The sequence below is a fragment of the Prosopis cineraria genome, unplaced genomic scaffold, assembly GCF_029017545.1.
Source record: "Prosopis cineraria cultivar Desert tree isolate PC_DT_omini unplaced genomic scaffold, ASM2901754v1 PC11, whole genome shotgun sequence".
Taxonomy (NCBI): Eukaryota; Viridiplantae; Streptophyta; class Magnoliopsida; order Fabales; family Fabaceae; genus Prosopis; species Prosopis cineraria.
This window is the reverse complement of record NW_026555342.1, coordinates 16,313,962-16,376,327: the sequence shown is the minus strand read 5'-3', so window position 1 is coordinate 16,376,327 and position 62,366 is coordinate 16,313,962. Positions and strand designations below refer to the sequence as shown.

The 62,366-nt window shown below is 30.3% G+C and overlaps 4 protein-coding genes and 1 pseudogene across 7 annotated transcripts; 3 read left to right on the top strand and 2 right to left on the bottom strand.

Annotated features, from left to right (window-relative positions):
* Positions 1 to 1,438: 1,438 nt before the first annotated feature.
* LOC129286960 (fasciclin-like arabinogalactan protein 12) lies at positions 1,439 to 2,494 on the top strand (annotated as a pseudogene).
* A 24,145-nt stretch (positions 2,495 to 26,639) lies between these two features.
* Positions 26,640 to 29,639, top strand: LOC129285475 (U-box domain-containing protein 17-like). The gene has a single exon (XM_054921209.1). The coding sequence runs from the start codon at positions 27,187 to 27,189 to the stop codon at positions 29,401 to 29,403; it is 2,217 nt and encodes a 738-aa protein (XP_054777184.1). The 5' UTR covers positions 26,640 to 27,186; the 3' UTR covers positions 29,404 to 29,639.
* Positions 29,640 to 33,070: 3,431 nt separating this feature from the next.
* On the bottom strand, positions 33,071 to 37,392 carry LOC129285476 (uncharacterized). The gene is made up of 4 exons (XM_054921211.1): positions 36,954 to 37,392; positions 35,892 to 36,517; positions 34,694 to 35,209; positions 33,071 to 33,414 (listed from the first exon to the last, which is right to left on the bottom strand). Exons 1-4 carry the CDS (start codon positions 37,207 to 37,209, stop codon positions 33,286 to 33,288), a joined length of 1,527 nt encoding a protein of 508 aa, XP_054777186.1. The 5' UTR covers positions 37,210 to 37,392; the 3' UTR covers positions 33,071 to 33,285.
* Positions 37,393 to 48,391: 10,999 nt separating this feature from the next.
* On the top strand, positions 48,392 to 50,087 carry LOC129287154 (transcription repressor OFP5-like). The gene has a single exon (XM_054923325.1). It carries the CDS (start codon positions 48,558 to 48,560, stop codon positions 49,764 to 49,766), a length of 1,209 nt encoding a protein of 402 aa, XP_054779300.1. The 5' UTR covers positions 48,392 to 48,557; the 3' UTR covers positions 49,767 to 50,087.
* A 2,898-nt stretch (positions 50,088 to 52,985) lies between these two features.
* On the bottom strand, positions 52,986 to 59,206 carry LOC129285802 (heat stress transcription factor A-4c-like). 4 transcript variants are annotated; one of them, XM_054921703.1, is made up of 4 exons: positions 59,071 to 59,206; positions 58,140 to 58,705; positions 56,985 to 58,019; positions 52,986 to 53,853 (listed from the first exon to the last, which is right to left on the bottom strand). In XM_054921703.1, exons 2-3 carry the CDS (start codon positions 58,353 to 58,355, stop codon positions 57,033 to 57,035), a joined length of 1,203 nt encoding a protein of 400 aa, XP_054777678.1. In that variant the 5' UTR covers positions 58,356 to 58,705; positions 59,071 to 59,206; the 3' UTR covers positions 52,986 to 53,853; positions 56,985 to 57,032. The 4 variants fall into 4 exon arrangements, with proteins under 4 accessions (XP_054777678.1, XP_054777676.1, XP_054777677.1 ...); XM_054921701.1 differs by lacking the exon at positions 59,071 to 59,206 and adding an exon at positions 58,787 to 58,992; XM_054921702.1 differs by lacking the exon at positions 59,071 to 59,206 and adding an exon at positions 58,820 to 58,992.
* Between the last annotated feature and the right edge of the window lie 3,160 nt (positions 59,207 to 62,366).

Sequence of the window (62,366 nt, the reverse complement as noted above, 5' to 3'; positions counted from 1 at the left end):
TTATGATTTGGCTTAAATGTTAAGCTTAAATAAAATCATGTTTACTTTAATTTTATACAAATTGTGCCTTGATTTGATTAAAAAAAAGTACTTTAAATAAAGATAATGTATCAAGCAAATACTATAGATAAACGAAGAGAAGCAACTTGTACAGTTAAGTTTTGCCAGGAAACATTTTGGACTTCCATTTTGTACACTATTTAGTTGAGATTCATACAATTGCATTGTAATGAGCACATGTCTAAAAGGAGAACATATTTCAAAAATTAACCTATCAAATGAAAAGCTCTTTAAACTTATAAACTCCACTCAACTTTTGAGGCTCCCCAAATGTGGAACTCATTACAAGGTCACACCGACGTCCACAACAACTTCACCTCATGACACTTCATTCAACCTCAACGAATCAGAACCCTTTATGGATAACTTTTTTCATAACACCAGCTTCTCAATAACAATACTAATATAATAAGCACAAGCCTAAAAGGAGATAGTACATCCCAAAAGATTATCTTGTTGGATGGAAAAACCTCTTGAACTTATAGACCTCACTCAACTTGTAAGACTTTCCCATGTGAGACTTGTTATATGCACAAAGCCCAAAATGAATCATATTACTGTGAATAATGAGGAGCTCTGTGTGTGTAGTATATTGTAATTTACTAGAATAGGTCCTATATTTTCCTGATGCCTCAAATAATGAGTTATATTGTTACAATTTATATTCTGTACTTTTTTAAATTTTTCTATATTACATTGATGATTATATTGATTACGGGAAATAAATTAGATTTTCTTTCTGATTAACAGAACAAGGAGGAGAACTAAGCTCCTGCCAATAAAAGTGTTGGCGATATATAATAACCAAGTCTTAAGATGATGAATTAGAGTTAATCCAAGTTGAGGAGGATATATATGCTGATACATCAGTCTACATTCTAGATTGTTTGGTTTTGTCAAGGTATAGATAAGATCTATATAGACGGAGAATGTTTCATGGATCTATATAGGTGTAAGGCTAAATTCCTTAATCATAACTGAGGCTACATGGTACATCCCATGTAAGAAAGCTAAAAATTTGATTGATGCAAATATTTCAACATATACTCATCTAAAATAGCCATCCCATGACATTATACTTCATAGTACATGTATCCCAATTGACGTTGATCTATAGTCCCTTCGATATGAAAGCCAAGTTGTTCGCTGATGTATCCCTTATTGTTATTTTCACCCTAACCATCTAACGCTTAATCATCAATAATGATATCGCACTACCAACATACCTTCCCAAGATAGGTAAGGAGATTATTACTTCTTAACAAGAAAGTTGTAGTCATACATTTCAATAGTCATTTTCTCTTACCAACTAAGCCTGCTATTTTATCAGCCCACCATTATTATTGCCGTCCACTCAGACACTTAACTATAAAATTCCATATCTTTTTTCTCCTCACAATAAAATATTCACACATCGCAAGTTCTTCTCTAGTCACTTGTGTAAGCTGTCTCTTACACAACCTCCAACAGAAACAAAGAAGTTACAATGCAAGGATCACTTGTCTTCACTTCTCTTCTACTACTGGTCACCTTGTTTTATTGCACCACCACTTCAGCACAGTTGTCGCCAGTTCAGGCTCCGACTGCATCGCCTCAGACATCCCCTCCAATGGTTCCGGCTACTGCACCGGCCCCTGGACTCAATACGGTTCCTCTGGTACCTACTTCACCTAATGGTGCTCCGACACCGGCCATCCCCAAACGTCTCACCATTGATATTGTTCAAATTCTGAGGAAGGCCAAGAGATTCTCTGTTCTTGTACGTTTGTTGAAGACAACACAGCTCATCAACCAACTCAACTCGCAGCTCATGACCTCACGCTCCGGCGGACTCACCATTTTCGCCCCTGAGGACGGCGCATTCTCCAAACTCAAACCAGGGTTCTTGAACTCCCTCAGTGACAGGCAAAAGGTCGAGCTTCTTCAATTCCACACCATCTCTTCCTTCGTTTCTATCTCCAACTTCGATACTCTCACCAACCCAGTTCAGACCCAGGCCGGCGACGACCCGAAGAGACTTCAACTGAACGTCACGACTTCAGGCAGCAGCGGAGTGAGCATGACCACAGGTGCGGTTAACGCCACCGTGACCGGCACCGTATACACAGACAACAAGCTCGTCATATATCAGGTGGACAAGGTGCTTCTTCCCCTAGACTTTGTGCTTCCTAAGGCTCCGGCACCTTCGCCGGCGGTTGCTGCGAAGGCAGATTCGCATAAATCTGATAGCACGAAATAGTCATCTGCAAATGAGAGTGACGATGGTGATGATAATGCCAACAAGACCAACACAGTGGAATGTTCTGCAAGTTCTGTGAGTTTCTGCGCAGAAATGATACCTCTTATTCTTGGTTTTGCGTTTCTGGGTGGATCCATGATATGAAGTGAAAGTCGATACGAGAGTCTGAGAACCTCTTGTTTTCTTGGTTGGTTATATTTTGTGGTTCATTTATTTTCTTTTTCTTTTTTATTTAAATGAGTTTAAAGTTTAAACTATTTTTTGTTGTTTTAATTTATTTTATCAATAACAAGAAATTGTAATTGATTGATTTAAATACAAAACTCTCCCGTCGACATATAAATTAATAAATTTCTGGGTTGTCATTTTGACTATATAAATGGACCTAAGGTGATTAAGCTATTACATATTTATATCCATTTGTATACCAAAAAATATGTTAGAACTTATATTACTGCATTTGAAATTATGATTTAAAATCCAATTATGAATCTATTCAGTACTGTAACACTAATATTTATGGAACCTAACTAACTATTTGCAATTACTCTTGTGGTATATTTAAATTAATAATATATTAATATATACTATTGAGGATGGGCCGAGCTATAATGGGGCCAAAATTTTTTTACAAAACACAGTCCAATTGACAGTCAAACTACCACCAGCCCTGGATTCCAACTCATGTTAATATTTTATCTCATTGGGCGATAACCTTCTATTATTTATTTTCCTGAGTTTTACATTTTTATCTATATAAATACACTCATACACCAAATTGCATCACACGCATTACATGGATTATAAAAAATGGCCTTACAATTCATGACTTAAAAAATAATACAGCTTTTTATAAATTTTATATTGATTATATATATATATATATATATTGATTCTGACTTTTTTGCATTTACATTTAGCATATGAATGATACTCTAATAATTTGAGATGTTTTGCTTTTTATTGAAATCTGTGTTCCTTCTTTTTTTTTCACTCATTATTTTTTTGTCCTTTTAGTTTAATTTATTTTTGTGGGACCCATAGATTTTGGTCGAATGATCAATTAATGATTTGTATAATTTTCAACCTTTATTTATTAAATATTGTCACGTATTTATGCCAGCTTAACATGTAACGCATAGGAGTAGATTCTATTTCTTTTTTTGCAGTTTCTCATGATCAATTCCAAAGGAGGTCCATGCCTTAATCAATCCAAGCCTAATGGCTATTTTTTCATCTTAATTATGTTAAATATATACGTTAGCACACACCAATAGTGTTTGAACAGGAAAAAAAATACAGCAAAAGGAAAAAACAAAAATATTCTCTTGGCTTTTGGGCCTTATTATAATACTAATGTCAATGTTTAACCCAAAATCTCATTTCAATCCATAATCATGAAAGTAACCATTTCATTTATTGATTATAAATAAAATAACCAATAGTTTTGGACGTCCTATAGCTTGAGTTGGTGCATATTTATCTTTTCCCCTATTAATAATTAATGATAATTCTACTTCTCTAGCTTTTAGTTTCATTAAAATTTAAAACATTTAAGCATAACAAACATTTTGTTCTTTAAGATAATTGTTTTTTTTGTGAATTAAATTAATAAAAATTAAGTTAATATTATTATTAATATATTATATTATTAGATATTAGAATTCTATTCTGAATTTTCTAAGACTAATAAGTGAATTTTCAGTTTTATTTCTTACATTACCGTTTTGCATTACCACTTCCCCCTTGTATTAGAATTTTTTTTCCCTCCCAAAAACTAAACTCAAATACAATTCACTAAACTTGGAACAAATTTCTTAGGTGGTGAGTCATGTTTACACAAATTAAAAAGTACTAGTTTAAATGCTAATTATCAAAATTATAGTTGATCTGTGGTCATAGACTGGTAATGAACAAAACATTTCACTAAATTAGTTAGGTTAATTCAGTTTTCAATGCTATAAAATTATACACCCATGTGTAATGTACGTTAATCATATTATATTTAAAATTTAAAAGGTTAAAGTCAAGAGCATGGTACATTCAAGTCAAAGAGACAGACGCATTAATTAAGCTATGCTATGAATTTTTTTCATGTGGTTCATGTTAATTAGAAGAAGTGTGTAATTTGAAACCTTAGTTTGTACGACGTTGCAAAATGGAAGACCTAGCTAGTATTCGTCTATTGGTCATTTGTCAGCCATAGCCTGTTTGAAACCCTGGTGTTCATATTGAAGCCACAATATTAATTTGTTGACTTTCCTTTATATTCTAAGTAATACGCGTGTATGTGGGGTTTTTTCAGTTTTCTACTTTTAATTCTTGTCCTTATTAATAAACCTACGCGTTTAATTATGAAACATTTGGTTCGTACGTTTGTGCTTTCTCAATTTTGCTTTCATATTCAGGCTTTTGTTAGGTCTTGAATAGATTTTTTTCACACTAAGGTTAATCAAGGTCTAAGTTCCTCATCATTATTTATTACGTTGCCTTACAGCTCAGTTTTTGTCAATGTTTTGAATGTTACTGCCATTAATTATTATATTTATACGTTTTCTTTCTCACAATATTTCACTATTTTATTTAATTTTTTGTTAATCTCTTCTTTTTTTTTTGGCACATTAAATCATCATGCAAAACAACATGAGTTCGTGTATTTTTTTTTTTTTTTTGCTATTTTGTTTTCTTATGAAAAAAGTTTGACTTTATAGTAAGCATTCTCACAGGCTCCGCTTCAATGTATAAGAAATGCTCTCATATAAAGCTAGAAAAATGGGTCAGTCCTTTTAAATCCAAGTTTTTTTTAAGACCCTGATATATGAAGCTCGGCCCTTGACATAGGGGGCTCCAAGCCCTTTTAACTATTTTTATTTTTTTAATCAAATAAAAAATTACTTCATTTTAATATAATACCCAATCAAAAAAGGTATAAAAAAATAACTAAATAACATTTAAATAAACTAAAAACACAAATGAAATGATAGCAAGGCAATAAGCAGTGAATCAACTAAGCCAATAAACACCCAACCGAAATTAGATGAGATTGACCCTTGAAGGACTAAGATATGGGACTAGAAGACCAAGGAAAACAAAGAGCATGGGCACAATATGTGCATCAGATAGAGCTTAGCTCATAAGTCACGAATGCACGAGCATGATAAGTGATAGGAGGACTTGAAAGATTGATGACAACGAGCGTCAACTAGTTGAGCATTGTTGAGATTTGGTTCTTGGGATAGAGCACTATTGGAGTGAGCAACAGGGATGACTAAAGAGTGAGCAAAAACAGGAGCAAGGATGACTTGTGTGTTATGATGATAGGGACGAGGACGACGATGCGATGACTTGCTGAAGAGTAAGGGCAACTTGTAGTAGCAAAAAGGAGAGAAGGATATTGAAGAAAGGAGTAAATGTGGAAGTGAACAAATCATTATCGTGAATCTAGATGAATTAAGGGATTTAAAGTTGTATTTTAAAAAAAATAGCAACCAAGAATTTCTGTATGAAATTTATATCAATTAAGAATCAGTTTTTGTCAAAACCTAAATGAAAAATAAGCTATAATGAACTATTGTTAATTTAAAATGAGTTATTATTAAAACTTAAATGAATACTTATTAATAAAGGTTAACCCGAATCTATAAGTATTTACTCGAATTTTAACAGCAAGTGATCATTGACTAATATAATTTTTTATCAATGATTCTTCATTGCTATTTTTTTTTTTTTTTTTTTTTTGCCTTCCATCCTCAGTAGATATGAGCTGACATGTGATGTAAAGCAAGATTTAGTTTAATTTTTTTTAAATCTAAAAAGAGTGAAAGTCATAAGAATTAATTAAAAAAAATATGCACATGCAAGCTTAAACAAGCTGGCCTTGCAGAGTCGAGGGCCAGTCCATTTAAGTCCTAAATTCATTTTGGAGTCATATTTGCAAGCCCAACTCTACTGTTATATAGGCTTAAACAAGCTGGCCTGATAAGTTCGACCCATTTTTCTGGCTCTACTCTCATACATATGAACATTCTGGTGAGTCTTTTTATTAGTGTCTTGATGGTGGAAGATGTGTATATATATTTGCAAACGATATTTGAACATAAAGTTATGCCCTGATCCATGTAAATTATTGGCAATCAACTCACTTAATTTTTTTTATAATAAAAAAATTAAATGTATTTCTCTCATAAACAGAATCCCAGTACTCTAGTGTTCACTACAAGTGACAACATCTCATAATCTTTTTTTAATACAATATAAGTTATTATTAACTATTAATTTATATATTTTTTAAAAATTTTGTTAAAATCTTAATTTTTTTAAAATTTTTTATATCTTTTCAATTTTACCCTTGTATGTAATGAATATACTCTCTCTGTTCAAAAATGAAACGCATTTTTAAAAAGTTGAATGTTAAAAAATGTAAAACATTTTTAGTTTTTCAAGATATAATCATTGCATTTTTTTAAAAGTGCTCTTATTGATATTGAATTTATGTTTATTATAAGATATTTAATAAAGGTAAATATAGAAAGATAGAGTTAATTTGAAAGTAGGTAATTATTTTATTGAAGGATAAAATTTAATTAAAAATGTCTTACATTTTTTAATGGAAGGAGTAACATTTTACTTATTTCAAAAGCCATCATTACTTATTCAATAAAGTAAAATTGTAAGTAAAAAATAGAAAAAATATTATTCAAGGATCGTTGAGACAATATATATAATATTAAACAAGGATAAAAAATTATGAAATATCACTAAAGGATCAGGGGACTGATTTGAAATAAGTTTTAGATAAAAAAAATACTACAATATTCCTACTTTTTTATAATAAAAAAATTATCAATTAGTGAATAATTTTTTATTAAATGGGAATGAGTATTTGCTAATTAACATGTGATTACTTGTTGTAATATGGTATACACATGTCCCTTCTCACAATTAAACTTTTTCATATTCTTGAATTTATCAATTAGCTAATAACTTATTGTTAAAACATACCCTACACTTGTCCTTTCTCACAATCAAACTCTTTCTTATTTTTGAACTTGTCAATTAACAGATAATTTTTTAATAAAAGTAGGGATATTATAGTATTTTTTTATCTAAAATTATTTGTAAATCAGCCCTCTGATCATGCAATAATATTTCAAATTTTTTTAGTTTTTATTTGATATTAAATTGCTTTGGTGTTCCTTGAATGATATTTTTCAAAAAAAATATATAATACTTATCAAATATATTATATTTTAAAACAAGCAAAATGTATAGAAAATGACTTATATTATAGTCTAAATAAATTTAAAAATAGTAGGATTTATTTAATTCATTAATGAAATTAAAGCTAGAAAACTACATTCGCGAGGATGTTAGAAGTCAAGAGTAGCATATTTAATTAGCAAGTCAAAGAAGAGAGAATGCATAATTTGAAAATGCAATTAATTAATTAATTAATTAATTAACCAATCCCTCTTTCCCACTTGCACTTCATGTGATTCACATTGCATGATGTGTCTCATGTTAACCTTTTCTTTACTTCAAAGCTGGGACTAACACAATTCTCTTTTCGCCATAAATCTTTTAGAAATAATTATATAAATATGATATTTTAAAAAATTAACAAAAAAATTAGCTAGCGTAAAATATAAGATGTAAATTCGATATAAATGTTTTTTAAATTAAATTTATAATTTTATGCAATCATATATTTGGAAAATACCATGAAACAATCTTCAAATATATATATATATATATATAGGTGAGGTTCAAAAGATCATTTTCTTTTTCTCTTTTTCAATAATATATATACTATTTTTATACCATTTATTTGAATATATATCTATGAATAATATATAATTAATTTAATTTCAAGCTCTTGATCTTTCGGTGGCCGCAAAAATAAACTCTTGAACCTTCTTTTGAGCTGATGTTATTGTCTTGACTTTATGTTTCCTTCTTCATTCGGAAACCTTATTTCTGGTTTTGTTTTGTCTTGTCTTTATTTTTTTATTTTTGTTTTTCTTTTCATTTACAAAATCTCCCTGGTCGGTCCGTCAGATATATGATAAGCTTAATATTAACGTAATTACAGATTTATTACATTCATATGCGCCTTTATTCTTAAAAACTACGCGCGGATATCAACCTTCAATTTGAATAGAGAAAAATGAAAAAGAATTTTTTTTAATGGATTTGATTTTTAAAAAAAATTAGAAAGAGTGGGATTGAAAATTTTTAATATAAATAAAATGCAATGAAAAAGAATAAATAAAATTAATTAAAAATTTTAAATATTATTTTTTAAAAATTAAACTTATTAATTAAAATCTCTCTTCCCCTCCATTTCTCCAATCTAATATGGGTAAAATTAGTGAGTTAAATATTTAGAAATTATTTACTTAATAATTTTATAACAAATGATAGTTGTAGTACAGTATAAAATAAAATTGTAAATCAAGGTAGTATCTGAAGAGAAAATTTTATAAGTAATTGCAAATCTGAGAGATTAAATTATAAATTTCTTGAGTTAAATAAATAATCTTATAAAATTAAATAATTAAAATTTTATTTTTTAAAAATAAATTTTAATTTTTAAATTAAATTAAAAAATTGAGTTGTAAATTAAAGTAAAAAGATTGTAAATTTCAAAAAGTAGACGGCAAATTTGTACTCATTCATCGATGCCCAAGACACAAATCCTTAGGGGAATAGAAAGAAGGGAAGATTTTAATGGATTTGATGTGTGAAAAATAAGTAGGGTTAAAATTTTTTTAATATAAATAAGATTGAGAGGAAAGTGTAAGTAAAATTAATAAAACATTTCAAACCCTCCTTTTTCAATTTTTTTTAATCGAATATTAAAGTCTGCTCTTATGTACCCTTTCTATTTTCCAACCAAATAGGAGACAAAATTAATAAAAGTTATATACTATGTAAATTTTAATATGATATTTTTTTAACAAATAATTATACATTATTATAAGAAAGACTTTTAATAATAATTATTTTAAACTTTTAATGTTGGATATTGAAGAAAAATTAAAAAAGGAAAGTAGAAAGTAGAATTTCAACATCAATTACTTAATCGATGTCAAAAATACTTTCCATGTCAATTATATGTATAAATGAAGTGGAAGGTTCACCAAAAAGCAACTGAAAACTTAAAAAAAAATTAATAATAGTTGTTTGAAAACTATTATTAAAAGTATTTTTAACCATGGTTATTTAATCTAACCATTGTTAAAAGATTTTTAACAATAGTTCTCCAACTCTAACAAAAAAAAACAATGGTTCTCCAACAATCGTTATTAAAATTTTATTTTTTAAAAAAATTATCTATTTTTTTATGCATCTAAAACTTAATTAAAACTTATAAATTATATAAATTATACAACAAATATAAACAACCAACCAGCAAAACCACAATTTTTATACAACAGATTACAACTACATTATATATTTATTCAAGTATTAAAATTATAAAATTTTGTTCAACAATAATGAAGTTCAAATTAAACTTACAAGCTATTACTATATTATAAATATATAAACTTCAAAAATATTAAAAAAAATTGGTAGAATTTTTCTTTATAATAGGACTTTTCAAAATTTCAACAATAATCAAGTTTAACTTAAATATCAAGCAATTTCAAAATTTAAGTAAATCTAAAAACAATTAAAAATATAACAATTTCCCTAAACAAGTATAGATTCTATTGTACTATCTAGCAAACATTCATAGCATAAAAATTATTATAACAAATGTAATTTATTTAAACAAGTACAAATTTCATTCCTTTATCCAACAACATTTATCACAATAGATTTAATTCCTCTATCCAAACACATTTTAAAGAAAGAAAAGAATTATATTAATTATAAAAAATAAAAACAGCAAAAAATCCCTCACACATGCACGTATTATCAGCCAATAGGGGGAAGCAACTCAAAAAAATGAAAAATTTTCATAAATCAAAAAAAAAATAGAAAAAAAAAATGATACTTGCTTGGAACTTAGGACACCAAAATGCAACCCAAAAATTCACCTTGAAGCAACATCCAATAATAGAGGAAGAGGAACAAATAATCAGTCATTAAGACGGAAAATTCACTTACAATGAAAGAAAATAAAAGAAAGAATAACAAAAATAAAAATCTCAAATTAAAAAAAAACTTAACCCATGAAAAAAAATAAAGAAGACACATCTCAAAAGCTTTGAAATATCAAAAATGCGGATATGAACAGTGATGGGAACATAAACAGCAGCAGACTCAATGGAATATGCTTTGACGGCGGCGGACCTCACCTTCAATGACGGGAACTTCATGGCAGCAGCTCATGGCAGTGGGGTACGATAGTGTGGGAGTTCGAAACAGGGAGAGAAGAGAAGAAGGAAGCCGACACTGTGGCTGTTTGAAATCTACATCAAAAGTTAGCATATCTGAAAATTTAACAGGGGTAGTTAAAAGTGTTTTTCCTAATAGTGATATTTAAATATAAATACATACTCTCTCCATTTTTATATATAAGATATTTTTTAAAAAACTTATTTTGTTTTTAAATATAAGAGATGACAATGATATTTTTAAGTAAGTAAATAATTTTATCCTTGTTTTGAAAAATAAAATAGGTATTTGTTTGTATCTCAGTTGGATATAATAAATTATGAAAATAATTAATTAAATAGTAGATTTTAATCATAATTGATTATTTTATAATGTGATCTGTTTGGATACTATTTTTTTAAAATTCATTTTAACAAAATTGAAGATATTTAGATAATTTAATCAAAATCAATTTTAACTATATAAATTACTATATAATTTAATTATTAAATATCAAACATTAATTTTTTGAAGATACAAAGTTTGAATTTTATTAGGAAAAAAAGAAGAAGAGAAGAGAGTTTGATTTTTTTTATTAAATTATGTGTTTTTTGTAATTTTTTCTTGAATCTTTGTTTGTAAATTTTTCCAATGTTTTTGGTCGGTTTTCTCACAGGCGCTCAGTTTCTCAACTTTCAAAGAAAATTAATTTTAGGCCAAAAATTGATTAACCCATTTTATGAGTGTTTGGATGATTTTGATTTTTAATCAATTTTTTTTCAAATAATCGATTAAAAATGTTATCCAAACACACACTAGATCATTAATATATATTTTTTCTATCACTATCATAATATTAATTATAATATTATTAGGGATAAAATTAAAAATTATTATGTTTTTATGTGAATTCAACTAAATAATAAACATTTATTGATATGTGAAAATTTGATTAAAAATACTTTATATATAACAATGGAGGGAGTATAATAGAATTGTAGAAGTGATTATAAATGAATAGTCATGACAATGAAAGTATAAATAACTATAATTTTATTCCTCATTCATCTTATTGGTGTTTAGAAAATAAAAAAACAATTTGTTTGATTTTAGAATTTGTTATAATCATTTATAATTAAATATAAATAAAAAATTATTTTATTTTGTAAAAAAATTATTTCCACACAAATTATTTTAAAATATGTGGTAAGTGTTTATTAAATGATCAAGAACAATTCGTTATTTTTTTATTATTCATAAGTATCTTTATATTGAAGTCAAGTTTTATTTGAAGTATCGTCAAGCATTAAACATAAATACTACTTTAAACAATAATTAAAATATTAGTTTATCATGTTATAAAAAACTAATCATGTTTTCTAAATCAAACCTCCCTTAGTAGAACAATTTGTTATTTCAACATGTGTCATATTCACATAAACATAATAAAACGTATTACCCGATACACATAAAAAATATAAAAAATAATTTGTTTTATCTATATACATATTAATTTAGTTCAATTTATAACTTTTTTGCTTGCTTCATGTAAGTTTCTTATTTATCACACATTTTTTCTGGAGGTCCAACACTTATCTTTTTATTGCAAGTATCATATTATACTTCATTTTCCTTTACAATATTAAATATTAAAAAATTACCATGTTCTCCCTCTTTTAAAAAATGTAAAGCATTTTTAATCGAATCTCACTTCCTAATAAAGTAGTTATATACTTTTAAACTAACTCTATCTTTTTATATTTACCCTTATTAAACACCTTACAATAAATATAAATTCATTATCAATAGGGGCACTTTTAAAAAAAGGCAATAATTACACATTAAAAGATTAAAAATATTTTATATTTTTTAACATTCAACTATTTAAAAAATCTCTTATATTTTTAAACGAGGAAAGTAAAAATTATACTTTTTTTAACCCGTACCATGTAAAAGTTTTAAAAGTATACAAATATAAAAGTATACATTAAAAAAAAAGCAAAGAAAAGTTGAATGGTTGCTATTGATCAATAGTAACCATCCAATAGTATTTACTTAATACTATAGATATAGATATATACTCTTTTCGTTAAAAAATATAAGATATTTTTTAAAAAAATTGAATACTAAAAATATAAAGTATTTTTAATATTTCAATATATAATCATTGCTTTTTTTTTAAAGTATTCCCACTGAATAAATCACTTTATATTATTTTAAAATGAAACACTTTATTAAAAAAGAATAAATATAAAAAGATATAGTTAATTTAATAATAAGTAACTATATTGAAATAAGATTTAATTAAAAATACTTATACTAATAGAGGGAGTATAGATTATATAGTATAGATAAATTATAGATACAGCTATAGCTATAGAGATTATGATAATTGCATAATTTAATTTAAAAAATAATAAATTTTAATCACGTGTGTATTCTTTGTCTAGAGACATTTTGCAATGAGTTTATTGTTTTCGAAATTAATTTGTGTATATTTAAATTTTTTAAAATATTTGAAATTAAATATAAAAATATAATATATTAACTGACCGCCTGACCCTTTTCCTAACATTTGTCTTGTCACGTTAATATTGCATTTGCACCTCCAATTCATGCTTTTCTTTAATTTGTTGAAGGAAAAGCAACTTTCAATGTTGGAATTAAGTATATGTGATTTTCTTTTAACAGTATATATCATATAATTCAACTTTGAGTGGTCAAATAAGATTAAGCGAAAAGCTCGTTCAATTATATTTAAGACTTTATTAAATTGACTGTTGAGTCTCTTATCAAACAATCTAACTTTTTTGTTAATAAAATATGTGATTTTATATTAATAAGATCACATGTATTTTCTAGTGTATTTTACTTTTTTTTATTGAAGGTATACTCTCCTTCCCCAATCCTCAATATATACTCCATCCTTTAAAAAATATAAAATATTTTTAATCAAATTTTATCCCTCAATAAAGTAATTATTTATTTTTAAACTAATTCTTTCTTTTATAATTATCCATATTAAACACTTTACAATAAATATAAATTTATTTATCAATAGACGTACTTTTAAAAAAATAATAATTATACTTCAAAAGATTTGAACATTTAATTTTTTAAAAAATACCTTATATTTTTATATGGAGGGAATATAAAACAAGATTTGAAGGCTTTTCTTATCTTTAACGGTCAAGACAAAGTTAAAATAATTAATTTTTATAACTTTACTTCTTGTTTATTTTATTGTAATTGAATATTTCTAACCAATAATTTATTATTATGGTTATTAATTACAAAAAATAGTAAAATTAAAACTTTACCTTTTAAAATAATTTTAATTTTAATGATATCAAAATATGACTACAATGAATCTTCTCTCTATCCTATTAAAGTAAAATTAGAAATTGTGATTACCATATTTGAGAGTTAGTATATCCCATTCTTAATTTATTAACTCATTAGTCATTTTCTACTTCATTTTACTATACTTCCCCAGTATGTGGCCCATTTTAAAAAAAAATATTTGGTTTTAAATATACAATGCATTTGATGACATATTAATTATATTTTTTAATATTATTTTTATTTAAACTTATTAACTATGAGAGAGAATGTAATGTAAATTTAATTTTTTTTGTTTAAATAAAAATAAAATTAAAATTTTTATTCTATTTTCAGACAATATTAATAATTTAATTACCTGAAGTAGTTAAAGATAGAGATAGATTAAAATTAAATTTGAAAATGTAAGAGAAGTTAATCTTATGAGTCATCTTGCACGAACTAAAAGCCAAATCAATGATGAAAATTTATTCTAAATTCTTACTCAAACATCAATAATCAACATTCATACTTCTTTTATATACATATAGTTCAGCGTGTACATGGCTCAGGTATATATGATAATTTTATATCGACCAATTCAAGCGTAATAACAGTTTAAAATTTTTCAATTCTAATAAAAATCGAGTCATTGAGATCAATGTCACCATCAATATATCGATAGATCAATACCGATATATGAATATAATCTATACAATTATTAGCTGTAAATAATTAATTAATGTGACTGACCTTCGACTTTTTATTAGGTAAAGTAGCAAATTTGACCATAAATTATTTTTTGAGGAGCATCTGATAGTCTAACTATTAGATGGTATAAAATAAATTACGAACTTTTAAAACTGGAGCATCCAGTAACCCGCCGTTAACTAAGCTAATTGACGTTATGTGGAGCCCACAATGACACGTGGCACAACACGGGCGCAACACATCAGTATAGTAAATGTGCAAATTTAGCCACCAACTATTTTCCTAAGAGCGCTGGGTAGTTTTTACTATAAAAAAATGGATCATCCAATGCCTTTCTCTTAATTTTGACCAAACACCATTTATTTTCATACTTATAGGCCCATAAAGTATTAATCTCTCCAATTTTCTTGTTTGCATTCTCAACATTAGCTCCAAAAGAAGAGGTTTAATGAGTTTTTTATCTTAAAACATTCACAAGGACGATACTAATGAAGTAGAAGCTTGATATTATTATGCATGAAAAAAGCTTGATTCTAACTTAATTTAGTCATAAATTATTTATTCTACTTGTTAGCGTCGTCTTTGTGAATATCTTCAAATAAAAACTCTTTAAACCTCTTCTTCTCGAGTTGAGATTGAGAATGAAGGCAAGAAGATGGAGAGATTAATGCTTTGTGGGCCTCATAAGTATGAAAATAAACAGTGTTTGGTCAAAATTGAGGGGAAGGTGTTGGATGATTCATTTTTTTATAGTAGAAGCTACCCAGTGTTCTTTGAAAAATCGTTCATGGTTAAATTTGTACATTTACCATGCTCACGTATCGCGCCTGTGTCGTGCTACGTGTCATTGTGGGCTCCACATAACGTCCGTTAGCTTAAGTTAATGGTGGCTACTGTATGTTCCGTTTTTAAAAGTTCGTGATTTATTCTGCACTATCTAATAGTTTAGGCTATCAATACTCCTCGAAAAATATTTTATGACCAAATCTGCACCTTTATTCCTTTTTATAATGTAGATTCACATTAGTTGACAAGTGATGACACTTGATTCACACACACGCTCACGTTTTTGTTTCAAATAATGGCGTGTTTTGTAAACTCTGCATTTGAGTATAGAAGGCATTTTACAATTTTTTAAGAGCAACTAATGTCCTTTTTTTTTTAAATTTTTCCCAAGCTTTTAAAGAAAGCTAAAGTTAAAAAAAAAATTAACTAAATCTTAATATGTGCGTATGTAGTGTCAGGTATAATATATTACATTTGAAATGGATATAATATACTCCCTTCATTCAAAAATAGAAGGCATTTGTTGAGGAGTTAGATGTTCAAAAATGTAAGATATTTTTAGTCTTTTGAAGTGTAATTATTATCTTTTTTTTAAAGTAGCCCTATTAATAATGACTTTAGATTTATTTTATTGTAGAGTATTTAATAGAAAAAAAAAAAATAGTGTTACTTTAAAAGTAAGTAATTACTTTATTAAAGGTAAAATTTAGCTAAAAATGCTTTACCTTTCTGAACAGAAGGAATATATGTGTGGATTATATTTTGGTAAGTCAAAAAATACACACTACTTGATCCATTTAAAAGTAATGTCAGATATTTTTAATTAAATCTTGTAAAATCCACTTAAGAGGGAGGTGAATTGGGCTAATTAAAAATAAAAATAATTTAAACAAATATAAGTATAAGGAAGGAACAATTGCACTAAACAAAATTGAGTGAAGAGAAGAGAAACTTTGCTAAGAGAGTTTATTCTAGTTCAATTCTATCTACTTGAGCTTACGTCGAGTCTCCAAGGCATCTTTGAGATTTTTCACTAAATCCACCAAGGTTAAACTGGGTTCTTGGTCACCTCAGTACTGTACAAACTTTTTACTAAGTCTAAAACTCTTTCCCTTATAAAGATGCTAACAAATTCCTTTAAGCTCCCAGAACTTGAGTTACTTTAATTTGAGTGTGAAATATAGAGACACATAGAGTGAATTGAATAATGAATCACTATTATAATAAAACTCTCTCTTTTAGAGTAAATGTACAATCAATAAAACTATCAAAATAATGAATGTAATATCAGAAAGTTGTTAGAGAATAAACATGTGTAGTTGGCTCAATTAACTTCTCATCTTCCACTTCACAAACGACTCATATTTATAATTAATTCTTCAAATAGATTTGTTAGACTTATGTGTTTGCTATTGAATACTTCATCTTTGTTTCATTTGAGTTTTTCATTGTTTAAGGTTATAAAATAATGCTTTCCAATGGATTTGTATGTTGTTGGCGCCTTAAAAAAAGCTATAACTATATGCATTAAATACTCTGATAAAAGGTAAAAGAAAGTTAATAATATTGATAGAGTAAAAAGATATGAGTAAAAATAATTAATCAAAGGTTGAATAAGAATAAATTTCAACCACTATAGTATTTAAGAGTGTTACTAGAATGATAAGAAGTGAACCACAAGTCTTTGAAGTTAAAAAGATTAGTGTTAAGAAGTGCTAACCAAGATACTCTATTCAACATACAAAACATAGGGTAAGAAACTTTAAAGATATACTGGTATGAGTATGCATATACCGGTACAAGTATGAAGGTTTTGATGAACACCATGAAGAGTTTCATACTAGTAAAAGAGATTTATACCAAAATGATTTACATAAAAGACATTAATTATGAAGAACATTTACTGATAGTTCTAAATACTTTTGGGTAGAAAAGAAACATTTGGGTAAGACTCAAACATAGCAATATAAATGATATGATATAAATCAGGTGAGACATTTGGGTAAAAGTTGGACCTTTGGGTAGGAGTAGGATATTTGGGTGGGAATTGAGATACAGTGATAGAAGTTACAGAATAAGATGAGGCTAAAGACATTTGGGCGAAACAAACTGATATCAATAAGACATTGACATATTCTGGCAAAAAAAAAAAAAAATAGAACATTGACATATGAGTGGAAATGACATATACTAGTATGTCCAAGAATTAATTCAGCATCATATTTAAATTAGATTAACTCAAGCTGAATTAATTTATGGACAAAAAATAAGTCAAATAATTTATTTCAAAGAAAGAAAACATTTGAGGGTTAAGAAAATCAAATAATTTAATATAAGTACCTTATTTCCTTAACTTTGCCAATAACACTCATATGCAAAAAATAATCTTATTTATTTTTATAATAATCAAAGCCAGGATTAAAAAATCTCACCTCGAATAAATTACTTAATTATTTTCAAATTAATCTCATATTTTTATTTTTACCCTTATTTAATAGAGTTTTTCATTTTAAATAAAATATGAAGTGATTTATTTATTGAGAATTACACCTTAAAACATTAAAAATACCTTACAATTTTTTAATACTCAATTTTTTTAAAAATATATTATATTTTTTAACAAAGGAAGTAGTTCATGTTAATTATTGTGTAAGACTTATATACTTAATATATCTATAGTCAATTAACTCATGACATATGAATCTTACTATATTAATTTAATTAATAACAATAATGTATTATAAAATAAATAATCTATAAAAAATTCATATATCTTAATTTAATTGAATATAAGTACTTTAAGTATTTAAAGTTAGGTATATAACTTTTCTCCTTAGTTCATTTTGTCATTTAGAGAAAATTATTTTTATTTGCTTCAAAGTAATAATTATGATTATAAAAATAAAAAAGTTTGAATCGATTGAGAGATTAAAATTTATACAAAGTAATAATGAATTTTTTTTAATTAGAGAGCAAGCATTAATGACCAGAGGTTATAAGTGAGATCAAGCTCGCAACTTCGTACATGCAGCAGAGCTTGTGATATTACTTGGCAACAAGGTTATTAGCAATAACAATGAGTTTTTAATGATAATTCACTTTTTTTGTTTAAAAATTTAAGGTATTTTTAATTAAATTATACCTCCAATAAAATAGTTACTTATTTTTAAACTAACTTTATTTTTTTACATTTACTTCTATTAAATACCCTACAATAAATATAAAGTCGTTATCAATAAAGACACTTTTAAAAAAAAATAATAATTATATTTTAAAAAATTAAAAATATTTTATATTTTTTAATATCTAACTCTTTAAAAAATATTTTATATTTTTAAGAGGAGGAGTATAAAACATCACAATTATTTTCAGGTCCGTTGTTTTTTTTTTCTTAAAAAGAATTGGTCAAACGGAGAAAGATATCTTTGCTCAAAAAAAAAGAAAAGAAAAAAGAAATGGAGAAAGATATCTTGAATCACACAAGTGCGCGTGGTGTGATATGTCATGAAAAGAGGCCGGTGGGGCAAGTAATTTATGGAAATGAGTCAGCCAGCCATGCTAGCAGCTCCCTCGAATTTGTCATAATGATACTTCATCCATTTAATGTTATAAGACCTGGTCGAAAAAACAAAAAGAAAAAGGAATGAATGAATGTTATAAGATACTTTTAATCAGTTCAAAACTTTTTAATAAATAATTAATAAAATTTAAAATAATATGTTTTTGTTTAAAGACTGTCTAAATATTTTTTTATTAATAATCACATCCTTGATTTAGGTTATTTTTTTAAAAAAATCATACTAATTACATCTTAAAAAATTCAAAACCTTATATTTTTTAACACGATATTATAAAAAAAACAATGTCTTTTAATGCTAAACGAAGGAAGTAATGAAAATAACGATAATCTAATAAAAAAATAACAATAATAATAATAGCAGTAGCAGAGTTATAATATTAGTATATATGCAACAAAGACTGTATACATTATATATTCTTTCTCAGATAGGCTACATCAATTGTTTTTATAAATTATAATAGTATTAAGCGTCATCAAAATCAGGAAATTTGCTAATAAACATGAGGATTATTATTATTTAGTTTTAGCATCTGATTGAATTAGATTAATATTAGGCTTCAGCTTTTAAAATTTTGAAAATGTTTTTCAAGTTTTCGTACTTGTCCCGTATACGTTGGCCATTCAACTGCTCAACTAATGTCTTGTCTGGATCTCCACCTCTCCAGTATGAATGGATCAAAGTTTTCAAATAAATAAATAAATAAATAAAAGAGGTATTAGTAACAATTAATGTTGTAGTGACTGATAAGTAAGTCGGTGTCGTCACTTACATGTCGTTGCGTTGTGCCGGGCAGGAGCTGCAATGTCCGGCGACTTTTCTGTTTTATAACAAGTCAGACTCATGAGGTTGCACTTGCACCGACCATGCCCCCACAGCTCCACGGTTGGTATAACATTTTACTGAATTAAATTACATTTTTTTTAATAAGTTAGTTAATTATTTTTAAAATCATACACTCTTTTTATATTTACATTCATTTAATAAAATTTTTTAATTCAATTATACCTTAATTAAATGTATTTATGAAAAAAAACTCATTAATTACACATTAATAAATTAAAAATGCTTTATATTTTTAATATTTTACTTAAAAAATGACTTTATATATATATATATATTAATGGAGGCAGTAATTATTTTTTTGAAATTTTTTTTGAAAAAAAAGCTCCATCCATTTGATATTATAAAATAATTTTTTAAATTTTTTTGTTAAAAAATAAAAATATTTTGAATCTTTCAAAGTGTAATTAACAATAATTTTTTAAAATTATACTTCTTCCATCCCAAATTATAATGCACTTTTAATAGATTTTTTCTGTCTTAAAATATAAGATACTTTATGTAAATTAAGGTTTTATTAAATGCATCAATTCTGATATTATCATTTCTCTCGCTATAATTAATTTTCATCTATTCTCTTTTTAATGTATTAAATAGTGGCTATTTTTGAAAGTTTATATTTTTATTTTGAAAAGATAAGGTTCTTAAGTGTATTTCATAAGGTTTATTAGTATGTAAAATTTTATCTAAAAGTGTCTTATAATTTGAGACAAAGTGAATTTTTAATTAGAGGTGAATTAATAATATGAGACGTTTCTTATATTCATACTCACCTTTTCTCTATGAAATAAGGATGAATATGAAAAGAATGTATAATTTTAAAAATAATTAATTAATTAATTAGAGTTGTAATTCGGATAAAAGTGTTTTATATTGAATGAATGGAGTAATTTTTTTTTTTAAGTGTGATTGGAGATTGTTTGATGCGGGAACATTGTAATTTCCTTCAAAAACAAAAGAAACATTATTGTTAAAATGAAAAAAAACATTGATGATAAAAAAGAAAAAGATACTTTTTCTTTTTCCATTGAAGGAAAAGGGCTTCAATATAATTTAATTTCAATGTGCTTCAGAGAGGATTAAAGGTTATTTATTTTATTCTTTATTGGCTAAAAAAAATATTTTATTCTTTTAAAAAGAACTAATATAAAAAATGTAACTGGGCTCGTTGTGAGTGGTAAAGAATGAAAGGCCAATGATGCATTCCAGCTCGATTAGTAATTCCAATTTTTGAAAGCTTATATTGGCTTTAGCATACGGATTTTATATAATATAAAAATAGATTATTGAAGGATTTCTCACCGAAGATCCTGAGTTAAATATTATTTTTATAAAAAAATATTTATGTAACTTGAATCTTGAGTGACTTACAAGGACGAAGATATGCTTATAAGTTTAAGAGTCCCTATTGAGCTACTTATAAATCACCCAACAATAATAAGATCCTCATAGATCACACAAACTTATAAGTTGTAAATTAAATTCTTACCAATTGAACCTAATTTTTGTTGATATTAAATACTTCTTCTGCTAAAAAATATAAGGTATTTTTAACTAAATCTCACCCTAATAAAGTAGTTACCTACTTTACAACTAACCTTATCTTTTCATATTTACCCTTATTAAACATCTTATAATAAACATAAAATCATTATTAATAGAGGCACTTTTGAAAAAAAAAGGCAATGATTACATCTCGAAAGATTAAAAATACCTTATATTTTTAAATATCCAACTCCTTAAAAAATACTTTACATTTTTTAACGGAGAGAATATTTTTTAACTATGTTCCATGATTATCATATTTTTTTAGACTAAAATGTATAAAATCATATTAAACTTTAAGACAGTTGCATATGAACCTCTTGCCTTTAAACATTTAAAATTAACCCCTAACCTTTATTTCTTTTTTCCAAAACCCCCTACCATTAATTAATTGTTGTTTGATTGATATAGTTATTGTCATGTCAAATTAATGCAATACACATGACACATAATATGAAAGAAATATTTTGATTATTTTTTGACACAATTTAAGGAGGGACAAAATTATAATTTATAGTTTTAATACACGCGATGTTGCTCTCATTTTTAATTGAGTGACATTTTTCTCACTATTCAGGGGTAACACAATTTAAGAAAAGAGTTATAATTTTATTATTATTTATAAATTTAAACAGCATTTTATATTAAACAAATGAAAAAAATCCAAAAGTTTTTACTTATAAGAATCATATAAATAAAAACTTATCCTTTAATACAATGAAAATTTGATATTTTACAAGTTTTTTTTTAACAAAATCGATATAAAATGCCAATAGAAACACACACACACACACACACAGAGAGTTTTAAAACTGCACACATTCCATTTGTAACATACTTGTAGCATATTTTTTCTTTTTGTTTAAATCAATACTAAAAATTTTATTCAAAGGAGAAATTAATAACTACAAATAAATAAGAGCATGAAAAAAAAACAAAGTAGATAAAAAAAATTATATGATTCCTATCAATGGCAAGTTTTAAATACTTTTCTTTTCACTTGTTTAATATAAAAGGTTGTTTTAATTGATAAAGAATAATGAACTTATAATTTTTTTTCTTAAATTTTATTATCCATGAACAATGAGAAGAATGAGAACAATGTTGCTCAACTAAAAAAGATGAGAGTATCGTCATGTATGTTAAAAATAAAAATTACAATTTTATACCATTTTAAATTGTGTTAAAAAATAATAAACAAATTTTCTACGTAGTATTAATATGACATGATAATAATTATATTAATAAAATAATATAGGTTATAAGAGTTAATTTTAAATGTTAAAAGATGAGGGAAGTCATATGCAATTGCATCAAAATTTAAGAAACTTTTATACATTTTAACTGTTTTTTTTTTTTTTCAATTATGTACATGAGGTGCTGAATCAGTTAAGATCAGGGGCTTATTCATACAATTCATAGGTTTAGACAAAGACAACAAAATGCTGTCAATAGATTTTATATTGAAGAGAACTTGGACGGTTGATTAATTTTACATATTTACCAACCCATCTATAAATCTTTTTAACACTGTATTTTAAAATTTTGAGAATTTAAAAATTCACTTTATTAATTTATCCAAGAGAAGTTGTTATTTCCTATTGGTGAGTAGTCATTGTTCTTCACATGTTACATTTTAGTGATTAAAAAATGACACTTGTAATTTATTATTAAGTTTTAGTGTTTTGTCTTAGAGAAGTTGTTAGTATTTATTACTATTGCCCTTCATAATTTATATGTTACATTTTACTGGGTGAGGATTCTCCCCTCTTCCCCTCCAATCCTCTTTCCATTCTTTTCCTTTTCTAACCATAAGATTAAAATTTGAAGGGTATATATTTGATCTCTTATAAAATTATTATTATAAAATTTAAAATTATAAAAAATAAATAATAAAATTTAAAACTTTTAAAATTTAATTTGAAAATTTTAAAAGCACAGTAAATACAAATTAAAAAGAAATATTTTAAAAAAGATTAAATCTCAACCTTCCAACATATAAATCTTATGGTTAAAAAAAAGAAGAGGAGGAGAAAAGGATGGAATGGGAAGAGGAGAGGATCTCTTCCCCATTTTACTGATGTAATTAAGTTGCTATTAGATTTTAGTCATTTGCTTAAAAGAAATTGCCATTCTCTGCTATCTTGAGCAGTTACTAGCTATCACATGTTTCACTTCAAATTTTAAATTGGGAACAGATTTGTCATTGTGCTGAAAACTAATATATTAGACAAGTCTTTTGAAATTACATAATAATTACCAGTGCTTCTTCATCATTTACATATTTTAGACAAATTTCTTTTATCCCCTTGTAATTATCAGTTTTTTGTGGTCTTGATTTGTCATTTTCCCATTGAAAATCCTCTGGTTTGGGTTGTTAATCTCAATGTAGCGTTGCTGTTGCATGTTATCGAGATTCTCGCAGTTGGTCAACCTGCGGTCTGGACGCCACGTCGATCTGTAAAAAGCGGGAAAAAAATAAAATAAAATCGGCATTCTCATCTCCACGCTCCCGGAAATCGCGTGGGCCCACGTTCCCATTCAAAGTCAACCCCTCAACCAAACCAATCCTAACTCTTTTTTTTTTTTTTTTAAATTTCTTATAAAACAAAAAGAAATTATTTTCTAGCTATCTTAAAAGCTTATTTAGCACACGCTTATACCCTTACCCTCAAAAGAATGTGAAGGAACGGCTTATAATTTTATTTTAAAATTTTTGATTTCAAATTTTTTATGATGCCAAGCGTAAAAATAAAGTTCTAGATTCTGTCGTCCCCTGTATTGAGGAAAATTAAAGTGTCATCGTTTAAATAACAAAATAAAAGTCCAAACGAGATGTATGTCAAATGAAATGATACAAACTACGTCAAATTTTTAAAAGTAAAAGCTATAAATTAGCGGTCCAATGGAATAGATGCATTGCAATTTGCAAGTTTGCAACTCAGACCAAAAAGATAAGATGAAAAAAAAAAAAAGATGCAACATTCAAGGGTCAAGTTGTTTTTAAAAATATATTTTAATTATTAAAAGAATCTTTAAATGATAATATAAATATTATAAATTTAAATTTTACATTTTGAACGAAAATCCACTTAGTTAATTATCTCTCTTTAATATACCGTTTACTATTAGAAATCATTTTTTTCTCGAAAATATCACATTAAGAGGTGCAAGATATTTTAGATCTTTTAATATATAATTAATCATTTTTTAAAATAATTTTAATTGAAAGGTTTAATTAATAAAGTTTTTTAATTGAAACATCTTATTGAACAAGAGTGAGCATGTAAATGATGTGGAATTTTAAAGATAATTAATTAATTAATTGAGATAATTTGGTTAAAAGTACTTTATAAAACTAGATAGAGGAAGTATTTTCTCTAATTCTATTTATGAAACATTTTCTAAAGTAATTTTTAATTTAAAATATAAAAAACCTTATAATAATTAAATTATTTTTTAATTTTAACCCTTATTAATTAGCATAAAAATATTTAATATAATTATATTATTATTTAAAATCAAAAATAAAAATAAAAGTATTTCTTAATTTTTTATGATATTAAAAAAATAATTTTTTTAATATGTATGAAATGATTGAAAGTGTTTTAAAATAAAGACCGAAAAGAGTTTGTATGAAAAAGAAATTGAAAATAATAGCAGATAACTTCTTAGGAAAAAATGAGAACCAATTAATTTTTTAACATATTAATTATATGAAACAATGCAATTAAGTACCAAATAGTCAAACTACAATCAATGGCACAATTAGTGATAATGTAACTAACATTGATCACAATAATAAAAAAGAAAGTTCAGTTCATATGTCCGTGATTCAATTATTGAAATTAAATTAATTAACTACAGTATTGCTATCATAATTGTAGCTTGTAAGTAATGATTTTTTCCTCTTGGGGTTTGAAAATTGACCAAAATATATTCTTAAAAATAAGTACAATTATGGAATCTGAGTTATTAAAACGTTGGATGATTATAGATTTGAATTAAAGCGATTAAGAGTAAATAAAGAAATGATGGTAAAACCCTGTGACGACGTACTTGCGGAGAGCAGAAAAGAAAACGCGAAGCACACAAAGCAATGGACGTACTGTGGGCTTTCTGGTCTTCAAAGAAGTCATAAGCACAAAGGGAAAAGATGAGGAAGAAGGTGAAGGGCAATTACGGAATTTCGTGTTGAAAACCCTAATCCACGCACAAAGTCAAACTCAAACTCAAACTCCACGCCGGGCCTTATCTGCAAAACTCTGATCCCTGACCTCATATTATTATACTAAGAACATCTTGGGTGAATCACATCTAGGGACCCCTACTTTACAATATTTATAATAAATGACGTTGCCTGCTTCAATTATTATTTATTAAAAAAGCTCAAAGAATTTTGAATTCTCCACACGAATTTAAACAAAAAAAAATCTAAAAATTTTTATTTGTAAACTTTACAATTATCATCGAAATTACAAAAAAAAAATTATTATATTCTACTTGGAATTTAAATATTAAATCATATTTTTCATAAATTACCAACACTATAGTTTGTTTGTAATTTTAGGGCATCTGCGGGTTTCAACTCGTAGGTAATATAATATAAATAATTGATTTAAATTTTCTTATCATCTAACATATTTACACTTGCCAAATAAATGGTTTTCATTTATTGAACCTGAAATCTAATGGATAAAATACTTTAAAATCTTTTTCACTTATAAATTGTTATTCATAGTGATATTAATTCTTAATCAACGTTGAGAGATTACAATCTTGGCTTTTGATGGCGGAAAAGGATGTCGTTTCATTGACTTGGTTAATTTTCATTTATTATTGGTCTAATATACATTTTCTTCCCATTTTTCCTGGCATGCGTTTCTTCATTATTTTATATATTTAATGAATGTTTTTTGGCTTAACTATAGTACATTTACACCTACTCTTAGAAGATCTAAATTATATGAGCTCCCTAAATAATTTAAGTTTTTTTATCAGAATATATAAATTTGGCGTAATGAATATAATTTTTTTTCGCAATTTTAATCTGGCGTCCTTTGTTTAAAGATATTTTCTAAATGTTATTTTTTAATAAATTTTATAAAAATCATATATTGAGAAAAAAAATAGTACAATTTGATATTAATCCAGATCAATGAAAAGAAATCACGGCTCCAAAAACGTATAGTAGAGTTGTTCAGTGTTTGACCGTATGTCCTCTGTTAACCTCGTTGAGTTGTTTATTAACTTTTCCCTGTTCTCTCTCCTGCGGAAGGACAAGAATCTGCATAATCTTAAATCTCTCGTCAAAGTTAGGAAAGTCTTTTTCAAGAAGGCCGCATTGAAGGAAGATGAAAGAAAATTGAATTAGAAGGGAAAAAAAAACAAAAATCTTTGGAAATTCAGACCCCTTTAACCTCGCTTTCCATTCTAGTACGCGGATCCGGCCGAATTAATTAATCCGATCTCTTTTTCCTTCGGATTTTCCAGTTCCTCTTAACCCCCTTGAAGATTCAAACTTCCACCCAACAACAACAACGACAACAACTATTTGATATTCGTCTCTGCGGCATGCATCTTGGCGTTTGGGGACCTAGAAAGTTTTTCCCAGAAAATTTTACAGATCTGGTAATTGGGTCAGGAATCGCTCGGCTGTTGACTTTTGCTTCTGAATTTTGAGGGTAATTTCTCCCGGTGGAGGTTTCCAGCTCGTTGAAGTCATAACGTTCACGGATTCGTGAATTTGGAAACCCTATAATTTCTTTACGGGTTTTCATGGCTTCGGGAGCTATATTCTCTTCGTTGCGGCGGAGGAGGTCGCCGACTTTGGAAGCCTTCCTTGCTCCGGTTGACTTGTCCGATGTTGCCCTGGTTCAAACGCTCATCTCTGTGGCTAGCGAGCTCGTCACGTGCTCTTCCGGACGCTCTTTCTTGTTCCAGCGCAAGAATTCGAGGTCACTCATACGAAAAGTCGAGGTCTTTCAGTTGCTTTTGGAATATTTGACGGACACTGGCGCGTGTATTCCACCGACGGCGGTTCTCTGCTTGAAAGAGCTTTATTTGCTATTGTACCGGTCGAAGATTCTTCTTGACTATTGCGCGCAATCAAGTAAGTTATGGCTTTTGCTTCAGAACCATTCAATATCCGGCCATTTCCATGATTTGAACCAGGAAGTATCGACCATTCTGGATGTATTTCCTATCAACGATATCGAATTAAGTGAGGATGTCAGGGAACAGATTGAGCTGTTGCAGAAACAGTCTAGGAATACTAAGTTATTTATAGACAAGAAAGATGATGATCTCAGGATTCGCTTCTTGTCATTTCTTGATGAATTTGAAAACGGAAAAATTCCTGATTCATCAGAATTAAGGTTTTTATTTGTGGAGAAATTGAAGATTCTGGATGCTAGAAGTTGCAGAAGTGAAATTGAGTCTTTGGAGGAGCAGATTGTGCATCATGAGGGAGACGTTGAGCCAACAATTTCTGTGCTTAATGGGCTTGTTGCTTTGACTCGGTATTGCAGGTTTTTGCTTTTCGGATTTGAGGAAGATGAGCTAGAGTCAAGCAGTGGAAATAAGAAAAAGCCCAGAAGGGGATTGATTAGTCAAGAAATTGCTGGAACTTTTATAAGTATTCCAAAGGACTTTTGCTGTCCAATAACATTGGATCTGATGCGTGACCCAGTTATAATTTCCACAGGACAGACATATGATCGATGTTCCATATCCCGGTGGATAGAGGATGGCCACTGTACTTGCCCAAAAACGGGGCAAATGCTTACTAGCACACGCCTTGTTCCTAATCGATCTCTTAGGAATTTGATCATGCAATGGTGCACTGCACACACAATTCCATATGACCCACCAGAGGTCATAGATCCTTCGGTTGAAATTTTTGCATCGACTTCTCCTACCAAGGCTGCCCTTGAAGCCAACAGAGCAACAGCATCACTTCTCATCCAGCAGCTTGCAGATGGATCACAAGTTGCAAAGACTGTAGCTGCTCGGGAGATTCGATTGCTAGCAAAAACAGGAAAAGAAAACCGGGCATTCATTGCTGAAGCTGGCGCCATTCCTCATCTTCAAAAGTTACTCTCCTCTTGTAACGCAGTTGCCCAGGAGAATTCTGTAACTGCATTGCTCAACCTATCAATTTATGAGAAGAACAAAAGTCGGATAATGGATGAGGAAGGATGTCTGGCATCAATAGTTGAGGTGTTGAGATTTGGGCAAACAACAGAGGCAAGGGAAAATGCAGCCGCAACATTGTTCAGTCTCTCTGCTGTCCATGACTATAAGAAGAGAATTGCAGATAAGGTGGGAGCTGTGGAAGCCCTGGCAGATTTGTTGCAAGAGGGAACACCAAGAGGGAAGAAGGATGCTGTGACAGCTCTGTTCAATCTTTCCACACACACTGAGAATTGTGTTAGAATGATTGAAGCAGGGGCTGTAACAGCTCTCGTTGTGGCTTTGGGAAATGAAGGAGTTGCTGAGGAAGCAGCAGGTTCCTTGGCCTTGATTGTTCGGCAACCTATCGGGGCTAAGGCTGTGGTTAATGAGGAAGCGGCTGTAGGTGGATTAATTGGAATGATGCGATGTGGGACACCAAGAGGTAAAGAGAATGCAGTTGCAGCCTTACTTGAACTGTGCCGGAGTGGCGGTGCAGCTGCAACAGAAAGGGTGGTTAGGGCACCAGCTTTGGCAGGATTGCTTCAAACCTTGCTTTTTACCGGGACAAAGCGGGCAAGAAGAAAAGCAGCCTCACTTGCTAGGGTGTTTCAGAGATGTGAACATGCATCTATTCATTATGGTGGTTTAGGTATGGGGTATGCATATGCTAGCAATTCAGCGGCAGATCGGGATACAAGCTTTGCCGGGGGTGGTTTAGGTATGGGGTATGCATATGCTGGCAATTCAGCGGCAGATCGGGATACGAGCTTTGCCGGTGATGTCTCGGTACCAGTGTCCATTTCTGTACCTGTTGTGTAGTGTCAAAACATGTTTATGTCGCCCTCCAATTTTTATTGGATGTTGTCATAGAATTCTTTCATTGAAATTTATAGTCATAAGAAATCACAGGCTATACCATATGTTATTATAAGAGAAACATCAGAGCGCTGCTGAACAGTTCGCTTAAACATGTTTGTAACTTTAAATTATAGGGAGCAAAAATAGATCATGTTCTATTCAGCCTCCCTTTAACCTTTTATCATTTTTCGCCTTCACTGCTGGTAAGCCTTGAAAATGACATATTATGGTAACAGCTTCTCACAGACGCATGCGCATTCTCATCAGAATTCAAATCAGTCATACTAAAACTTGGATGGAGTTGGTGTGCGTTTAACATGTGGGTGTGGCTGAAAGTAGCTTCGGCATCTCAAACTTGTTAGGCCAAAAAAAAAAAAAAAGATTACTCTTTTGTGAGCTATGACATTCTGCAATTTTCATACGTCATCATTGCGTAAGTTGTGGCAGAAGAAGATCAACTTATATACTGCAAGCATCTGTCGTCAAATCTCTGGTCTTTGCTCTGAGCTGTGTTACTGGAGATTCCTATCTCAGTTTGCCTCAAATGTGAACACATGAAGGGCTCTGGGTTAGTATAATCCACTCATTCTTTTGAAGAAGAATCTATGCTTGAAAGATGATGAATGCTCATTGCTTTTTACCAAAATGGCATAAGTAGGTTTTTGTTTTTTTCCTGGCACAAAGTTTCTTAGAGCAAAGGTGAATCACTGAAATGATGACTTTTGTTCCTTGTGTTGCTAGCGAGTGATTCACATGTGCTCAGATAAAGTGAGCAGCAATGACTGGGTGTCTTCATAAGTGGTAGGCTATTTCTTTTCCTTACAAAATTCTGCAGCATATTATATGAGGATCCTGATATATAGAAAAAAACATAAGTGGGGAAGATTTTTCAAACATCATTATTCCAGAGACTAAAGTACTTTTCTCCTTTGAGTGGTGGAGGATGTTTTATCTTATTCTTCCACATAGTAACACAAGTGACCAAACGCCGGGTTTGATAAGCAAGCGCCGGTTGGTTTTCTCTAGTCAGTCCCATGTGATGTGAATGGCTCCTCTGCATATTTTCTGCAATTATATAAAATTGACTCTGGAGAATTCAACAGAGATAAATAAAGAAATAGATTGAATGAGTGATGTTAAGAAAATTATGAAGTCAGGAAAATTCTTTGGCAGGAAGAGATGTTTGGCTGTTCAAACTTCAAGATTTACTATAAATTAATTTAATACTATATTCTTCTATAAGTTGATATGTACTTATTGCTTTATCGTCATTGGTTTGAGTACCCACTTAATTATCTTGTAGAATTTTCAGCCATGTCCATAAATATCAATTTTTTATTGGATTTGGAACCGTTATTTTAACTAATTTAATGATCTATCTAATTTTCGTAACACTACTTTTTAGTACAAAATTATTCATTATTTGGTGCCATCTATATTTCATTTCATAAAATAAAATATATAAAAAAGTTGCATTATTCATAAGATATAAATACTACTTTATTTATCAAGATACGGGCGAGTGAATGCTAAAAATAAAGGGAGTACAATTTACTTTAGAAAGGAGGAAAAAAAAGTATCTTGTAGATAAAGAATTACAGGCTAATACATTAATTAACTAATATTGAGTTACATGATAATTGACGATGATTCATCCCAAGTTTTTTCCTTTCTCTGTTTGCCCATTTATTGACTAGGGATCAAATTGCAGGATGATTTCCCAATAGCTTTGAATTTTCTCTATTTGGACATGTGTTTTGACAAAGCCAAAATAGTATAAAATGGTTAGTTTGCATTTTTAATCTTTTAACGTTATATAAGATTTTATTTTAATTTTTTATTTTATAAACTGTTTTCTCAGTCCTTTAATCTTAATATTTTTACATTGAACTTTTAAACATTATTATGACATTATCAAATGTTAACATATTAAATTTAATTTTTTAAAATAATAATAATTGACAAAAAATAATCATTTTAAAGGGTCGGAGGCTCCAAAAAATAATTTATAAAATTAAATGATCAAATTAAAATTTTATTTAAAGTTTTTGTTTAAAAAAGAAAAGAGGACCAAAGGTGGACTTTGACCTTATATATATGTATATATGAAAAAGAAAAAGAAAAATAGCCCCTCTAAATTCAGTCAGATACTTACCTACCACCACCCAAGACAGAAGTTGAAGGATTCCTAACTTCGATATATTTTTACTTGGGGTCCAAACGGTTCATGAAACAACACAAAATTACTTCTTATTCTCGATTTTTTTTTTAACTTTGATTTTAAACATAAAAAAGTCTGCGAATACAAAATCATTTGAAATGATATTTTGAATATATAAGTTGACTCACTCATCTTCCATCTCTATCTTCATTTCATTTTAAATAACTTCTATAAGTTGTTTGACACATGTTTTGGCTATCTATTTCTTAAAAACTTGAAAAAAATGTAAACGTCAATTTTGAATTAAAAAAGGTCTTACATGCTTGAAATTCAAAAAGTTAATACTTTTGAAACTTGTAAAGCATGTATATCTATTTGGTTTAATTGTTTTATTAATCAGAGACTAATGAGAACGAACTTTTACTGAGATTTTCTATGACAGATGAGAATGAATATATATATATATATATATTTTTTTTTGAACAAGTGAGAATGAAAATTTTTGTCAATATACATATTGAAATATGAATGAAGAAGAAAGTGGAGACATAGAAAGGGGGCACATAATTGAGAAGCAATTGGTAGTTTGTGGGAGAATTTTGAGAGTTGGTGTGGTTGAGCTTATCCTGTGTGATATAGATATCCTTCAGTTAGATCAGTGGAAGGATTCTAATCATGAAAACATCACTCTATGCTTCTCAATTGCTTTATTGATTCTTTTCCTTCCATGCTTTTGAAAAACCAAGTATCATATCAAGTTGGTTGTTTTGGGGTCCCCATTATCTTTCTTTTTTCTATCTCAAAATCATTATATACACATGCACACAATTTAAATATTTCTTACTGTCAAAAATGTGATAAGGTTAATATTTATATATTGACTTGTAGAGGTTCTGAGACGCATTCAAAGTGATCAATCCTTGTGGAGTATCATCAGCTCATGTGTACTATCAGAGAGATAAGAGATTTCATCATGCGCAACTAGATTGTCACTTTGAATAAGTTTAGAGAAGTTAACAAGTTTGCTTACTAATTTTTCTCATCAAGTTCACCACATAGAAGACACCTATGAGGTATTTAACACTATCCGTAAGGTGTAGGAATATTTTGACTGTTGACATGACTTGATTTTGTTTTCTTTTTGTATGACACAAAGTCGTGGAAAAAAAAAAAACCACCTTTAACTATGGGTCATGAAGGTTCCATCAGCCCTACTTCATTCTCATTCTCTCATATATATATTTTTTATATTTATGCATTCAAAAGAAAGTGACACTAACTAGTATAATTGTGTGTGGGCCTATCTCATCTTTATGCTTCTGCCTCTTTCTAAGTATTTACTATATGAAATTGTTTATGTGAATACAGATGATTAAAATCTCTTTAACATTGAAATAAATTGTTTTATGCAATCATATTAGATCGTATTTTTTATGATTCCATTGGTTCATGGAAGTCCCAGTCATATTTGACAATAATGAAACAGGTAAAAAGAGATAGGTTAATAAGTTACAGAATAATAAATTGATTTGTACAGAAGGTTGCAGCTTGCAAATGATGTGGGGATTTTGCAGTGCTTTACCAAATGATTTTACTTGGCAAATGTTAAAAGATGAATAGAGAAGAAGATAGTTGTGTGGTATAAAGGAACTCAGTGTTGAGAGAAGAATAAGAAAATGAATTTATGGAGAGGGAATGAGGATGTCAAAATCAGAGACAGTCCAAATGGCAGTTTGATGAGCTTCTTTGAAAATCTCTGTCCCAATGTTAACAGAACTCCATTGCCTTCTTGCTGGACCTGTGCCTGGGTCCTGAAACGACTCATATTAATCAGAACAAGTTACATGCAAGTAGACACACACACACACACACAAACACACACACAAGTTGGACAACAAAACTAATTCAAAACCATTCATTTTTCCTTGGACAAATTGAGACAATCCAGTCAACCATGGACTGTTTCATTGTGTTTTTTACTTTTTCTTATTTTCTTTTTAATCATATTTTGAAATACTTTAAAATGTTAATTAAAACAATTTTCCTGACTCCTAAACATTTAAATAAATTTGAAACATATTCTCCAATCTTTATATAATTAAGAACATGAAAATCTTTTAGAAGCACTTGATAGTTGCTGTCAAAAGATTTTGAACTGGGAAGGAAAATCCTTATCAGGAAGTCATTGATGATACAAAGAATTTACTCAACAGGGATTGGTCTATCTCGATTAATTTCATGTATAGAGGAGCTAATTGCCTAGCTAATTGCTTAGCTAGGAATTGTCATACTTTTGTAAATTGTCATACTTTTGTAAACGTCTTTGATCAAAAACCTCCTTTGGGTGGTAATTGATCAAAGTTTGTTTTGTTGCTTTTTTTCTTCGTACTGCTACTATTGCTGTTTTGATTTCCTTTTTCATTGAAAAAAATGGGAAGGAAAAAAGAAAGTGAAAAGAAGAAATGAATGAACTTCGATATCACTAACAAAATCTCATTTTATCCACCATTCAAAAACAAAATTACTCAAGCCCCCCTAGCAAGGGCCTCTTGGCCCAGTGGCATTAGAACATCTTTTCAAAAGGAGAGGTTGTGGTTTAGAGCTCCGAAGTGAGCAAGTAGTGAGTGTGTGTGTCTTCTTTTTTTACGGGGAAGGACTGGCTTAGAGGTAAAATTTAAAAAAACTTAGACCCCCGTAGGTTGCCAGCCCTTAGCATTGATGAGCTCCACAACGCCCAAAACACAGGTTTGAACTCCCTGAGGATCAAACTGTGATTTACCTTGGTAAGTGGGTTTGTGGTGCTGGCCCACTAACTTTGGGTTTTCCTCTAGCAAGCTCCACATGGTCCTAGAGGATTTTACTCATCATTTTGAAAAAAAAAAAAAAAAACCAAACTACTTAAAATTTAGAGAGAGAACTACTTTGAGGTCCCATACAACACATTTAAATACACAAAGTCTATTGACAACTTAGCAAAGGAAAATGACAACTAAATAGACATTGTGGTATTTAAATGTGTTGTGCAGGACTTGCATGCAATTCTTCTGAATTTATATTCATTAAGAAATCCACAAGAAGAAAATCTCTTGCCTGGTAAAAGTAAAGTGAGTGTGACAATCTCCCAACATCCAGCTTCCATGTCTGAGGATCCCCAATCCACCCTTGTCCTTGCTTTGTAGGGTACCCATACTCACCCCAAACTGGGTGTGGCAGAATCTGCACTATCTCTTGTGGCTGAGGATTGCTGTAAGGGTCACACAAACTGTAGGGTACCTCAAGGTGCTCTGCATTCCCAGGAGAGCAGTACAAATGGTAGGCTCCATAAGGGAAGTGTAAAGTGTCTGTGCGATGGACACGTGTCCCATTGGGGAAAGTATGATATGGTGGACACACATTGAGATTGTCTTTGTGACACCATGAGGTTGTGCTTGGATTAATGATCATCTCACTGTATCTTGTGACATCCGTAGTCACATCACCATCACAAGGTTGTCCATTGTTCTTCCAGCAGCTTCCTATGTCCATCAGGTAGAATTGACTCTTACTACCTCCTCCTTCTAAGACTTTCAGATTGAATCTCACTTTGAAGTTTGGTGATTCTGGAATCTGCACAATAAAGAACCATGAATATTGATACCATATGCTGCAGATTTGTGAATTGACATTCCAACATGAAGTGCCAATGTAGAATCTGAAGTTTTCTATGTCTAACTAAACACATTTCCCTCTGCATTACATGAAACTAGACGTATGAATAATGCGGCCGGTTATGAATTCTGCATTGGTATATTGATGTGCATATTTGATACATGCTGAATGCAGACTTGATAGATTCTTCCATGTCTCAGAAATTCATTAAACACAGTACAAATTAGAGTTCAAACACTGCAGTATGATAAGCTTGCTTTCAAGCAAAACCTGAAGGCTTGACATAAGCAAGGTAGATTTTGAGGCTACAACATGATGACAGAATGTGGTAATATTCTGTAATTAGGATGAAGCTCTCTGAGGTTAATTTTGATGTCATGCCAAGAAGAGTGAAAAGACAAATTCTTTGTTACATATAATGTATCAGCTAACTGTACAACAATGAGTTAATAAACTTTTTTTTGATGAGTTAATAAAAATTTATTGAGGCAGGTACTACAAGTTGGGAATTTCAGTTGCACACCCATTGTAATAAATTCTTATTAACTCTTTGTACTAGGAACTACACAGCCATTATTATGAAGAATTTCTCAGAAAGAAAAGTATGAGTGAGACTAAAGAAAGATAAAAAGTGACTCACAATTTTAGACATTCCTCTAGTTGGGTAATGGTATCCACCAGAAAAACCAGATGTGGCATCAGATCTCAAGTAAAGCATCAACCATGGATACTTCATAGAAGTCTTCAAGACATGGTGGAAAACCCAACTTCCTTTGCCAATTTCCTTCTGCCAAGTCACAGAGTAGTAAGACTTGTTTTTCCCTAATGATCCTAGACTCAAATCAGCATCCAAATCCCAAGACCCATAAAACCTTCCCTTGAGAAGAGTCCTATTAGGTCCTTCCAATTTGGTAAAGTCATGATGAATCAATGGCTGGTTCATACACCCTGTCCCAAAGCAAGGGAAGCTACCATTATTGGCAAAAGGCCCTACTTTGAAGCCATTTTTGGGGCACTTGGCTGCTAAAGTGTCCATATTCCCATTCTTAAGCATGATCATCCAGAACTGCCATGGATTTGGAGTTTCTTTAACTTCACATTTTGAGGCTAAATACAGTTCTTTCTCTGTAGCATAGAGATCCACATTATGAAGGGCTCTTTCCTGCATCCCTTTGAAGGAATCTCCAGCACCTAGCCTGTTGTCCTCTTCTGTGACCTTGTGGACCAATCTGTAGAGAGGAAAACTTGATATATAGCTGTCCTTCTCTAAAACAACACTATCATTAGCCTTTGGGCACGAGAGTACAGCAAGAAGAAGAACATCAGAAAGATGACATCGATTGACTCCAAAGATTTTTTTTTTTTAATACTTTATCACTTGAAACTTTATTTTGTTTCAGTTTTATATAATATTTGCTCATTCGAATACTGCATGATATCATTGAAATACTTTGAAAAGAACTTTAAAGAACTAAAGCGGTATAACAATATTTGAAAGAGTCCTTTTATACCAGTCATGCTTGAAAGATTAAAAAAGCATCTTACTCTTTGTTTTCTTGTTGCATTATTGAGATGACAGCAAGATATGAACATCACAATACTATGAGTGTGATTCACAAGATGCTCCATTTTATAAGTACTGAGTTCACACATTTTGATCTTGAGGAAGAAAGTTGAAGATATTTGAGATTTGAAAGCTCACCTTTTGGTTGTGAAGAAGCATTATAAATATCAAAGCAATCAGCAGCTCTAGGGCTGCCCATTTGAGGAACTTCATCTCCAACTTCATTGCACTGATTCCATGACTCTATGGCCAATCTCAGGCCATCCCTTCTCATTCCTGGATCACCCAAAGCTGATACATACCCATCTGCAGAAGCATCAACAGAAGCCCTTGAAAGAGCACGCAAATCAAGAAGAACAAGAAGAAGAAAACAGGGGATCCTCTGTTTGGCCATTAGAATGTTGAAACCTCATCACAAGTATATGTTCTGTCAGCTAAAAAGCATGGACCTCAGAGATATGACTTATAATCTTGAGTTCCCAGCTTATGTTTCTTTCTTCATATTGATTAATGAAGTTGACACTTGCCTGTTTGTTTGCTAACATGTGGGGGGTGAATTACCTTTACAGTTATCTTTTGATCCTATGTCATATGATTGTTGCATGTTTCCCTTCTGGTAGAGGTTCTTGTTCAAATTTGTCAAACTCGGTTACCAACCAATGAAGAAAGCGACAGCCTATGCTTTTCTTGCAACTACCTGCTGGTCCAAAAGTTCGTACTTGGCAACCAATTATGTACAGATCAAGCAACACATTGTACAAGTAGCATTACAAGAGAATCTGGATGGGCTTGCGGAACTTGTAAAGTATCTTTAAAGTGAGAAAAAGAAATCTTACGCAAACAATGTAATAAGTGTGTATGAACTACTCATCTTTTCTCTATCTTTCCCGCTGTAGAGACAGAATACATATTTTACAATAAAAGATTCAAATTCATAAGAGAGACTCAACATCTTGATTTGTGATGTCAGAAAAAAAATCAAATTAATTCATGTGAGAGACTCAGTGAACCAAAATAATCAAGTATGCCATATTAATTCTCTGACTAAACCAACACAAGCTTTCATCATTAACTAAAGTAACAAATAAAAAATCAAATATATATATGACATTGAGGAAAAACCAACCACAAGACAAATATAGACACAAAATAGCATAATTTTTAGTTATTGAGATTTTTTTTTAAAAAAAGATGAACACTGGTTCTTGACAAACTCTAGTCAGTTTCCCTTGGTTTTGCACCATCAGACCATAGGCCAATTTTCGGTCGAACTAGCCAGTCCAGTTCAGTTTTAACAATACTCTGTGTACATCTTTTCCTAATTAATTCAAGGTCTTTAGATCAAATTAAACGGATCCTACCAATGAAATCTTGGTAGCGTCATCAATGGCACCAAAAAGACGAGAGACAAATATATTCTTTTTCCGGAGATATTGACTGTGTTCAGCATCATTCTCAATGCCATAGTAGAAGGTGGTTGGAAATCAGTTAAGAGAAAAGACAAAAGGAACAAAATGTTAGGTGTAACTAATAATTGATTGATCATTTCCATTAGGTTTGTTCCCTTTTTACATCCTTCCCCATTTATCTTAGCACATCTTTTCTCCTTTGGGTTTGCATCTAATGATTAGCCTAGTTTTTCAATTGGGAAAAACACTCTTGAATAGTTAAGCATTTAACATTTTTTTTTTTAAAAAAAAAACCTTCGTCATTAAACGTCTGATTCGGAGCTTATCTTGAAATGCTTGAATCCCACCTTTAATGGAAAGTTAATTTCAGCTTGCTTGATGCTCAAGCCAAGAAAATCCTAAAGGCAACATATTATATATATATATATATAGCTGTCACAATCACAATGGAGTTTTGGCATATAAAGTCAGATCTATAATACGTGTGAAAATAAGTTTGCTTAATGAACAAATTTCTGCGAGAGTAAGAACAAGAAATTCCTATAGATGGTTACAGGTCCCTGAAGGGATAATAGGTTAATGACCTCGGCAGTCTCAAGCCATTAGAATTATTAAAGACCTCTTGCAACCAGCAGAAACATTCTGGAGAAGTAATTAACTATCGCACAAACATTCTTATAAATAGGTCCAAAGGTAGTATTAAGTGTTAGTGCTAGTCGGTAAAATCATAGTCTAAGTCGTGCCCAAGGACACTGTCCTTAAAAGCTATTCCGCCATATCAGGTTGATCGCATGGCAGCTTCCTGAGATTAAACAGACACGTCTTGCAAAATAGACAGAGACACAAAACAACAAAGATTAGCAGAATCTTACTAAGACAGCACAACATAGTATAGAGGTGGAGGAAAGAATTGGCTCAAAAACTTAAGAACCTGGCACTGGACTCACAGTACTCCTTGGTATTTATAGACAAGACTAGACAACCTTTGGATAGTCTGAAAGCATGATTTAATTGCTAGTTTTATGAACATTATGGCTCATTACACTAATTCATTTCTAAACATTGCATTTGAAAACAATTAAAGAAATCAATTTTCACTTTTCATAACCTTAAATATTGTTTAATATCATTAATAAAAATATTTATTCCTTTTGAAATACTAATATATATATTTTTTAAATATCCAACAATTCCCCATGTATTTCAAAAGGAAAAAAAGTAACTTTGGAAAGCTATTTTATACAAATAATTTTGTAACTTTGCAAAATAGTTTCCAAACTCTGAAAGTAAAAGAAAAAAAAAACAGTGCCTCTTTAAATCACGCACAAGAGGAATCGGTTTTTTTCAATTGTGATTGCCCTCTGTCAGGCTATCACATGTGCGCAAGTTGACTTCTCCTCCATGCCCATTTTTAGCCCACTTTCATTCCTTTATACACTAGGAGTTTTGCTCATGTAAGTAATATGGGACTTCTCTTTTTAACACACTCACACAAAAATTACAACAATCTCCCATATGTGTCAAAAGGATCTCTATCATCTGAGTTATTGACATAGAAGATAATCACTTTAAATCTGGTGTCTTTCGACTTGAACTAGATTTAGATTAATAAAGCTTAGCACACAGAAAAGTTAATGTAGCTTCGTTATTGAACCAACAGATCTTGAATATGTGTTAAAGGTCTTATTAACCGAATTATATCCCCATAGTCTCTGCTATTAATGACGATTTTGCACGTTATCGACCATGCACGCTCCTAGTTTTAACAAATGCTTTAAAAATTTTGCCATGATCTCATAGGAGCGGCCCCACTCCACATTCGTATAGGTGTTTTCATCAAGTGTATCTGCAATGAATATACCATACATAAGGACTATGAAAAACATTAAAAGCTTTCGCTCAGCCTCTGATCAATGCATTCTAGCACTTTCTCAAGCCATAGGAAGGGACAGAAAAATTTAGTGATAGCAAAACTAACAAATGACTTGTTCTTACCCATTGAAGTTTTTTCATGAGATCTCTAATTACAAAAGTTAGGTTGCCATCACTATTAATTTCAAATTGACTTAAGTCTCACTCCCCTTGACATTTTAATAATTAAAATCATCCCAGGGGCTAATTAACAGATCTATCAGATTTACATCTGATCTTACATAATCGATTGAGATAACTTCCTTTTTTAGCATGCTTAATTATATCTTAAATGATATCTATGTATGCCATTGTTCTCTTTACAATGATTATTGCCATTTGGTAATCACAAATTATCGACATCACTTGTGTCAGTTTTACTCACAATAGAATATTTACTGAGAAGTTTTTTAACTATTCAGCCTCATTATTAGCCAATTTCAGAGTAATAAACTCTGACACAAATAACATTTTATTTGGCTTCAAATGGATTTTTCTTTATCTAAATATAAAATTCAGTTAACATCATTGTATTATTTTAATACAATGGGAATCCATTATACACAATACCAACGTTTATAGTATATCTCAAACACTCATTTGTCTCATCCTTTTATGAGATTACTTGATATGCTCAATATCCACACAACATAACTATATCATAGGATTAACATTAATTAATGTAGCAAACTCTCTAAAATTTGTTCACATATACATACGTATATCAAGCAATAAAATCATTCGCTTTCAATTTTTTTTAATAATATATTTGTATCATAAGAATGCTCATTGACACTCACTGTCGGATTTACACCAAAACAATTGTTAAGTACATTTTCCACAACTTATCCACCAATTTCAAAATAATAAACTCCATGGTCTCGTTATTATATTTGTTTATATCACCACTTAGGGTGGCTAATCAATAATGACTCTTCTCACATTAACATATGTGTATTTGATACATTAGGGATTCACTATACACAATCTCATAATTTAAAGAATATTTTATTTATATCATATGGACCATAACACATAAATAGATCATCATTCAAAATAATGAATATTTATGCCAATATAATTAAATAAGTCATGCACTTATTTTGAAATGCATTTATCTACACCAAACAAATGATTAGATTTTTGCCGCTTATTTCTAAGCCACATAATTTCATAATTAACAACATTTGTCCTCATGCAAATAATAGCCTCCTCTTTATTAATTTTCCTCTCTAAATCACAACACAAAATAATGTCTTGGCATTTATAAAATGAGGCTAATATTTTGGCACAACACATTTTTAGTAAAGCAATTTTTTTTTTAAAGATACTCCACACATTAGGCACTCCCACACTTTCAAATATTTCATGAAAAAATTCTCATGCCTTAACAACAATAACTCTAATTAAGTTAGAATCTCATCATATAAGCTCTTCTATTTTAATCAAAAGAGGCCAGGCATAAAATAAGATGTGCAATCCTTCCCTTATTTTCCAATAAAATCAAGGAATAAGGTGCTAGCATTTTAACACCGTATAAACTCCTCCCATTCTAAATAAATTAGAATATTCTTATAATTTTAAAACGCATGCACATAGACGCCACATTTTGGATATTAACACATATTCCACACAACAAAACTCGTAGGAAAGGCATAATCACAATAATAATTATTTGTATGGCATACCAATCTACTATATGATTTTCAGACATGTTACCATGATACGTTATGTATTTGCTATGTGAAGTTATGAAAGCAACGTACCATCTCTAAACATAATTGTCTTCTCTTCGTTAGCCAAAAAAAAAAAAATTAAATGAAGTAATCATTAAATACCAAATATTAACTCCATAACTTGAAATAATATATTTCAAGTAACAATATATGAAATTATGTGTCTCCAAGTAACCGAAAGTAAAATTACGTGTCAAATTATCATCATCACACTAATCTCAAAATTTTTAATCAAAATTTAATTTTCCATTTAACAAAGCTAATCATTTAAGCTTGATATATATATATATATATATATATGTTAAATGTACCATGATGATTCAGGGTGGGCCACGTCTAAACATTCTCTCCTCGACACTTTTAAAATTGAGATAAACATGATCAAGCACGTGAAACATACTATTTCTAAATCATGAATTGGAGATAGCTTAATCACCACATCATCAAGACATGTTGAATACCTCAACGTATAGTCTGTAACTAGAAAGCAAATGCCCATCACTTTGCACCATAGCAAATCACTCTGCTTAAATTATAACCTGTATCGTTAACATGTGATATTTGTGCTTGAGTATGTACCACACAAATGCACTACTATTAAAGGTCTTAAGTGAGTTCGGATTATGGGACAAATTTGACACTATTGGTGTTTATATTCACTATTGCCTATCTTAATGTATGCTTACTCATATTCATCCCAACACCCAATTTTATTCACAGACATATCATTGAACCCACAACCTTACTCCTTTATTGTGTTCACATCTACCACCAACTTAAATCACAAGTTACGGGTACTATATATATATATATATATATCAAATCAGAATCATGCATTAAAAGAAAACTCAAATGCATGATATACAGAAACGTATACTGCATTTCCTAATGTTCTATATGGTCAAATGCTAAATTGCCATAAAATTAGCAGAATGTCGTGAGCATAACAAATCCATCTTGGACCAATAAGGTTCAGATTATGTGTATAAGATTAACAACCTTTTCATACTTAACGATAAGCATATATGCACATCACAACCAATCATAGTCATGTAATGTTTTAAATCTTTGAATCTTATCATAAATACTAATCAAATTCCACAATAATTTCTTAACGGCAAAATTTTAAAGCCCACACTATATTTTAATCTATTGTCTATTGGCTCAACCTTTTTAACCCCGTGTTAAGCATTCTTTATGAGAAAACAATTGGTATTACTTTCAGAAACAATTTAAACAAGGAGCCAATATTCGCTAAAATAACCAACCAAGCGGATAAAGCAACGATTATAATACTAAAACATAATCATGAGCAACAAACGATAAAATAACAATTCTGATATGAACTACAACATTCCAGAATGCAAGTGGTCAGATGAAATTTTATAAAATAGGCAATAAACAACAATTTATCACAACAAATATTTGAGATAATATTAATATTAACTATAACAGCTAAAATTTATCAAAGCATTCATAATTCCAAAGTCAATACATATAACAAATCAATATTTAATTTGCTTAATTTTCTTTGAATATAATTCAAAACTCTCAGATTGACCTATTAAGCGCCATAGAAACATTATCAGTTCAAGACTAAGCTGCCGAGATGCTGCCACCAAAAATTTGCGTGCCTGTGTCATGACCGAACAGCAGTACCCAATGCTGGCAATAGCAGTGAGTCCCAAAATACAAGAATCATGTCAATAAAAACAATAGTAGAGAAATTAGCTCTAAAGATTGTTGGCACTAGTAGGTAAAATCATATTCTGAGTCGTGTCCAAGGACACTGTCCTTAAAAGCTATTCTGTTATATCAGGTTGATCGTGTGGTAGCTCCTCAGGATTAAATAGACACGTCTTGCAAAATAAACAGGGACACAGAACAACAAAGATTAGTAGAATAATACTCAGGCAGCACAACATAGTATAAAGGTGGATGAAAGAATTGGCTCAAAAACTCAAGAGCCTAGCACTAGACTTACAATACTCCTTGGTATTTATAGACAAGATTAGAAAATCTTTGGATAGCTTGAAAGCATGATTTAATTGCTAGTTTCATGAAGAATATGGCTCATTACACCAATTCATTTCTAAACGTTGCATTTGAAGACTAATAAAGAAATCACACTACTAAAAAAATGGAATTTAGCAAGAGACTCGTCCCTCACTAAATGTTATTTTTCATAGCTAAATTGCATTTTAGCTAGAAATTTTGTCCCTCACTAAATTTGTAGTTAAAAAAAGGCTTGCTAAATTTAGCGAGGAATTGTATTTTCCTCGCTAATCAGTGAGGGATTTAGCGAGAGATTCAATCTCTCATGAAAATTAACTAGGGACTAAATTCCTCGCTAATCTCTCTCTAATACTATTCAAAATTTGATAACTTTAGCAAGGAATTAGTCCCTCACTAATCTCTTGCTAAATATGCTTATATTTAAAAATAACTATACCACATCACCCGCCATGTGTGATGTCAACTTGTGACATGTCATTAACAACCTCATGCTTTGTCAACCACCATGTCACCTACTATCTCACGACCTATAGCGACAACTCATGACACGTCATTATCCACCTTGCACCATGTTACTTGCTTCTTACTATATCATATATTCATCATGTTTATGCCAAAGTCAAGGTTTGAACCCTTGACCTCATACCTTTCAAGCTTTATGCTCTCCTTTTTTGCCAATTGAACTGAAATGCGCTTGCAATCATTATATGAAAAATTAAATATGTATTTATATTATTTAACTGCATAAATATATCAAATTATATATTATAAAAATACACACATATACATATTAAATTTTATTTTCAATTATTAATATGTTAAAAATATTTCTATTTTATTTAAATTATTCTTTATATTATTTTTTAATAAAATATTATTTTATTAATGAAAATTAACTTAAAATAAAGAAAATATTAAATAATTTTATTACGAATATTTTAGTTAATTTTTAAATTTAATTATTATTTTTAAATGAAAATAATTAAATGTATAATTAAAAATCATTGTTAAAAGTTAATTTTTTTTGTAGTAATTAGCTAAGGATAGAATCCCTCGCTAATTGTCTTATTTTAGAGAGGGATTGGCAATCCTTCACTGTTTTTCTCGCTAATTTTCTTATTTTAGATAGGGATTGACCATCCGTCGCTATTTTTCTTGCTAATTCTCTTATTTTAGAGAAGGATTGACAATTTTCGTTAATTTCCTCTCTAATTTTAAATCAAGCTATGAAATAAACATCCCTCGTTAATTTCCTCGCTAGTTTGGTATTTTAGAGAGAAATAGATGATCCATCGCTAAATTTTCTCGCTAATTTTCATTTTTCTAATAGTGTCAATTTTCAGTTTTTATAGCCTTAAATACTGTTTAATGTTATTAATAAAAACATTTATTCCTTTTGAAATATCATTATATATTTTTTAAAATATCCAACACTAAACACACAAGATGACTGATATATATATATATATATGTGTGTGTGTGTGTGTGTTTATAATATCACAAGAATGAAGCATAGTCATTATCTGCATTCTATCTCACATTTCCACTGAGATGAAGCATATATCTTTCATCATATTTGTTTTTACTTATTGTAAATTAGAGTGGGAATCTGAATTGACCTCTTGGGTTGGATCCATTTAACCCCAAAAAGAGCTAAGTTGCAGAAAATGCAATGTTTTTTGAGATGGACCAATTTAGGTTTAGCTTGCATTATAATTTATTTATTAAAGTAAGAGGGTTGCTCCATTTTCTTTATTTTTTATATAATTTATTATCCATATAGGATTTAAATATAAATAAATATAATAAAAATATAAAATAAAATTTTATTTCTTATATATATAAATAATTACCAATATAAAGGAAAAAAGTATATATATATATATATATATATATCAAGTTTTCAGATACTTTCAGAGTTCCCCTAAGCACAAGGGTTTATCCTCGGAGAATTATGGGACATGGCCTCAAAATTAGAGGGTCCGGGGTACTAAAGTGATGTCAATATTAAACAATAAGTGTATTAAATCATGTCATTGGACGTGTAAGGGGGAAAAATCAATATTCAATATTTCACAAAATTGGAGAACACACACACACACACACACACACACACACACACAGTTCCATGCTAAGTTGGGTCTCGAAAGATTGGACATTTTCTAACCAAATCCGACTCGTAGGCCACCCTACAAAATTGTAAGTGGATTGGCCCAACCCAATAAAACATTCATACTTTTGGATTTGGTAGAATCTTAACAGTTGGCAAGTAATGCATGTATATCCACTCAGTCTATGGCTGGCAAGTAAATAAAACATTCATACTTATTCTATGGTTTTGTTGGCATGTCAATGCATGTATATCCACTTATCGTTTCGGCCGAAATAATAAATTTTCCATAATAGAATCTTAATTAACTTTGTATTAGTGTTACTATTATATGAGGATAATTCTCATGGTCTTCCACATTTGTTGATCATTAGAGATATTTATAATTATAATTTTATGGCATATTAGCACATAACCAAATGCGGGTGTGTTACTTGCATTGGGCTCCTTTTCCAATGCTTAGGTTTGGCTTGATTCAAATTTTTTTTATTAAGGTCAGCTAGGGAAAAAGTATTTAATATGAATTACAAAGTGACTCCTGAATAGTTTCTCAAATAAATCTATATAAAATTATATTTTACTTGTAATAAAGTAATTTTTTCATGTATTTTCTTATAATTTTGTTAAAACAAAATTAGTAGGATATGGTTCCATCATACTAAATACGCCAATATGATTGACGGAATATGTAGTTTGCAATTGCTATAAATTTGATATGTTATATTAATATTGATAAAACAATTAGAACAAGTTTTACAGAACAAAAACATCTTTTTCACATAAAAAATGGAGGCCATACTGGAAAGAAAAATCCATTGGTCCTGTGAAATTTTAGAAATTCACACATCTACCTAGCTAGGAAAAGAAAAGGGAAGGCTTTATGTTTGTCTAACCTAGAATAATTAACAGTATACATGTTGACAGGTGGGACCAAAGAAGACCATCCCAACCCTGTAACACCAAAAACCTAGCAACAGCACACAGCGTACAAACCATTGACGATTCAACAGGAAGATTGATCAGAAACATAAATCGTTTAAAGGAATAAAGCCAGAAAAAGAAAAAAGAAGAAAAAAAGAGAAGCAAAGAGTTTGCTGGCAGAATATGAGTGGAAGGAAAGCTTACCCTCACCCATAAGAGGACTCCTAACAACTCCTTTATTCTTGTCTTTTATGTGAATTATGACACCATTCCACATGGTTTCCTGCTAAATTATAAACGACCTGCTATAATAGACACGCTTCCTAGTACGTGATCTTGAAGGCTAATCTCCATTAAAGACAATCTTCCACCTCATGCCCAAGTGTTAATGAAAATGACCCATTGTGGGCTACATGTTTAGCTATGATGATTATATCAAGGTCACAGACAACCTCTTGAAAGTCAGTCTTCTTGATTCTTGAACTAATCCAAGGTATCCCGTGCTTTCTGTTTCTCTTACTCATGACCTGAGTTTAACAAAGTAGTCAGAATAGCCCATTGGAATTGCTATATTATCTTCTTCAGTGGTTTGTCCAGGCTAATATGTATCTCAATGAATCTATCTCTTTGGTTTAGCCATTAAAAGATAATGCCTGTTGAGAAAATTTTGGATTGAAGGCAGATGAAAAGGAAAGTGAATGAAAGGTCTCGATAAATCTAAAGTAAGACAAACATTTCATTGAACTCCATTCCCTTTCAATTTTCTTCCCCTTTATTTTCTTTAATCAAATTATATCTCAAGATTACTTCTTGCCAGGCTTCAAGATTAAGTTTTTCATGCACCAACATATAAGAAATTTCATATTAGAGTGAATCAATGATGTAGTCTTCAAAGGTTTACTGTTAAGTTGGTGATCCAAAAATAAAGCTTTTCAAGATAGTTATGGAAAGATCAATTCGCTCTCCATTTATTCTTCTGATATTTTAGAACAATCAAAACAGCCATTAAAAAAAAAAAAGGCACATGAAATTCTATCTTTACTTAAATGCAGAGGTAATTTTGATTTGGGAATACTAGTTTGGGCACCAAATTGAGAAGCATAGCTTTTGAGAGATCAAATGGAGAAAATAATAATCATTTCAATCTTCCATTAGGAGTCTAATTTTTGGAGAACTAAATGAAGAAAAAAATAAAATCTTTTACAAAGTAAACTATTCATTTTACTCAACAAAAGATGATTCAAAATAGTGGCAGTATTACTTTGTGGACCAGAAAGAGGTCCCACTATGACTTTGTGGGCCTAGAAAAGTGGTCCCCGCTGCTGGCAAAAATCTTTTAATCAGTACACACTAGAAAGTAGGAAAAGTAGTTAAGGAGTCACAGGAATTGGGGCGGGTGTCTCTTTTAAAAACTTAGCTGAAAAAAAAAAAAAAAAACTAGTAAGAAACATGCCTTCCTATTTAACAGCCTAGCCTTCCCACTTACTGCAGCAACAAAAATCTCTCTTATTCTTGTACCACTTTCTTCCAGACAACCATAACTTTAGTTCTCTTCATTTCAAACCATAAGCCTATATCAAGTCAGCAAATTCCAATCCAAAAACACAAGAGAATCATATCTTACCAATACCAGCAGATAATGAAGTGGGGTAGAAGAAAATCCTCTTCAGTTTCTTCTTCATCCAAACCATCCTTTATCTCTCATATATCTCCCCTTTCATGGCTGTCGAAGTTCAAGAAGATGAGAATCAGCACAGAGCCAGTTCCTGGCAAATTGAAACAAAAGGGTGTACGGAATTCTTCATCGGTTCCTTCACTGCAGTATACTTGTGGTAACGGTGATAGGTTTTATGGTGGGGATGATGAAGCGTTTTGGAGACTTTCGTTTGGCGAGGAGAGTCATGAAGACAAGAAAAGTAAAGATACTGTGAAATCAGTAATGCACATTATGGATAAAGATGGCAGATGGAATGCTGAGAAACAGGAAAGAAGGAGAGAAGGGACTTCAACATTCAAGGAGGATCACAGAAAGTTAGACGTTGAAAGTCATTTGCCAAATGATACGAAGTTTTCACCAGAGATAAATGAGCACAATCGAGAAAAGGAATTCGAAAACTTGAGGAGGAGATTTGGGAGGAAAACTCGGAGAGTTTTGCAACAGCAAGTCTTAAAATTAGAAAGAGAAGCAGAGAATGCATCAGATTTATCAGAAGAGAAAGAGATGCCACGGCTTGCATCACCTGGAACAATTTGGACACCAAGAAGACAATCTTTTGCCCATTCAGAAGATTCTAAGAAGTCAAGCAATGCACGAACGAAAGATCATGCATTTAATACTCAGAACCTTCAGAAGCATAAGAGGCAGAATTTGCATCAACCTGAGGAGTTGAAGGCAAAGACTGACAAGAAGAGTCAAGCATTTCATGAAAGCAGAGAAGTCCACAGGAGGAAATCAAAGTACAGCTCTAAGGTTAAAGTATTTTCTCCAAGGACGAGCTCCAATGTTGAAATCTGTAGAATAAAGGCTATAGAAGACATGAGAAAAGCCAAACTAAAGATGAAGAAGGAAAGGGAGAAAATCAGGGAGGAAACACAAGACTTAGATAGCTTTGCTGTGGTAAAGTTTTCTTTGGACCCACAACAGGACTTCAGAGAATCAATGGTTGAGATGATCAGAGAGAAGCAGATCAGCCAACCAGAAGACATGGAAGAGCTTTTAGCATGTTATCTGACTTTGAATTCTGATGAATATCATGATCTCATCATCAAGGTATTCCGGCAGGTATGGTTTGGCATGCACTTAGATAGAAAGGGAATTAAGTTAAACAAGCAGTGCTGCTATGACTAGAACTTCTTTCTACTTGATAGAAAACTTGAGCAGAAATTCAAGTAGTTAATCTGCAAACTTTTGCTTGTTCCAGTATTGTTTTACTTTAGTTAAAAGTCCTTCCTTCAAATTTTTTTTCATGAAATTCAAGTTAAGTTGCTTTTAGATTTCATTTAAGTTCATGCTGCAAGCCACTACCGACAAGAGTTATTTGCAAAGCCGCTAAATGTAATCTAGCAGTAGTCAGTCTGAGTAGTTATCCAGAGAGTGTAGGTTCTAATATCCACTCGGTTACACATACATACATTACACATATGCAGTTCATAGTGCATGTACCCTAGAGTATATACAGTTGACGCTGGGATACTTGTGGAAATATTTTAGGCATTAGCTTTGAGATCGGCTACCTTTGGGGGGGGGGGGAATTTAATCCAAATCATAAAAGGTAATGATACAGTACGATTGATACATTGCAAAATCCACATCAATCTGATCGTAGTTAAATTTGTGCCTGCCTATGAGAGGATGTTAGATCTGACTCCTCTTATCCTTTTGACAAAGCCCAATTCGCCCCTATTCTGAACATCATTAATGAACTTCAATTCAAACAGCAAAGTCATCAACCATTTTGTAAATCATGTCAAGTGTCCATTAGTTTAGAGTTCCTCTACCAAGTTTCAAGCATCATATGGAACAATGAATTTAAGCAGTTACGTAGTGTTGTCAAGAAATTATATTGGCAGTGAGACCAATAAATGGCACAAAACAAGTGCTACGAAGGCCATATTATAGTATAGGCAACAAATTGGAGTGAATAGGGAATTGACGGGCGGCCCAATAGGACCAGTACACTATCCAATTAACAATGTCTATGCCTATTGCTTAACATAAGCCCTTAAGGATGCTAGAGACCCATTACCTAACACCTTTCAAGACTCGCATTTATACCACAGCTAGACAGTGCCAAATAAGTTGATGAACAGTTATAAGACTAAGACCTAAGCAGTTCCAAAAGTTAGCTATTATAAAGCGGGAAGCAAGTAAGTTCGCTTACCTTCCATGGATTCATAAATACGTGTCATAAACTTTAATCATGCTGCAAGCAGGATCGATTTCAAGTAACTTATTTTGCGTCACCCCTTGAACACCTACCTTCTCGTAGATGCATATACAAATTTGTGACTGTAACGTATAGCTTGCTTGATGACATTGAGCTTCTACAACACACACATTGGGTGACTGAACAGAGACATTAACACTAGCTTGATGGCTTCGCCTTATAGCTCCCAGAAACGAACTCTGCTAGATCCACAGCTCAGTATCTTTTGAAAGTTGTAAAGCTCCCATATATCAGAAGCAGAGCACGTCACGCTTCGTTACATAAAACCGCTTGTCTTCGTGAATCCTACCCCTTAGACCTTAGCCTCGTGTAGCTATCCAAAAACAAAGAGCATTGCTTTTGGGCATATGGTCGAAATTTAATCTAAAACAAACACTTCAAGGATAAATTTTTTTTTTTCCAAAATTTAATAGTTTAAAAATTTAGAAAAATCTGATGCTTTATGCATATGAAAAAAGTAAATAATATATTTTATTTAAAAAATTTATTATTTCACACACACATATATATATATTAGTGAAAAATTATTTTATTTTAGAATTTATTAGTATGAATATGATAAAATTCCAAATAATTTCTTTGCGTTCAATACCTCCCTTTTTAAGTTGGCCAAAATAATACCTACCTTTTTGTAATTTTAAAAATTAAATTTGTTACTTCATTATGACTCTCATAATTTTTAATTGTAGGTCCTCCATCCACTATTTTTATTTTGGGACACTGAGTTTCTCACCAATTTTGGTACCGAGGGCTTCACATTCTTTTTACCATATGGAAATTTAAAAAATAAAAAGAAAAATTATTCAGAGAATTAGTCTTCTACGGTTATTTATGTAATATTTTACTCTATACATTGATGAATATTAATATTGATTGTTGCTCGTTTGATATTGATTTTCAACAATGATTTATAATTATATGTTTCAGTCTTTCATGACAATAATGACATTTGTGTTGTGTGTGTTAGGCCAAAGAAATAATTAATATATTTAGTAAAAAATAATATATATATATATATATATATTATTGTCACACATGATATTCCGTTAAAGCAATAAAGTCCTTTTCTTTTGGTATTCAAAGTAATAAATTAGGTTTTTTTTTTAACAAAAAATAGTCAATTCCAATTGAACAGCTATACACCTAAAGTCAGTTAAGGGGGAAAAAACAGCTGTAGTTTGGGTTTTAAATTACTTTCATGCTGCTAAGAACTTACAGCGACATATAATTTCTATTTTCAAATATTCTAAAAGAAGCAAACATTTTTTTTTTCTTTGAGGAAAGAAGCAAACATAAAATTTGGCGAAGCCTAAATTATCAGACTTTTTCATTTTATGTTGTCTACTTGCTCGTCCTTTTGATATGGCAAATTAAACAGCTTCTTCGTGCATTTTTATGAAATTTAATAAATGAGTTGTGTTATCCATAACTTGGTGCGTACGCACACATAATAATTTATATACTGCTAGAATTTTATTAAAAATACACCCACACTCACACAAATATATATTAATAAATAATCACGCAGTGAAATATACATACTAGATTCCTATTGAAAAACTCAATTAATTTTGTAAGTAAAATAGAATGAAAAAATGAAATAAAAATAAATTTTAAAATAAAAATGATCTTTTTTATCTTTAAATAAAAGAAATAATAGAAAAAAAATTATATTATTAAATAATAATAAAAAATATAATACATATATCTTAATATATTCTCAATTCTTTAAAAAAAAAAAAAAGACCTTACTGGATAAGACTAAGAGTCCCAAATATGAGTGGGACAGATCTAATCTTTGACTTTGAGCAAAACTGAATTTGACTTTGACTGAAACGAAATATGGATTACAGCTCGGAACCAACTTCCTCGGATGCAATGTACCACTGAGAGAAGAAGAAAATTCAAACCCCAGGGTCCAGGGTGAGACTTTAATTCCAATTTATAAATATAGATAATAATTATGACATTTTAAATTATAAATGGTATCAAAAATATTATCTTAAACTACAGAACATTTGATTCAACTCGCAAGAAAATTGTATAAGCTTAATCAAAAGGTCTTGAATTTGAACTCCAAAAATATAACAGCGTAGATGATAAAACATTTGCTTCGAAAAGATCCCAAATGAACTTGATTTAGATTAATCTAGACACATCGTGAGGCATGCCCGAGACATCGGATGCCCCACGCCAAAAAGAAAACAATATGGCGAGTTTTGGCCAAGAGGCCATATGAGGAAATGTCACGTACCAATAACAGAGAAACTGATAAAGAGGAAATGAATACTATATAATTTTCAGAAAATCTTATATTCTAAGAGTCATTTTTACAGAGGATTAAACAAGAGCAACTGATGAGTGTGTGCAACATCTCAATCCCTTCCATGAATAACTGGAACTAGTCTCAGTTACATCCGCATTCTAACCATCATTTCAGATCAGATCCATCTCTTTCATAGTTTCAGCCGATGCAATGCTTTGATAAAATTATATCCCAACAGAACTGAGATATCTGCGAGGTCTGAACCTGTCGTCTTCATTCCACAGAGCAGCAGCATCAACGACAATACGCAACATTATTTCGCCAAGTGAGGTCAGCTTACATGCATCACACAATGTCATTGTGCTTCATCACTCACTTTCGCAAAGCATCGATGCTTCAAATTCATTGGACCCTACACAATGCAGATTCTTCAGTGTTTAAGGTGTGGCCTGTATCCAACTTTCCATCTCAACATATTCACCTTGTGTTTCCATCAAGGTGCAGAGGAACTCCAATCCACAAACAACCATCCGACATCAGTGCAAGTACAGTTCCCAAATGACAGAGATGGAAAGCTTTCAGTATCGGCTTTACATGACTGGCATTAAAGCTTGCAGTTTGCAACTCAAATTGTCCTCTCATCCAGAAGTGACAAGCCTAACCAGATTCTGACGCAGTACCCAATTTGCCACCAATTTTTATATTCAATCAAAGTCTAAAACCTGTTACAACACAAACACGTCAGATCAACCGCTCTTGTCAATCTATAAGAGCTAAAAATATATTCCATTCCCACTTCAGAAAAGACAGGTCCAAAAGAAGCATGGAATAAGACAAGGTCAGATTATCTCCAGGCATCTCTTACTGGAAAAAAAAAAAAAAAAACAACAATATACTGTAATGTGCATGCACGCATCAAAGATAGAACTTTGACAAAATAAGGAAAACAATCCAGTCAAGGTTCCAATAGGTGAAGAATTACAACAGAATGGCAACATGAATCGACCTTGAAGTTAATATGGAACTTTACACGCACAAACACGTTTGTCACCTTGACCATAATCTATCTTAATTTTCTTCACAAACTTAATCTGAAATTAAAACAAAATCAAATTGCTTAATCCACCAACCAGCAGTAAGATTTAGCAGCCTGACTACAATAAGATATTCTGTGCACAATATGCCAATGTAATCACATAGCATAGAAATATTCACGCCCAACTAACAATATTTCCCTTTGAAGTTGTCACTTCTCAATTATTAAACTTGAAACAATATAGTAACTCCCATAGGACTAAGTTATCATTAAAGAAAAGACTAGGTGATTTTATGATAACACAAAATAAAGAGGAAAAATAGGCATCATAACTATAAAGAGCATGCTGATCAAATCTCAAATCCGGAGCCTACATTTAAATCTTGCATGATTCAGATACATGATGAAAAATAGCTTCAATTATATCATATAATTGACATAAACCATAAAAAAGAAATGGGTCATAGGAAAACATGTCCATATATTGGTTGCACTTTCAGGTCTTCTAATACTGCACAGTGCATACTACTATATTGTGATCTTAGAGGTGATTCTTAGCTGTGTGGCAATAAAAAAAACTAAGGTCATGTTTGGTACATTAGAATTGGGTCCAAGAGAAATGGAATTGGAATTGGAATCATGTTTTCACTTGTTTGGTATGCATGAATCCAATTCCTTATGGATTCCAATTCAACCAAAATACCTAGAATTCAATTCCATCTTCATCATGATGGAATTGCCACAATTCCATGGAATTGTCATAAGTGCCCCACATACACACTCCATTATGATGGTTGAGTTTTTTATTTTTTTTATAAGGGCATTTTGGTCTTTTTCTATTTTAAATACATATATTTATTAATATTATATTCAGATTCCATCTTCATACCAAACATACATTTATAACTTAATTCTATTCTGATTCCAATTCCGATTCCAATTCCAATTCCGATTCCGATTCCATCAAAAACTCTTCCATCATACCAAACGAGGCCTAAAAGTTGTAAAGCTTCCATTCCTATCCTTATATTTTCTTGCCTAAACCTCTAGCATAAACGATATAGCATTTGATCTATTCTGTGATATGTCAGCGTTTCATCTGGTAAGATACGAAGTATGACATCTAACACACCTAAACACTCTGCTTTGTAGCCACATGGAACATACAAATCATGTTTATTCACTTAACAGGATGTGGATCTCGTGAATAGCATGGAATATGATGAATGAGCTGCACTATCCATGGCTTTTGAACATTGAATTTTATTACAGATTTTATATTTTATATGGGATGATATTTACTTATTAATAGTATGGCTCGTTAGGTTTTTTATATTTTATATTAATGTTGATGTCATTGTACATCAAATGCTGCATCTTCTATCAATCATTTTGCTGTCTATCCCATTATTGAAATGCAATGTTGCATGGTTGAAAGATTTTCATCACACAAACAATGCCTTCTGCAACTTCGTCCATTTTTAAAATAAGCAAAGGGGTGAAAAAAAAAAGGTCCCCTGCTCTGTTTCCCCTATGGGTCTCATCAAGTCATCCATGACCAATCAGGCGCCTGTTCTCAGGAAGACTGAATGGGAGCCTAAAATCTGAGTATCAAAGCCCTGCAATGTACTATTTAATGGTCTAGCAGATTTTGCATGCCATAAAATCCTATTTAGTCACAAGGTTTTTGCCATGATAGGTTATTAGTAATAGGATTTATATTTATTAATAAACAAGCCCAATTGTTTTAAGGACCTCCATCAAGTAAGGAACGCAAACACATCAGAACTTAACCATATGGCTGGATCGCAAACAAAGATCAAGCAGCATTCATGTTACATTGTTACTCTACCTCTCCATATATCAAGAGATTTACATAACTGGCTATTCTTTAGTTCAAAACATGACAATTAAGGATTAGCCTTGCTACATAGAAAAGATATTCGGGCTAAAACTTTAGTACAATCATACAGGATACAGCAAATCACGTAAATTTAAACCCCCAGTGCAATGAATTACAATATAGAAAAGATGCTTTTACGTAACTAGGATTTTTTATGTAGTCACCTACAATGAACTTGATTGCTGGGCAACTAAGTTGAACTTTTACAATGTTACATCTCGAAGTGATTTACTAATGTGATAGAAGGGAGACATATAAATATGAAAACTATTGAAGAAGAAAATAGAAGTGATATTTCACAACATCCTGTATTTTTCAATATCCTTGTTTCCTGCAACATCTCACCTGTTGTGATACAATTAATAATTAATATAAGATCAACAGTCTTTTCTATTCTTACAAATAAATCTTCCTCATGCATTCTTTCTCACTTGTCTTACTTACGGTTAATATTCATTACATATGCAGAAATGCTCTCGTTGTCCAAATTGAACTGTCACAATTAGGTCCTCTTCCTTCCTCCATAAGACTTTAGTAATTCTAGATCACAAATGCAAAAATCAAGCTTCAATTCTTGACAATTACATCACATCATCATCATCATCATCTTTAATATGATTCAAAAGTCACTCTCATTGCAGAAGGCATCAAAGGGCATTTGCCAATGATTTCTTTCCTATAGTAAGATATAAAAATGCCAATATCACAACGTCAAAAAAGTTTGGTCCTAGAACTTAGACTGGTTGCAAAACCACCCCCACCCCCATTCCAAAGGGGGGGAGGACAGAAAAGAAAAGGATAAAAGAAAACTCAGACTAATGAACAGTCTAAATCCATTAAAATAGAGAAAGAAACATTCAATTCGGTATATGAACATGTGAAATATTACTGTTGCAGAGACAAACAAATCATACCTAGAGTTTTTTGTTGGGCATCACAAGCTGGATGATAATCAACTGCAATTAAGTTTTCTCTACTTGACTAAGATGCCCAATCTGTTCTGGAAGATTATTTACACTCCGCACATTCCACCAAAATTTATTTAGTTCGCCAGATTTTCCTTCATTCTTTCGGGCATCGGAATCCTTCATTTCCATCTGCACCTCTTGTGTCTCTGATGAACCAGGATTCTCTGTCAAGAACTGTTCCCAGAAGACATCATTAACACCAGTGGCCACAGTGGTGGTTTCCACTACTTGTTCTTTTGATGCAACAGTCTCAGGAACAGCAGATGCAGCAGGCTCAGCATTCATGTCAATTCCAGATGACTTTGGTTGAATTTCAATATCTAGTTGCACACAGGATATGGAGGGACTATCAGGACAACTTGTTGACTCATCAAAGTCCAAGTTTGAAGAACTTTGAACAAAGCTATCACCAAAATCATCTGCAATGTTCTCCCAGAATAATACAGATGATTCCAGCAGATTCAATCTCTCCAGGTTTGATGTCAGTATGGAGATTTCTCTAGGTAACATTTGGGAAGTCTCCATAGGATCTTCAATGCTAGCCTCATCACAAAAGGACACGCCTCTTGGCAACCTTCGTTTTCTATCCGGGGATTCTGAAATTGACCAGAGATCTAAAGCAAACCCAGGTTTCTGCAACGCTTGAGAAAGTGAAGAAACCATCTTTTGTTGTTTCTGTTCCAACTTTTCCAAACGGCTGCTTGAGCAATGTATTTGTATCTCACATGTTTTCCATTCCTGTTCATGTCTCTGTAAATCAAAAGCAAGTACTTCTTTATCTTGTCTAAGCCTCCTTATTTCATCTTTCAAATTCTGCCTTTCAGATTCCGATAATGGCGAAGCTCCATGTCCCTGCTGATTCTGTATAGAATGACTATGAACTGGTTTTCGCCTATGGATACCCTTCAAAAGATGTGGTTGACCCCTTATAAAATCATCATTCGCAAATTCCCAACGTTCTGGGTCAATTTTTCTAAAACCCTGTTCAAAAAGGATAGAAAAAATGATCAAACACAGATTAAGCTATCAAAAGCAGGAAGGAAAAACAAAATGCAAAACAAACTGGCACAACTAGAACGTGTGAAGATTGGATCTTCTTACATAGGTGTTCAGCTGCCTGATGAAACTAGAGAAGTTATTATGCTTAAAGAATCTTGGCAGCAAATCTCTTGCAAATTCTGTTGGATCCCATACTACGAAACTTTTATTAGTGCTGCTCCAAGAAACTACCGAATCCGAGGAAGGATCCTCCACCATCTCATAAGTCTTCGCCAAGAAAGGAGGCAAGGAACCAGAACCAACCTGAGCTTCATCCATAGCAGAAACTCAAACCCAAATAAAATCCAAGAGTCAATTAATCACCACTTAAATTCCCAAATTGCGAAAAAATAGACAATCTTCAATCCCCAAATATATACTGGGCAATTTCAGATCAAAGGGGATTTGTCGAAATCGACCAAGGCAAAAACCTACAATGATCTCATTCTTCCTCACTAGAATCAGCCAATCTATAATTCATTACCAATAGCCAACAATTGCAAAACTCTATTTATCCTTCAGAAGTTTCTCGTTTCAGCAAGACCAATCATTCATGAAATCCAACAGCACGCGCTTCCCTTCTTCCCATTCAGATGCTCGAACACTTCATGAAGCAGCCTCTGTTGTCGCTGAAAGCAAAACCAAAAATATCATAGGAAGCAAAAGCCGAAAAGCTTTAAATCCCCCCCTCCTGTGTTACCTACACATACCCAAGTATAGAAATATTCATTCTGTCACCGTACACGCAAAAGGCCCAGAGGATTCTGGCAGTTTTGAACAGGATTGCGGTTTGAGTTTCGCAGAGTGGGAAGGAAAATTAATAAATTACCTCTTCTTAAAAGAAAATAATAAAAATGAAAGCTTGCAGGAAAAGAAACAATAATAGGCTAATAAAATTAAATTGCACTGAAAATAAAAATAATAAAAGGAGAAGTTTCATCAAAAAAATAAAAAAAAAAAAAAAAAAAAAAAGGAGAAGTGAAAGGGAAAGTACAGGGAAAGCGAGACGCGGAGATGCAGAGCAAAGGAGTCTCCCATTGAGGCACATCTCTATTTGACCACCGGAGAGAAGATTCACAGAAATTAATGGCGACTCAAAATCATCGCATTATCAATATCTGTTTTTTTTTTTCCCGGCCAAATCAATATCAATCAGTTTATTCAATGAAACTTTAGATCAATCTCTACAACTATTATTTTATTTGCAGAACTGGGTTGTGAGCCTTTTTAAATATTTTCTTCCTTCATGACCTGTCTGTTTTCTTAATTATTCTTATTTTTTAAAAACAAAAAAAAAAACCGCGCTTTTGCAATCTGCAGGATATTATTCTTGTGTCATTCAATATTACAATTTTTTTTATGATCAAAGGAAAATATTCATTCATTGCAATATTATCCGGTAGCATAATTATAGGTTTCCTTTAAATGTTTATCTAAAATGTAAAACACTTTGTAAACAGTATATAATATTAATTTTTTATTACAAATATACTTATTAATTGCATTGTAGGGAGAGATTATGTAAAAAATAAAGGTAATTAAGATAGATTAATTATAATTAGAGGGAAATCTTGAAAATAAATTACACTTTTTTTACAATTTTAATCATACAAATCACTTTTAACTACTTTTTTTATCTTTTATTTTTTATTTTTTTGAAATTGTTAAAAATGTCCTATACTTTGAATGCAATAAAGTAATTAATACTCCAACCAATCCCTTTTATAAGACCTTATTATCAACTTTAATGAAATAACCTTTTTGGTTGGTACTCCATGAAATGGGAAGGATAGTGAGAGGGACAAGTATTTTCGAAATAGGTCCGTAATGTTTTGTTAAATTTTGTGGAGGAACTTATGTTAATGATTAATGGATAAGCTCTTATAAACGGGATTAGAATGAATAATATTGAATATAGTATTAACTAATAGTGTTAGGATTTTAATTACTCATTTAATCCATAAGGTATTTTTAACATATTTTTATTAAAATTAAAAAAAAACCTTAAAATTTATTAACTTTGTCTAAAAATTTAATAATTTTTTAACTTTATTCCTATTAAATATACATAATTTAATAATATATTTTCTCTATCTAATATTCAATAAAGATCAAATGAAAAAATTTTGTGATGAAAATTTAATAATATGACTTATAAATAAGATAAAAAAATTCTTTCAATCTTAAAAATAAAACTAAAGGGATATTTAATAAAATTATTTAAAAATTCTATCTAATTCTAAAGAGATTGTATTTTACTTTTTATGTGATAGAAAAATAATTAAATAAAGTATTTAAAAAATAGATAAATTAAAAAATAGAGAAAAGTTTCCAATACCTGATTGGTCCATAAAGCACTTTATTTGGATGATAAAAGGAATATCACGTGATAGATGAGCGAAGCATGCCTTATTAATTTGTTATGAGATAGGTTTGTGAATTAGCATTAGCCAACAAAATTCCACCGCGTGCCATCTTATTTTCATTGGAGGAGCCGACGTTGGAGCTGAAGACTGAAGAGAGGCTGCCGCAAAATTCCACCTTGCGGGTCATCTTATTATTATTATTACTGTTATTGTTATATAAAAATTTATTATAACCAAAAAAAAAAAGTTGGTTAGTGGATAAACATTTGACACGTAACTCACATAGCCATAAAATCGAATCTTACTATGATGTAATAAATTTAACATATAGTCCCCTCATCTCATTTAATAAGATATTTTTTAAAAACTGAATGTCTAAAAATATAATATATTTTTAATCTTTTAAAAAATAATTATTATTTTTTAAAGTATTTTTATTAATGAATATAATTTTATATTTATTGTAAGATATTTAATAGAGGTAAATATAAAAAAATAAGGTTAATTTAAAAATAGGTAACTATTTTATTAGAGGTGAGATTCAATTAAAAATATTTTATATTTTTTAATAGAAAAAATGACTTATAAGATCATGTAATAAATTTTATTATCAATGTAAATATATTATTAATAAATAATATCTAAATATTTTTATAAACATTCTTTGAATATGAAAACAAACTTTGATTCTGATAATTCTACGAAATCCAGCTCAGAAGAAAAGGCTGGAAGACAACATGATTGTTCCAACACGCTGTTTGAAAAACTAATCAAAAACTCTGCCAAGTTTTGTTTATCAAGCCAATAATGACCGTTTCTTTATTATAAATTTTTTTTTTGTTTCATCCTTATGGTATAAGAATTTTCTACGTTTAAAAGTAAACTTGTCATTTATTTGTAATTGTACGGTTTTAATAGTCTGTCATGTCATTTCAAAACGAAAAAGACAAAATGATTTTGGAAATGATAAAATTTTTAATCTCTCAAATTCATCTTAATTATTAATTGAATTTTTTAAATTTAATTTTTTATTAATTTAATTTTTTATATTTTTTTAAATTATTATGTAAGTTTTTTAAATTTTAAAATACAATTTAACTTTTAAAATAATTTAATATATAAAATAGATTGATTATTTGACATGTATATATAGTTAAATGAGAATAAATCAATCCTCAAATGAGTTTAATTTTTACCAATATTATTCTTTGCAACGTGGTTTGTTCTCTTATTTTTTAAAATTTTAGAGTATGTTTTTTCTCTAATTAAATAATTACACTCATTTTAATTAATTTGCATGGCTTCCATCTGTATTCAATTATCCAAGTCAACAAATTTTAACAATGCAACCTCTTTTTTTAAAATAATAAGAATCAAATTAATAATCAAAATAAATTTAAGGGACTCAATTGATAGAAATTAAACTCGAGGGACCACATTAATAAGTGAGACAAACTTAAAAGACTAAAAGTTACATCATCCCATGATTTTGTATCTTTTTGAAATTAACATAATTCCTTATTAAAAGTGTGATGATAATTATAGTTCCAAGAAATTTGTTTAACATATTGATTTTTATGAAATGATAAATTTACTCCCAACTTAAAAATATGGAATAATAATTTCCGTTACACAAATTAGTAAAACCTAATAACAAGTTATAAGTACATTTCCATCATTTATTGGTGAAAAAATGGAGGAAAAATATTTATAATTTGTTGTTAGGTTTTAATCATCTGCATATAAAAAGGTTATTTTTTCTCTATTATCTTAAACTAGTATTTCACCCGTGCAATGCACGGGTCCTCTTATAAGAATTATAATAATTTTTAATTCAACTTTTATTACTACATGAGGTTATTTAAATGAAGTTATAATCAAAAATATATTTTAAAATAATTAAAAATATATGATGGTATTACAA

Excerpts from the sequence above, each read along its gene's own strand:
- LOC129285475 (XM_054921209.1), top strand. The coding sequence starts at position 27,187 with ATGGCTTCGGGAGCTATATTCTCTTCGTTGCGGCGGAGGAGGTCGCCG.
- LOC129285476 (XM_054921211.1), bottom strand. The coding sequence starts at position 37,209 with ATGGCCAAACAGAGGATCCCCTGTTTTCTTCTTCTTGTTCTTCTTGAT. Across the intron at positions 36,518-36,953 it reads TGCTTCTTCACAACCAAAAG|AGAAGGACAGCTATATATCA; the intron begins GTGAGCTTTCAA and ends GTGTTGTTTTAG. Across the intron at positions 33,415-34,693 it reads ACTCACTTTACTTTTACCAG|GACCCAGGCACAGGTCCAGC; the intron begins GCAAGAGATTTT and ends GAGTCGTTTCAG.
- LOC129287154 (XM_054923325.1), top strand. The coding sequence starts at position 48,558 with ATGAAGTGGGGTAGAAGAAAATCCTCTTCAGTTTCTTCTTCATCCAAA.
- LOC129285802 (XM_054921703.1), bottom strand. The coding sequence starts at position 58,355 with ATGGATGAAGCTCAGGTTGGTTCTGGTTCCTTGCCTCCTTTCTTGGCG. Across the intron at positions 58,020-58,139 it reads TCAGGCAGCTGAACACCTAT|GGTTTTAGAAAAATTGACCC; the intron begins GTAAGAAGATCC and ends CTTTTTGAACAG.